At 40.1% G+C, this 72,089-nt stretch overlaps 2 protein-coding genes across 2 annotated transcripts; one reads left to right on the forward strand and one right to left on the reverse strand.

The window, feature by feature from the left end:
* Positions 1 to 27,741: 27,741 nt before the first annotated feature.
* On the reverse strand, positions 27,742 to 33,215 carry zic6 (zic family member 6). Its single transcript, XM_057850626.1, has 2 exons — positions 32,078 to 33,215; positions 27,742 to 30,011 (listed from the first exon to the last, which is right to left on the reverse strand). The coding sequence occupies exons 1-2, from the start codon at positions 32,943 to 32,945 to the stop codon at positions 29,431 to 29,433; spliced, it is 1,449 nt and encodes a 482-aa protein (XP_057706609.1). The 5' UTR covers positions 32,946 to 33,215; the 3' UTR covers positions 27,742 to 29,430.
* A 6,094-nt stretch (positions 33,216 to 39,309) lies between these two features.
* On the forward strand, positions 39,310 to 43,514 carry zic3 (zic family member 3 heterotaxy 1 (odd-paired homolog, Drosophila)). Its single transcript, XM_057850627.1, has 3 exons — positions 39,310 to 40,618; positions 40,879 to 41,042; positions 41,187 to 43,514. Exons 1-3 carry the CDS (start codon positions 39,613 to 39,615, stop codon positions 41,367 to 41,369), a joined length of 1,353 nt encoding a protein of 450 aa, XP_057706610.1. The 5' UTR covers positions 39,310 to 39,612; the 3' UTR covers positions 41,370 to 43,514.
* The last annotated feature ends 28,575 nt before the right edge of the window (positions 43,515 to 72,089 follow it).

The raw sequence follows: 72,089 nt of genomic DNA on the forward strand, positions 1-72,089 counted from the left end.
TATCGATTGTCACAAGTTACTGCTCGTCGGATTCGTTCCCCTGCTGCGGGCAGGAAAGCCCATTTGCCGGGGAAGCAGCTGGACAAACCGGCTGACGTCGGAGGAGCGCATCGCTGGCACATGGTCAACACGAATATGGCGTAAAATAATGCTTTACTACACGGCCAAGACGTACACAGTGAGAGAGCGGCGTGCAGTTGTTGTGCAGCTAACATGGCAAGATGTGTCTGAGGAGAACTTTTCTACACGTCCATGATCAAATGTAAGTAAATAGTCTTTTATTTAAAGAAAGTTTGTAGAATTTACTTTGTAATCACTGTATCCACAGCCATTTTTAACACAAAGTTGCAATTTCTGATGGGGTTGAAAAATGGACGGAACACCGGGCACACGAAGAGGGCAATAAGCCGAGTATAGCGCTCTCCTGACAGGCACGCGAAGGACCGAGGGTGGTGTGCGACAAGCCGCCGGTTGTCTGCTGAGTGGCATTCTCGGTGGGCAATCAGCCACAAAATGCAAGCCACCTCCGTATTAAAACGTGTGCCATGATCCCAGTATTTGACATAATACAAAATACGATGTTTACTCACTTCCTCGTAAGTCCAGTGGTCCGACAGTAGAAGGGCTTGTTTTGGCCAATATCCGCGGTGAATGGCATCTTTTGAAACCCAAAAAGGCTCACCCGCCTCTCCCTGGCTCAGCAACAATTTTCTGCAGCACATTTGGCTGGCGTGATGCGAAAAATAAACGAATTAATCCACAAAAACAGCTGAATCCACAGTCCATCTGCATGCTGTACAGCAATGCTGTATTGTGAGTAGAGATATCCCGATCCGATATTTGGATCGGATCGGACGCCGATATGGGCTAAAAAATGCACATCGGTATCGGATAAGAACACGGGAAAAATTCCGATCCAGAATTCCGATCCAGTTTTTTTTTTTTTTTAATGGTCCTGTCCGGGTTTTTCAGCGCACCGATTTACATAATCCATTCCAGTTTTTGCTTCGGTTTCCCTAAAATCCGGTCCGCATTTTACGGCACACCTTCAACACACTACATTTACATTACCCTCTCCCAATTTACCGAGAGACTTTATCGGTAAAAATGTCAGCTGTGTGGGATCATTTCACCTTAAAGGACGACATAGACGAAGAGGCAGAGAGCAACATATGCCACAATAAAGTCAAGCGTAGTGGTAAAGCTGTAAGAAGTTTTAATACAACCAAACTGATAAAGCATTTAGCGAAATACCACCACAAACAATATGAGGAGTATGTTAAGAAAACCGAAGACAAAAAGAAAGGTCCTACCCAACTAACACTGGCAGAAACTTTTGCTATGCGTGACAAACTGGCACTCGACAGTCCCAAAGCCCAGGGAATAACAAGAGTCATTGCCGAAGAATTCATTCTGGTTGACGAGCCCTTATCTCACGTGAGTAAAGACGCACCATCCAATACGCGATTCGGCCGCTGAAGATTCGAGAACGATTCACAAACATCCAAATTCCGATTATCGAAATATGTCAAGTAAAGCGGAACTAATACACAGCGCGGTCTTCGGGACGCAATGAGAAACTGACGGCATTGCGTCCCGAAAGTAAACATAACTTGTCTTCGACCCGGGTAATGCCAATGCTCAACTCACGGCTTTAGCTCAACTCATGCCGCTGGATAAAAAACACAACAATACCTGACTGCTGCTGATAGCTGTTACAAACTACGTCAACGTCGTTTTACTGGAGATAATAGATATCATATGTATATAGAACCAGATGCTACATGACAGACTCGACTGCGTTAGCAACATTGAAGTATTTAAAACCAGATGCATTAGTAAACAGCCGGCATCTTAAAGCAGAAGACTTCCCTAGTAGGCTGTTGTGAACCTTCCAAGCGAACCTAATTGACTTTTTATCTAAAATACTCCTAAATCGGCAAAATCTTGAATCTATCTTCAAAACAGTTTTAAAACTTTCACATGTCGAAAGTAGACAGAAGGGAAATTATGGAATAACGGGAGCAATTTTAACAATTTTAACAGTTGATTCGCAAAATTAAATGAATTGAATGTAGTTTAAAGCTGCTGATACAGAATGGGGACTTGAGTATTTTATTTACTGTTTTAAAATGTTAACTTGATACTGAAATAGTCGTTTATTTTAACCTGAGAGGCTTTTTATACAATTTTTGTAACTAATGCACGAAACATTAAAAGCATCTAATAGCTTGGGGGATTTGGGGGATTTTCCACTCAGGTTGTTGGTGTGTTTTGCTTTTTTAAGACAGTTTACAATATTATTTGCACGTTTTTACTGACTGACTAAGCCATTTCTGTTTGTTATTTATAATGTTTTGTGTTTGTCACTGAATAAACAGGTCAGTTTCTTGTTACCAACCGTTGTGTGTTATTCAAACTGACCTTATTCAGCTGGCTAGTTGTTATCAAGATTACTAAAACCTCTTTCACCATGAGTCTGACAACTAAGTAAGGAGGCTAAATAACTTTAAACTATCGGTATCGGCCAGTATCGGTATCGGATCGGAAGTGCAAAACAATATCGGTATCGGATCGGAAGTGCAAAAACCTGGATCGGGACATCCCTAATTGTGAGATGCTGACCCGGGTGACGTCACATTCGCATTCGTCCTAAACCCGAGACTGGAGCCGAAAGTTACTCACTTTCATGGCGCAGGATTCGAAAAATTGAATATATAAAACGATCGCTTCCACACACATCCAAGCGGTCCATTTCATTCAGGAACATAAAACACTGTGTGAAATAAGAAATAAACATGCTTATTGGTGTCATACGCACTTTAAGGATGCACTTTCCATTAACATAGTTCACATCATATTTGCTTGATTCAATCTCTGCAGACTGCCATCATGTGCTTCAAGTTTCTTTGCAGAAATCAAGCCTCCGCATTGATTGATGCTGGGCTGCTACTAAGGTCTGTTAACACTCCAGCAATGACGGCCACCGCGAGAGAGCGACGTCCACAAATGACCAAAAACACATTGAGTCGCTAAAACCAACAGTCTGTCTTTCGCTAGCCATGTTGAATAAACTCTGTTCTCCCGTCCTCATATGTTTACGTCGTCATACTAGAGTTTCTAGTCGGTTTACCAACGTCTCGACCGCCCGTTGCTGATTGGTCAACTCTGCTGTCTGTTTGCTGTTGGTCAACTCTGCTGTCTGTTTGCTGTGGCTTACTCCGCCCTGGGAATTTGATCCACGGAACAGTCGCCAGATTCTATAGCTGGAAAAGCGGTGAGTCATGAGTTCCAGGCTATCACATTGCAACAACATAATAGAAAGTCTATGGATAGCATGCTAGCAGATTGTAAAAATCTGCAGCTCATTCTGGGTGTGACATCATCTTATATTTGGAGATTTAAGACTAAGAGAGATAAGACTAATTATGATGTACTATCATTATTTTTTTCTGTCACTTTTTTTGATGGATTTGTACCAAAAGACGGTCTGCTATCATTTTAAAGTCACTTTTAGTAGTTTCATAGCTCCTTTAGCGTAATCAGTTACCTTTGATCTAAATCGATTATCGATACAAAGCACATTTATCTTTTTTGACATTTTTTTGCTGCAACATTTTGGACATTTAAATGAAAATCATTCCATGTTGATTTATGTTTTGCATTTTGATTGATTTGATCAGTCCAGATCAACGTATCGGTACAACCCACCTACATAGGTTTGTCGTATATCAAATCTGTGCTCCTACATCAAAGCAACAATGACAAGAGTCATCATAATGGCAACTCTTATCTCAAAAAACTCTAAATCTGCTCCCTCATTAATTGTTTCTTTGTTAAATTTTTCTTGATATCATGAAATCATTAACAGTGTCTTAAATCGGGTTGCATATCTCTTGGATTTAACAGATCGTGTTTATTACTTGGTATTTTTTAAACCCTTCAGTGGGTAACCAGTTCTCAAACCAATACTATAAAAAGAAAAATACAAAATTGGTCAAAAAACACTAGTCTTTACTTTACAATGCCAAACTGAACACAACTCAGAGTAATGTTTTTCATTCATTCATTCATCTTTTGTGCCAAACTAACGGAAATGATCAGTTTTATTCAGTCCAGGTACCATCAGTTGTTTCGGAACGGGTACCAAATTGATACCGGGTTTCGGTAGTCCAAACCTAGTCTTCAAGTAGATGAATATCATTCATTTGTATAAACAAGATATAATTTAAAAGCGATAGGAATAAACCTGTTAATTCAGGAAATGTGTATGAAACTGGTTGCCCATCGTTTTCTGCATAAAAAAAGATGTGACCTTTAATCACGACTAAACTATCTCCGCAAAGGCATTTCCATCATTATGATTTCAAAGGTGTACCTAGTATTTTGGCACAAAGCGACCACTTCGTCGCCTCACTCGCAACATGCCACTTTTTTCCTGAAGAACTCTATTTTAAAAAGATCAAAAAAAAGGGTGGGGGAATCTATTGTTCTTACATTCCCTTTCCCTGTAGTGTGAGATCATATTTAATAAATCATCAAGAATAGAATTCATGAATAATTCAGTGCCAACACTAAGTGTACATACAGTATCCTGTATAATCTGCAATAAAATTACAGTAAAAGAGCTTTGAGAAGGGGCTCAAAAAGGAACGTATAGCAGTTCTGCGGAATATACGGGACATACACTTGCTTAATAATGTATTAGCCATTACACTTTATTAGTAGCTGCTTTGCTCTGATGGTTGAACAATTCAAGAGTATGACGATTTAGCTTAAAGAAGAGTGCAACATGTCACCTCTTGACTGCCAACTGAACCCTCAACAGCCCCTCGGAGACAATAAAACGGTCGAGTGGCTATTGAACGCAACGAGCAGGAAGGCAGACCCTTTATTGCCGACCCGGTGTGAAAATGAAGATTTAGGAACTGTAAACATTGGAATTCTCTCAGCTCGAGGTCAAGCAGCCCGGTTACCTTTCCGGGTCCTCCCCCTCGAGTCCCCTGAGGGCACCCGCAGGGGGAGACCCCAAGCTGCACAGGCACAGTTGTGGCCCTTCAGGTTAAAACAAAAGAGCCGTCATGGTGAATCAGGATTGGACAATAATTACTAACTTGATTTATGCTAGGAATGCCTTCAGTTGGGAGGGAAAAAATCAATAAAAACATTTTAATCTGTTCATTCATTTTCAACTACTGCTCCACACGATGGACAAATAAATAGGAAAATACAGGTGTGTGTAGACTTTTCATTTGTTTATTAAAATTTTTTAATGTGTTTATTTAAATAGGTTTCTCAATTTATTTTATGGTTTTTATTTGCTTTCACGTTTATCTAAGTATTTTGTTTGTTTTTGTTTTACATATTTAAGTTGTTGATTATATGCATTTTTTTCAGTTTTTTTTTGTATTTGTTTACATGTATTTTTATGTAGTTACTGTATGTATACAGGTTGCACATTTTCATATAACGTGATCATGTTCCTGTTGATTGATTTTGTTTCATTTTATTGATACATTAATAGGTTGTTTATTTGTGTTTATTCATAGTTTTTCATTGTTTGTTTATTTAGTTGTCATGCATTAGGTTGTGCTTTTATGCTGTTGCTTTTTAATGTATTTAGGTTCCTAACTTTCATTGTTAGTTATTTTTATTTACTTTTACAAGTATGTAATTATGAGCATAGGTAGTTCAGTCTCAGAGCGGAACTTCAAGTCACCTGAGTGTTTTCCGCAATATATTATTTTTTTACAAATTACTTATAGATCTTTTTCTTTTACTCAGGTCACCATAATTTTTTTCTGTTAAATAACAAACAGTTATAGGCACTTCTTATTTTGTCTAATTTTTTTTGTCAAGACTGGGCACTTGATTGTTAGTGCTTACGTTTAAATGAAAAAAATTGACTTTAATTTGTAATAAAGAATGTCATCAGCAATGTTTCAGGACATTTGTCATAGTAAAAGGGATTTTATTTCCAATTTTTAATGCCTTGTTCTTTTTTTCCCGTCACAATTTCATTTCTTCATGCAAATAAAGTTGATGAAGTCAATCATTAAATTGGACTGTCCCAACTTGACTTTCAAACATCATGTGAGCCTATTTTCACATATAAACTCAATTTTTTTCCCAACATACAGGCTGTCTTAAGCGTGATCAGTGCATTATACTACATGACAAGTTTAAAAGTCTTGATCTTTTCACAGTCTTGTAAGTGAGGATTTGCTAGGCCCTTTTCATGTTGACAGTATTAAAAAGCATAAAGGAGCGCGGGTAAGGGGCGGTGGCGCCAGGGTGGGGCGGCGAGACTGACGTCACGGGCCGGGAGTCACCCACCGTGCGTTCGGCGTCTCCGAGTAAAGACTTATCCGCGAAGGAGTCGAGACGCACAATGTGTGCGGACAGGGCGTGAAAGTACTATCATCATCAGCTCTGAATGCCAAAAAGAAAACATATCTGCCACAAAAAAGGGAGGCTCATTCCAATTCAGCTGCGTTGTTAGGACAACGACAACCATCCCTCAGATGATTAGTTCCACTTCAAAAGAATTTACTTTCTGCAGTGGAAACGTCCCCCTTTTGTGTCCTTACACAGGGGTTTATCAGGCCCAAAGACGAATAGTATGTCTAGTCAGCCTGTTTATTATTCCTTCTGTTCACACTACAATTGTATTAAATAAATAGAGGGGTACTAACAAAGGCCTATTAGCCCATAAACATGTCCTAGTGCGTACAAAAAGAGGCGAAATCACAGTCTGTGCTAAACAATTGAGCAGAATGTGAAGGCGAAATAAAACACATCTCTTAAGCTCAGAATGTCCTGACACTGACACAAGCATGTTGTATTGGTCTTACCGTTGTTTGCCGTGTGTGCTGAGAAGCCTGAAAACATGGCTGAAGCGGCGCGTCCCTCTGTAAAAGAGTTCATTTTGTGTGCTTAGTTCAAATAAGACTAAATAACAAACATAACCATTAGTAAATTCATAGTTCAACGTCACCGTGGATTAGCAGCGCACAATCAAACAGGCAATTCATGACAATGAACTCAATGTGATTGTTATCGAGTGATTAAAAACAGATCAGAAGCAGTTGGGGATGATTCATTGATTTTCTTGGAAGACAAAACACAAAGCACGGCTGTTTCTTCACAAAGATGACATGCAAAAGGAGGGGGAAAAAACAACTTTTAAACAGAGTGGAATCAAATATAACTGCTTAAAAGTGACACCCACTTTGCTTTTATTTATTCTGGAAACCAAAGTACCAAAATATCAGGAAGTCTAAATGCATACACATTTATGATCTTCAAACATACAATGTATTCAATAACAAATGTCTTAATTCATGTCATAGTGTTTTTACCTCTTTTTTGCGCAGTTAATATAAAGTTCTGATGAAAGCAGGTAGCGCGATTTAGCATTATAATTTATGTTCCGTTTACTGTTATTCACAAAATGATTCTTGCAGTAAATCATGTCGCGCGTTGCACACAATGCGGTAGAAACACATGCCAGAAAAGATCTCAGCATGACTAAATGTCAGCAAGTGAACTTTGCATGATGAAAATCAGCCTCCTGTTGCCTCTTTGCAAGCGACAGGTGAAAGAAAAACTTGCTTCTTTTGTTCTTTTCATCTGTTATTCGGCTGCTCTCCAGTGTTCAAACTCCCATTCCTTTCATGAAGGCAAATTTATGTTTGCTATTGTTCGAGCATATTAACTTTTTTTTGGGACACTCATGGACTGCTCCTCATAGAGATACAGTATGTGTCAAAGATCCATGTTAACTTTTAATATAAACGTGTAATCGCACAAGCCTCTCGTGTGTCATGTGTTTCTCCGGAAAAACTATTTGACTCATTAATGAAACTGTCGAATTTCGTTGCACAGTTTAGTTCTACAGTAGACAGTTGTTTTCTTTCAAATTTACATTTGATCTTTTTGAACTGTTAACAAATATTTATTAAGGTACTTTTTCATTTACCAGTAAGTGCATGTTACTTTCATAAATTATCATTTATGTGGTTGTTATTTTGCACTAAATGGACTTATTTCAAATCAGCTTTGTCCCTTTTGAAATGAATGAAAAATGCACCCCTCCCTCAAAAGGGGCAGCATGTTTATAATGTTGGTGTAATAATAACAATCTTCGGTCATGTTGCTCATTCTTTGTGGAGGATAAAACATACTGTATACACTGCTGGCCAAAAGTATTGGCACCCCTGCAAATATGTCAGATAATGCTTAATTTCTCCGAGAAAATGATTGCAATTAACAAATGCTTTGGTAGTAATATCTTCATTTATTTTGCTTCAAATGAAAAAACGCGAAAGATAATCGGGGAAAAAATTTGGAGGAAAAATTAAATCATTATCGTTTTACACAAAACTCCAAAAATGCGCCGGACAAAAGTATTGGCACCCTTTGAAAAATTATGTGATGCTTTTCTAATTTTTGTAATTAACAGCACCTGTGACTTACCTGTGGCACATAACAGGTGGCGGCAATAACTAAATCACACTTGCAGTCAGTTAAAATGGATTAAAGTTGACTCAACCTCTGTCCTGTGTACTGGTGTGTATCACATTGAGCATGGAGAAAAGAAAGAAGACCAAAAAACTGTCTGAGGACTTCAGAAGCAAATTGTTGAGTAAGCATGGGCAATCTCAAGGCGACATATCCATCTCCAAAGACCTGAATGTTCCTGTGTCTACCGTGCGCAGTTTCATCAATAAGTGTAAAGCCCATGGCACTGTGGCTAACCTCCCTAGATGTGGACGGAAAAGAAAAATTGATGAGAGATTTCAACGAAGGATTGTGCGGATGGTGGATAAAGAACATTGACTAACATCAAACCAGTTCAAGCTGTCCTGCCGTCCAAGGGTACAACAGTGTCAAGCCATACTATCCATAGGCGTCTGAATGAAAAGGGACTCTATGGTAGGATACCCAGGAAGACCCCACTTCTGACCCAGAGGCATACAAAGCCAGGCTGGAGTTTGCCAAAATGTACCTGGGAAAGCCAAAAACGTTTTGGAAGAATGATCACTGGTCAGATGAGACAAAAGTAGCTTTTTGGGAAAATTCATCAACATAGAGTTTACAGGGGGGGGGGGGGATGAGTCCTTCAAAGAAAAGAACACGGTCCCCACAGTCAAACATGGCGGAGGTTCCCTGATATTTTGGGGTTGCTCTGCTTACTCTGGTACTGGACTGCTTGACCGTGTGCATGGCATTATGAAGTCTGAAGACTACCAAAAAATTTTACAGCATAATGGCGGGCCCAGTGTGAGAAAGCCGGGTCTCCCTCAGAGGTCATGGGTCTTCCAGCAGGACAATGACCCAAAAAACACTTCAAAAAGCACTATTAATGGTTTGAGAGAAAGCACTGCAGGCTGCTAAAGTGGCCAGCTATAAGTCCACACCTGAATCCCATAGAACACCTGTGGAGAGATCTGAAAATGGCAGTTTGGAGAAGGCACCCTTCAAACCTCAGAGACCTGGAGCAGTTGGCCAAAGAAGAATGGTTTAAAATTCCAGCAGAGCATTGTAAGAAACTCAATGATGGATACCGGAAGCGGTTGTTCGCAGTTATTTTATGTAAAGGTTGCACTACAAAATATTAGGCTGAGGGTGCCAATACTTTTGTTCGGCCCATTTTTGAAGTTTTGTGTAAAATGATAGTGATTTAATTTTTTTTTCATTGCCTTTTGTGTTTTTTTATTTTATTTTTATGAAAAGCAAATTAAACAAAGATATTCCCACCAAAGCATTTGTAATTGCAATTATTTTCTGGGAGAAATGGAGCATTATCTGACAGATTTGCAGGGGTGACTTTTGGCCAGCAGTGTATGTACTACCACTAATTACCACTGCCAAAAGCCAAAAGCGAGGGTCAAATTGAGATATGACTCTCTGAGGAGGCAATTTTTGTTTTCTCATTTTTAATTTATGAACAATCACCCAAGAAATTTTCACTTCAAGATTTATTATTACCTAAAGTCTTATTTTGAGCGTGCTTTTCTCTGCAGAGGATAAAGAACATATGTACCATTACAAAAATGGATTGGATGCTTATCACCATCAATGGCAACGAACAACTCAATGTTTTTTATGTATTTTTTATGGTGTGAGACAGTGGAGGGATACGAGCAATCTGCAGCCACTAAGGTTAAAATGGTGCGAAAGATCAATATGATGTTGTTGGTAGCAACACGAGTTGAGGTGGCATCGCAGGTTGTCACGCTTACGCTAAAGAGGCGCCTGTAAACAGTTAGCAGCTGCAAGGCTGATGAAACGGCGTGAGGTAATAATCCCGGCCTTCCTCCAATCAGAACATCCTACTCGGGAATTTCAGCAGCAGCAACAAGAAGAAGGCGGAGGAGGATGTGCACCTCAAACGGGACTATTAATAGAGCCTCCACTCTCTTAACTTGGAATCTATATTATTCCGCGCTTCAAAAAGGAGATCAACTATATGGGTCAGTGGGATTTCTCATAGAGTGGAGACGGACTAGAAGAAACTCGGCTGCTTGCTGACAACAGATCTGAAGGAATTCAGCAAGTTTTATGAAAATGATTTGGGCAGAGCTTTAATTAACAGAGCTGCTTTTAACTGATTGAAAAGGAGCCCGTGTCCACGCTGACACCAGCGAGGAGATGGCAAGCCTCATTATTCCCCCAACCGACTCCTTGATTGTCTAAATAGGCTTCATCGTATAAATAAAAGCACGAGTGAGAGGGAATGTTCAAAGGCAACATTTATTTGGGAACGCTGAAAATGATCAAAGAGTCCCTCGTAACCTCGCTGGTCCGCCAGGGCTCGATACACGGGGACTTCAATCCTGACACACTGGGTTTCATTCGAAGCTGGCGCACACTCCAACAAGTAAACAGCGACTCCACCCTCAACATCTGTCTAGCGCTCGGGGGCGTCACAGAAACGGATTCACCTTCTCGCTGCCCACAAATGACTGCGGTTATTAGCAGCAGGGGAAAAAACTGAACACCAGTGGTTGTCAAAAGATATGATCAAATGAGATACAATTGTCAAATTAGATACACCTCTACAATATAATGAGATGTCATGCAGAGGCTTCATCCAAAATTGAGCCTATATGAATTCAATCATCAGCACTTAAGTTTTTTTTTTTTTTTTTTGTTATGATAGTCTACCATGGCCTCTGGCGTGTTCCCCAACTTGAAACTCATACTGTATCTTAATGTACACAACTCATAAAACATGTAATTTGCTGCATCTGCAGTTTTTTAACTTACATACAGTACTTGGCATTATTCATGGAACTTGTAATGCAGTATATTAGGTGCAGTACAGACAAATTAGTTGAAATAAAGCACAAAGATCTAGAGTAATGTGGAGAGTTACAGTAAATGATATGCACTATAATAATAAAATACTGTGTACTATGATTTACTGTAATAACTAGAAAGAAGTGCTCAATTAATCAATGATCAGCAGTGAATGTGTAACCGTCAAATTCCGACGCTTGGAAGTACAGAGTAGCTAATTGTCAAACGAGTTAAGTCAAGTATCATATATTCCCCACTACAGAGCGCATCTGACTATAAGCCGCACCACCTCAAACTTAATTAAATTTAAAGAAATAAAGTAGTAATTGGTGGGCTGTCAAACAATTCAGATTGGACTCCACCTCCTGCCTTGCCTGGTACACAGGACTCACCGCTGTTCCAGCTATTGAGTCTGGCCACCATTCAGTGGATACAATTTCCAGGGCGAAGCAAGCCACAACAAACAGACAGCGGAGTGGACCAATCAGCGACCGGCAGACGTGACGTTAGTAAAACGACGAGGGCAGGACGAGGGACTTGCGCGCGGAAGTAAACATACGAGGAGAGCGGAGTTTATTCAACATGGCTAGCGCGAGACAGACTGTTGTCAATGACTCGTGTCGATGTGTTTTTGGTCATTCAAAACTGATTTTACCGTGGATTGGAACATATTCTCGGCTCTCCTGTTCTCCATCTGTGTTGTTGTGGAGATGACTTCCGACACGCAAGAGTGACGTTGCTCGTTAAGAACACGTCACGCAAATAAACGTATCTGATTTGTCGATTGATTTTGTACCTGCTCAAGAGGCCGTTAATGGGCTGGTTCCCAGACTTTTCTCTCAGTGTTTGAAAAATACAGGGAGAACAGTCTGGACGTGCCAAGCAACCTCCTGCCCATAGTTAGGTGGGACAGGCTCCATCACCCCCATGACCCACGTGAGTGTAAGCCTGTCACGATATGCAGTAATTCCATTTATCGCACGGTAAATGAAAATGAAGGCCGTAATTTTCCCACTGCGATTTATCGCCTCACGTGGGTGCATACATGCATGCATGCGCGCACGTGCGGCAGATGTGCTGCGGATGTGCTGTTAAAAGTTCTGCTTCCATGTTACCAACAGCGCAATATGATGTGACGAGGGTTCACTCTGTTTTATTGGGGTCGAGTGCACTGTCAGCATACAGTAATGAGCAAGCAGAGTGAGGAAGACCAAAATGGACGGAAAATGCTGATTTCCAAGCTAAACACCACAGCCCCGGTGTGGGAATATTTTGATTTTAAACCACATGAAAATGGCGAGGCAACCAAAAAGGATGAACCAGTCAGCAAAATGTGTTTGGAGGTTGTTTCAACAAAGAGGGCCAACACAACAAATCTACATGCTCATTTGAAACACTGTCACCCTCTTTAGTTTTCACTGCTTGGTAAGAAAACTGCATCGTAACAAGTGGAGCCTTCCTCGTCACATCAATCGACAATTAAAGAGGTAATCGCTTGATTTGAGAAATCCAAACGAGATCCCCAGAATGGCATTCCCTCACGGAAAGTGTAGCCTGCTACATTGCTGAAGAAATCAGACCGGTTTACCTCTGTTTAATGTTGTTTGACACTTAAGCCTGAGTTATACTTCCGCGTCAGACCTACGCCGTCAAGGAAGAATCGAGTTACGACCCTACGCCGTAGCCTGACGCGCACCTCTCGATTTTTGTAACCTTCGCGTCGCGTAGACGCGTATGACGTAGCGAAAACGGACTGTGATTGGTCCGCTCAGACTGTTGTTTCCGGTTTACCGCGAAAACACCGCCATTGTACAATAGAATCAAACATTGTTTTCTACACGCAAAAATGGACCAAGCCGACGGGAGTATCATCGAAGAGCAAGTCTCGTCAAGAAATTATTATTGTGATTGCCAAATGGTAAGGTCGGCGATCGAAAAAATAAATAAATGGAAGAACCACCGAGACGTGGGTGGTCGGAATCGAGTGGCCACACGAAGCGGTGACCCAGTCGGCCAAAAACTGCCAACTTTTTATCACTTTATGTCGTATTTTTGGTTGGTGCACTTCATCACTTACTGTGTACATATGTTTGCTGTGAGTCTGTGACTTATTTACGTGTCACACTTCAAGTATATAAAGAATAAAGCACAGAATTGGTGTCAAGAGTTGTTTTGATCTTTAATTTTCAATAACAGACAGTTCACACACACGATACATCATCACTGATTGAGAGTGCCTCGGTGCTTTTTACGATAACCTTAAAATCAAGCCTCCCAACGCAGTTTGGGAAGTTCCCTAGACGCCAGAAATCTGCTATGGCTTCCCACTGGCTGGTTGTAGGACACGGCAAACAAATCGGGCTGGAGGGCTTTGCAGACCTTGAACGCAGTGCTCGACGCCAGTTTGAAGCTAGACGCCACAGCTAGCTCTCTCCACCTGAGTCTAAAACTCTGTGCGGCATCAAAAGTCGGCCAGACCGCCTCGAAACCGTCTTCTGCGTCGCCTGCCCCTCAACATTTGTATGTTCAATATTTATTCAGTGTTGATGAGCAGAATATTTACTTTCAAGAGTTCCATATTGCATTGTTTATTTTTCTCCGACTAGCGGAAGTAAACATGCATGCCCCAAAACCGTACAAACATAACGCCACATCCCTCTAGTGGCTTGGTGGTGAATTACAGAGCAACGCGTTCCCTCACCGCAGAACTATCGAATGTCGAATGACGCCGTAGTCGCTACGCCGTCACCGCAACGCGGGAGTATAACTCAGGCTTTAGGCTAGTTCATAAAGCAAGTCTTAATGCACAAATCTGATTTTTTCGTGTTTTTCCGACTCAAGTGAAGCATAAACTTGACGGTCTGAACGTGACAAGTCGCATTGAAGTGGACCATTTCAAATCCGATCTGGGTCACTTTCGTATTGCCACGTTTGTGTGCCTTCTCATTTATTTTCCTTTTATTCCAGCACTTGAATAAACTAGATGGGCGGGGCTGCACAACACACCTGCGACGCATCAGGAGCACTTATTATTTAAGGACTCCTGTCACCATACACAAGTGTCGGACTATTGCATATGCTTGTTACCTGCCTTGCTTACCGCTGTGTGCTCATCGTCATCCTCGGTGCTTCCCGACATTCTTCGGTCGTGTTCTGGTTTGATCTTATTTACTTTTGTGCTCTTTTGGATTTTGTCGTTAGAATTTTGTACTCAGTTACATTGACGCCATCTTGCGTGCTCTCTTAGTTGTACTTTGTTATACTCGCGTTTCCTAGCGTGCTCTCTCAGTTGTACTTTGTTATACTTGCGTTTCCTAGCGTGCTCCCTTTGTTGTACTCATTAAATACAAACATTCGCTCTACTGATCTCTTGGTCTGTGTTTTGGATCACCATTAACGGCTTGCCGTTCCTAACACGTATGTGGTCTAAATCCGATCTGGGCCACATTTTTCCAGAATGTGGTTGGCAGTCTGAACTTTCAAGTCTCCCGAATCGGAATTCATGCAGCAATGACGTCAGCAAAACGAAAGCGGCAGGCAGGACGGGAGTGATGTAGCTGTGCATTAACTTCTAGCTTGAACTCTGCTTTTATGTAGAAACGGGCTTGACCACAGTCGTAAAAAAATAAATGAAGAAAAGGATAAGCCTGACAATTTTTGATTTTCATTTTATGCACCGAATGAGCAATATTTCAGTATTGCTTACATGGCCGAGACGGGGCAAATTGACACACCCACGTCATGTCACGCACACAAATCAAGGCTTATGTGCAGTGCGTGTATGCGTTCTATCAGTCCATATAAACTTTAAATAAAAGACTAAACGGGGATCATTAATGTCTTTTATTTGTATCATCTTTTTGGAAATCAAAATATGATCACCCTGGAATGACATTGAGCTAGCATGTGTAATTTGTTTTGATGCTTCTGCGCATGCGGGTCACTTTACTGAGCGCATCTCGGACTGCAAATTAGTGCGCATGCGTGATACTTGAATGGGCCCCATGGACAAAGGCAGTCTGAACGGCCACACCAAAAAACCGAACATGACAAAAAATCGGATTTGTGCATTAAGACCTGCAGTATGAACCTAGCCTTAGTGAAGCCAAATTTTTGTTACTGCTACTTAATTAATGTATTTTTCTCTGTTGTTGTTGAAGTGCAATTGTTTGTGTTACTACAACTTTATACCTCTGTGCCTAAATGCTTAATTTATTGAAGTGCAATTTTAATTTTTTTTCTTGAAAAAGACATTTTATTTATTCTGCGTTTCTGTGCAGTATTGATATTGTTGTCTTTTACTTAAAAGAGGCATGGTCCATTGTTTTTATTCGTGATTTCTTAAAAAGTATTTTTGAATTTAGGAGTAAACGTTTATTGCGTTTAAATGGGTGCACTTAATATTACTTAGTACTATTAATACATACTGTATTCTTACTGTCTAATTGTAAATTAGTTTTTAAAAAATTGGGGGGGGGCGCAATAATATCGCATATCGCAATCATTTATGAGAGAATTTATCGGCCCCTAAAATTTGTTATCGCGACAGGCCTACGTGAGTGTAAGAGGTACGGGAAATGAATGCAAAAAGGTTTTAGATAATAATTGTCAGACTTTTAAGTATTTTTACTTGGAATTTATCTTTTTACTCCATTACATTGAACTACACCCTTGGTCAAAAGGTTTCAGACTTTTTCTCCTTCAACTGATTGTAGAAAAGTCTCAAAACCTTTGGATGAACATTGCGCTCGGTGCTTTCATTTATTTGCATGATTTATTAGTTTTGGCACCTTGGGCGGTGTCACATGACTCTATTTCTGAAATTCAATAGGACTGCTAGTGACTGCAGTGGACCAACAAAACAGAGGTATGCAGTCACTTCACATGTTGCGCCAGTTGTGCTGTTTCACTCCATTTGTTGAATTATATCTGAATTTGCCTCCTCCCATTTTATGTTTTTGTGCTGTTGATATTTTTGCTTTGAATAAAAACAAATAAACCAGAAAATACTGACCTTATATCAAATCGTTTTTGTTTACTGAATTTTAATATTCAAGGTCTACTTTTTTTCTTTTACATGAGTCAAATTCTCCACAAAAGCAATTTGAACTTTTGGACGAAAATACTTACTTCTTAGTCATATTTTAGTCATTTTAAAATGTGTTCATGTTCGTCTAGTTTTAGTCAACAAAAACTCAGACAAATTTCGTATACTTTAGGTCGACAATTGTCAAAATGTTTTTGTCTATAAACTTCAAAAGTTTTTGTGTATGAATAAATAAATAAATAAATAAAACGTTTCCAACTATTTCGAATAGGGTTGTTCCGATCATGTTTTTTTCCTCCCGATCCGATCCCGATCGTTTTAGTTTGAGTATCTGCCAATCCCAATATTTCCCGATCCGATTGCTTTTTTTTGCTCCCGATTCAATTCCAGTCATTCCCGATAATTTTTCCCGATCATATACATTTTGGCAATGCATTAAGAAAAAAATGAATAAAACTCGGACGAATATATACATTCAACATACAGTACATAAGTACTGTATTTGTTTATTATGACAATAAATCCTCAAGATGGCATTTACATTATTAACATTCTTTCTGTGAGAGGGATCCACGGATAGAAAGACTTGTGACTTTGTATATTGTGATTAAATATTGCCATCTAGTGTATCTGTTGAGCTTACAGTAAAATGATACTGTAGCCATGCCCAAATGCATGATGGGAAGTGGAACCATGACTGTGCGTAGTGCTACCAATTGATATATCTTCTCTGCTTTGGGAAATAATATACCGTGTTAAGAAAAAGATCAATTGCTACCTTGTTTCCCCACATTGCTTCCCACGATATTTCTAATCGTAGGGAGAGGGATTGTAAGGCTTTAGCCAATTAAAAAAAGGCTGCAAAGGCTGCCAAATTTCACTCTACTCATTTTATGCTGCCTTTTATCTCTCTTTATAGGTAAAACAGCGTCATTACAGAGTGAGCGCGACAATGCGTGAGTGGGTCGTGCAGCGCATGCATTAATTGCGTTAAATATTTTAACGTGATACATTTTTAAAAACATTATTTACCGCCGTTATTGGGATAAATTTGATAACCCTACTTTAAGCCTAAACTAAAGACTCTGGGTGAGTGTAACATATTATGTCTGTAACGTTAAATACAATTAGAAAACGATTTAATCAAAAAATATACTGTATATCTATTAAAAAAAGGCATGGCCGATATTTTTTGCCGATTCCGATACTTTGAAAATGACGTGATTGGACCCGATCGATCGGCACATCTCTAATTTCGAATGAACCTGACAGACGAGCACATAACTGAGTCTACAAGGATATCACCTTTTTCTTGATGATAATACACACTCAGCAAGAAAACAGTGCATTATATGCACTTAATTAAACTCACTTGGATGCCATGAACTGTATTTAAAATGTTTTCCAAGAGTTTGAAAAGACGCCGAATCACCACGCTAAATGCTAATGCTAACACAAACGCTATGCTAACGCAGCGCTACACGTTAGTTTAGTGTGTGATGATCACTCAGCACAGACCTTTAAAGGCTAAAGCAACATGGCATATCTAGTCCAGATAAGAAAGCAAAACTTACCAAGCAGCACCTGACACATATGTTTCACAAAAGGAGCCTGGAATGGACATAAGCTTACTCACGTGTGTGTGAGGCGGGGGGTCAGGTGGGAGGCACAGCATGTCACGAGTGGCACGACTAAACACTGCTAAATGCGTGCTAACTACACAAAATATAACAAACTATGACGAATTTTCACCTAGGGCTCCTGTCGTCATGTTTTCCGCGTGTCATTGTGACGTCATCGTCATGAAAAAATTGTTTGTTGATGAAATTGTTGACGAAAACATCACTGTGTCAAATATAGCATTCTTGCAACACAACAAAAGAAATTATGATTGCTTGATGAGCAAATCATCAGGCAAGTTTCTTCCCAAAAAAATCAAAATGCACACTACATATCTTAAACACCTAGTATAATGTTCTTATACCTCCGATGATGTAGAAAATTATGTTTGAACACAAAAAAATGATGATTAATGTGACATCAGGTGAAGCCGCGCATGTATAGCTCATAAAGGCTGATCCACACAAGACAGGTAAAACGTAACTAATAAAATAGGCACACAATCTTTATTGTTTCTGTGCCTGTTCAATCTGTCACCGTCTTTCTCCTTTCTCTATCTGAGAGTCAGATAAAGCCCACTTCATTTCCTGGGTCAAATAAAGCTAGTTTCTCTTACAGCCGCACGTAGCACAGTGGATTGCCAATGCTTTACAAGTAGATAAATAAGATACTCGTAGTTGATTCGCTAAATAGAACTGGCATTAAATAAATATCTGACAACGACTATTTCGCCGACTTCAAGGAAATAATGGCTTTAATTTACATTTTTTTCTGCACTATTTTACATTCAAAAAATTGAAATTCCTTGTTTTTTTCCCATTATTGAATGAGATTATTTTTGCTGGGATGCACATGATCATGTCTATCACTTTATTCATTGGCTGCCACTGACAGCGATAATCGCTGCCAAGCCCTCTCAGTTCAAATAGATTGGACGTCCATTGTGTCAATGGCAGCGAATGGGTTAAAATGCAGATTTCCAAAACAGTTGGTAAATTGTGCCTTGATTAAGTTTGATCCCAAATCTTAAAACTGGCCATTTCAATGTGACTCCGATCAAATTACGCAACTCAAGTCACCTTCCCTCCAGCTCACAACCAGCATGCCTCTCTGCTGAACATACCATTAGCATATCACCAATACAAGGTCAGAACACCCCATTGATCGCCGTCCAGTCCAAAGCTTCTCTTAAGCACTACGCAATCCTTCACCTGGGCTCCTCAAAGGAGCGCCGGTTGCTAATTACTCTCTTTTGCCGTCGGCCAGCGCCCCTACTATTTGCATCAATAGTTCTTTAACTTGAGAGCAATCCTAAAGACGCAGCAGTCTGCAAGGCTTATGCTATCAATGACAATAGGTGAGCGTGAATTTCTCCCCATTAAAGTCCCTTTGTGCCAGCGCCATGCTCTTTAGGGACAACACCACATTTGTCCTCTTCATTAATGTCACTTCCCTAAAGCAACACATCATCACGGTGCAAAGCTTGGTCAAACTGTAATTGAAAAGGCCCAAGGGGAATTCCTAAGGTTTTGTACCATGGGAGGAGAAGGGGCTCCAAGGGGGGATATCCCCCTCACCCACGCCACTCTACATCCATCAATGTTGAGTTGGACCCTTGGGGGTCTCTAGGAAATAACACAGAGAATCACGTCAGGTAGACCTAAATGTGGCAGGGAGTCAGATTCGAGCACACCGGACGAATGGAGCGACTTCAAGAGAGGCCAGGATCATAAACAGAATCCTCCCTTCTGATGTGGACTTCACAGGCTTGATTACACAGCCGCCTTGCCATGCATACTGCAACTGATAAAATTAAACACTCGCCATTACGCGTCGCTTTGAAACCTCCTGGCTCATCATCAGTAACTTCCTTTTTTTCTTCATTTTTTTTCAAGTCCAACCTCAAACGGCAGAGATTTGATAAAGTGCGCAAAAAGTGTCGTACGACTAAACTGTCGCTTAATGAAACGTGATAGTTTTGAGAAAGCAAAGACAACAGGCCTTTTCTGCAATGTATTTTTTCGGTGTTGAATCTGAGGTGTCGTTGTACTCTTTAGGCGTGACGATCAAAGCAGAAAACATTGTTGAACAAATGCTTTAAAGGGTATTTGGTAAAACGAGAATAATTAGCCAGCCGCATTCAATTGGAACTGACATTTCCAAAACTGAGTAGTTGCTTAAAACCTGAGGTTTCCCAATACGTCGATTAGGATTGATTAGTAGATCTCAAAGGTAGTCGATCGTGTCCTTGCTATTGGAGATTGTCATGCAGGATACCAGGAAAAGGAGGAACCAATGTCAGAGTCCCTTAGCCTATCACCCACCCTTCTTTGATTGACATTGAAGACCGCAAGTCAGATCGACCGTAATTTCCCGAATCTAAGGCGCACCCGTGTATAACGCGCACCCCAAATTTACTTGTAAAATCTAGGGAAAATTATTGTACCCGTGTATAACGCGCACCCTAATTTTAGCACCAATAAATAGAAGAGTACAAGAAAACAGAGCTCGTGTACAGATACAGAAATGTCATTTTACTGACTGGTGAAACACAGCACAAGCATAGCACATTGGTAGTTCAAAACATTACGGTAAACTGACAATATGCACGGTAATAATATGACCTGACAACTTCTCCAACTTAACAAAATCCAGGAGAAAACAAAACAGATGTGACTTTTCTTTTAAAGGCTGCTGTATAACTTGATCGTTTCATCATGATGAATAAATGTTTCTTCCATGGATTGATACAGTAAAATAAAAGTGAGGACCGAAGTCGGAAATCAGAACGAGCGCATCGCTACTGTAACAAGAGGAACTATTGTTATTTGGGTTTGAGTTTCCCGAGGGACAGATATAGTTGACGGACACAGGAAGTCTGTGTTGTGTTACGTTTGTTATGGTCCAAGTTGCCGAGTTGCAATAAACGTTGACTCAAATGAGTTCAAGAAACTAAATTCTGTGCTTTATGAAGAGTGAAAAAAGCCGAATTTAACACAGACGAAATCATTCGACCAATCAGAGTGAAGTATTACCGAAACAAAATGGTGACGTCATGTACCGTAATGGTCGGCAACGGATCGCCGCATACGTTTTCTTCGACGCAACATGGCCATGTCAATAAAAAAAAAAATCGGTCTTTATATGTATATAATATATATAAACACACATATATATATATATATACATACATTTCTGACTCCATCCCTGTACCCGTGTATAATGCGCACCATGATTTTACAAGTCGATTTTGGGGAAAAAAAGTGTGCGTTATATTCGGGAAATTACGGTAGCTTTTTCACTAGTCACAACACATGCACAGTCAACCTTTTCGCCACTGCAAAACACTGCCATATACAAACGCATTTCTCAACAAAGGTAAAAATATGAGAGTGGGTGCCGGATTATGTCAAATTCAGCAAAAATTACCACGTCAACAATGATTTCTTTTCCCCACAAAGTAATTTGGAGTACTTTGGACTAAAACTAACTACTAACAAAGAGTTGAGCCATAAACTGTGCCCCAATTTAAGGTCTGCACACTCTGAGTCTGCATTTGAAGGCCAGTTACGTCACGGCCCAATCTAGTAAAACTCGATGGGTGCTCCTCTCACACACTGATAATGTATCCTCCAAATCAGCCAATTTCAGCCAATATTGTAGGACGTAACTGTAGTATACTCCACTAAAGCCTGAGTTATGCTTCTGCATTGCGGTAGACCCTACTGCGTCAATGAGCATTCGATAGCTCTACAGCAAGGGAACGCGTTGCTCTGTAATTCACCGCCAAGCCACTAGAGGGGTATTGCGCTGTGTTTGTGCAGTTTTGGGGAACTCCTGTCGAATTTTCTTCCGGTTAGACAACAATGGCAACGGAGATGGAATGCTTCAATGTGGATCTTCAGCTCATTAACATTGAACAACAAATGTTGATCATACAAATGTCTGTAAATAAGTCACAGACTCACAGCAATCATACTGTATGTACATAATAAATGACAAAGTGCACCAACCAAAAATACGACATAAAGTGATAAAGAGCTGGCAGTTTTTGGCCGGCTGGGTCACCGCCTCGTGTGGCCATTCACTTCCGAACACACACATACTTGTCTCGGAGGTTCTTCCATTTTTTTTGATGCATTCGCTGACCTCCAGCCCCGTATTTTTAGCAATTTCCTTCCACAAATTGCTTGCCATTTGGCAATCTTTATAATGTCTTGACGAGACATTGAAAAGGTTGTCGTACTTGCGGACATCTTTGATGATATTCTCGTCGGCTTGTTTGAAAATGGCGGTGATCTCGCGCTGAACTGGAAACAATAGTCTGAGCGGACCAATCACAGTCCATTTGCGTCACGTCACCACACATTGACATGACGCCTAGTCAGGATTTTATAGAGGTGCACATCATGCTACGGCGGAGGGTCGTAAATCGGGTCCGCCATGACGGCATAGGTCTGCCGCAGAAGCATAACTCAGCCTTAACAGCCATATTTTAGATTGCATAACGTGCTACTGCCAAGCCTCAAAATTATCGTCTTAAATGGCGGAATCTACTGGCAGCATGACTTATGAATGAAAGTATTCAATTTTCTCTGAAGTTTTTAAATACACAACATTATGTATTCAACTAAAACCCCAAATTTCGGTTAAAACGTAACTGTTACGGGTTAGGGATTAGCTTGACGCTACAAAAATGTTTGCGGTTCAGAAGTTGAGTGATAGGTTTATATTGTTAAGAAAATTCATGTAACTTTTACGTGATGCAACTACGAAATACACCGGCTAGGCTAGACCGACCCAGTTGGTGACCGGGATGGAAGATCCTCTGTCAACTCTGTCTAGTAACGTCCTCCAAGGATAGATGCTAGAAGGGTGAAGGTGGGAAATTTTGAAATATCACGAAACCTGTCAATCTCTCTTTCAAGAGCAAGATAATAACCAAAAAGATTCTTAATTGTTGTGTGCCATCAGGGTTCATTGTGCCAAAAGACGGTATATTTTTGTGCACAGTAGGGAAACAGTAAATCATATCAGCATGAAATATACGAGATGCCCTTGCTGGCGAAGGGACATCATTAAGGTGCAAGCAGGGGGGATTGGAAATAGGGGTCTTGAATTATGGTCAGAGTAAGAGTTCCCAGAACGTGTGCCTCATCAACTACTGTCAAAAACTGGGTGAAAACCAGAATCATGATAGAGAGGAGGAAAGGAAAAGAAAATTCTTTTTATGAAGCATCCACAGAGGCGAACTGCCATGCTTCAAAAAGACAAACATGCATTAGATATGAGGAGGGGTGGGTCCTATGCCTTAGAGTCCAACCCTCATTGGTAGCTCAGATTGGTGAGAATATGGCAACACTCGTCAAGGGAGACGAGTGTTCACGAGGTTTGGAGTACTCAATATAGACGTGGCCTGGGATTTTGTCATTTTAACGTTGATAGTTGACGGCCGAGTAATTGCAATTACACACAAGAAAACCTAAATGTTACAACTCTTTTCATTCATTCGTCCCAGAAATTTTAACAAAGATTGGACTGATGAAGGGTCTGTCCAACAATAAGTAGAAAAAAATGCAGAAATATAGAAACCTCTAGCATTACAAAATTTCAAGTATTGTGGAAAAAAAAAAGAAAAACAAAACAAATCAACAGTCAATGCAGATTATTTTAAACCAACCAACGATCAACACTCTGTGGGAAAATTTAAAATCAAGTTGAAGTCTGATTGTTTTCATGTTTCCGTGCCACTGACACGGCTGGATGTCCTTTGCATTTGAACTGCGAGAGGCTAGCAGCAAATGATCACTGCCACCACTCACAGCTTAAATAGAAAAGAAATCTACACCGTCAATGGCAACTCAGCAGAGAAGGCCTGATGTTCACAAACCACCATAACCGCATAAGATTTTGCGCCACGACCTTGTGGGGTGGCCGCCTTCTGCAATTACATCATCGACACTCACTTTTTCACACAAGAGCCTTAATTGTTCGGCTGTCACACACAGACCGGCTTAGACACCAAGCAGATTACCTAAGAAGCCGACGTGAGATATACGCACGTCGCCCTTTTATTCCATTGTTTCAGCCTTTCAGGGATTATTAATGGCTTGCTCATTATTTTACAGCCGAATCTTTGTGATGCATAAAGACGGAGAAAAGACAGTACAGGAAGCTTCACCAGATGAATGGAGACGGATGAGATCCAAGACAAAAAAGGGCAACCTGATGAAAGGCGAAGCAGGTCTGCTTGACCTGAGGATGTTAGGGGTGTCACAGCACCACTTGTCGGGGGGCGAACATCCAGACAAAATGACAGTCAGCCCGGCCAATACCGCCAAATGCGATGAGCGTACCTCCAAAGCCATGAGACTCCGCCCAGCGTACATTACGCAAGATGTCACGCGCCGTTATGATGATGCAGAAAATCCAAAGACCTGCTGTGACAAATCCACCGCCCCCCCTCCCGAGGCACAGCTGGGGCGCCGACACGCCGCGGGTCGCATGGAACGCGATTCATCGGCGCCCGAGATGAAATGGCTTTATTTACATGAATTTGACGTCAAGCCCAAAATGGCTGCTTGTTGCTAGGCAGAGCGTGAAAAAATGGCGGGTCCAAAGAAAAGTGGCGAACCCGCAGAGCAAAGATGGCGCCTGCTGAGGAGGAGGGCGTGGCCCGATTTGCTGACTTGGGGGAAATCCACACGGCCGACTCGGCGTGGGGATGCCGAATGTTTCACACGCTAGCCAAGCTTGACGACTAAAGATCTTCAACGCAAAGTAGCGAGGTAGGGGTTACGTTTGGACTTTTTGAGCGTAAAATGACATCAGAATGCCTCGATTGTGTCTTTTAGTTGGTGAATAGCAGACAAAACAGTGTAAGCACGTTTTTTTGTTCAAGACACCTCAAAGGAAAACAAAATTCACATCATAACACTCACTAACTTACAAAAACGTTCAGGCAATGCATTGAGAAATACAATAAAATGTAAATATGTTTATTGTTGGAATCCTTTTTTATGCAGTGTAAAGTGTTTCTAATAGTCATCTTTTGATGACATACAGGTTGGACGAGTGCGAACTTGGCCTTCATATTGCAGTCACTTTAGATATGTTTATACAAACAAGGCGTGAGTCAGATTTGAAAATTTAAAAATCGGGATTGTACAGATCACATTAACATGAAAAGGAATATACCTTAATACATGTTTCCTGCAAGTTCAGTTGTATTTAACTTTTAAACTCAATACATTTCTGCCTGTTTTAAACTTTTTCAGTACAATGTTTATGGACATTTATATATTTTTGGTGCATTTTTTAAGAAATGTTTTTTGCCATTTTAGCTAAACCAGTTTTGCTATATTCCTGCAAAGTTACTATTTTCATTTGTCATATTCCACCTTTGATCGCAGAATTTTTTTGGCATGTTTTTACTTTACAGAACTGGAATTATATATAATTAATATTATATTTTATGTTATATTATATATAATACATATATAACATATATATATAGTATAATAATAATATTAAAATAATATATTTTTTCACCCCCACTGTAATATTATGACTTGACAAGTTTTCATGTCAAACTAGAACTTCATCCTGTGATCATTCGCTGCCAGCCCCCGGTAGTTTAAATGGATTGGATGTCTTTTGTTTTCCATGGCAACCAATAAGTTATGATGTGATCCTTATCACTAAAATGTGAACCTTATCACTCTAAAACGTGGATCTTGTCAAAATGTGATCAAAGACGGCTGACCTCCTTTTTCTTGTTAACCCACTATACATTTCATGCATGTGTTTTCCAAGAATGTGAAAGCAAGTTGTGTCACAACAATATGCTAACATCCCTTCAGAGGTTGTCCCCAAAGCCTCGAATGCACAAACAACCTCATGAAACCTCCCTTTTCTCACATATCATAAATTTCGATTCATACAAAGCAGAAATTAGACACCCAAGATTCAGAAGCACTTTGGGAAGATAAAGTGTCTTGGGATCAGCACATATTCATAAAAAATGTGTGTACAGTATAGCTGTCAAGAGGTTTTAATGGGGAAATGAATGGAAAGTTAACAGCAGGGTAAACACCTAACGTTTCTTCCTAGCATATTTTGTAGACTCATTGTAAGTAACCGCTTCAAAGATATGTTAAATGAGGACACTTTTGACCCAACTTCTTTTTGATGGCCGTTCATATAATGATACATTCAAGCGTGAAAAAATGCTGACATACGGCAGGTACAAAGTTAGGCTGCTGGCAAAACAAGGCTTGTGCCACACATACCTGGAAACGTCGAATCAGCTTTGCGAAGTTGAAAATGGCTTTGCAGTTGCTTATATTAGCTTGATAACATAGGGGAACATTTTTTTAATCTGTTGAGTTAGATTTTAATGTTTATATCAGAATTGCAGTCATTGTTTTTCTAGTATGTCAATTTTTTTCTCCACAACTTACCTGTTGTAACTCCATGCACACAAATAATATTAGTCGCCATATCATTTGTTAAAAAATAATAATAATAAAATGCTGTTAACTCATTGCCAGCGATAGATATCCAATGCATTTGTAGTGGGGGGCTGGCTATAGCAAATAAACATTTGTGTATTCGAAGCCACACCCCCACCTCAAATGGATTGGGCATCTAATACAGTGATAAAGTCATTTTAAATTCACAGCAGAAGAATATAAAGAGCCACATGATTGGACATCTATCAATGTCAGTTGCAGTAAAATAATAAACATTGTTATAATGCCTTTTTCTTTCAGATTTTACCGTCTTTTTTTTTCATTAAACAGACAAAAGTGCAGTATTTTTCCTTTCTTTTTCTTAAGAAAGCGTGGATCTATAGTTAAAGAAATTGATCTGAGAGGAAAACTGAGATCAGATTTTGGAGTCCTCACTCAAAAATGAGTTTATAAACAGCTGTCAGACCAAACTCGACAAAAAATTGTGTTCCCCGGTGCAATGACATACTATAAACTGAAATAAGGTGTGTAAAAGTTACAGCTACATTTTTCCAGTTTTAAAGTAGATCTTTTTTTTTTTTTAATGACTCAAATTGCTGATACTCTAGAAAAAACAAAAAGAGGACTGTTCCAGAGATGTTATTAAAGAATTTTGAATATGCTGTATAGGGGGATTAAATGAATATTAGTACAGGAGGATTACTGTATGGGATTTTTTTTAAATAAAAAATTTCAGTCAAAATCTGAAATGCAAAGAGGTGACATACCAACTTTGCCGAGAAAAGCACAATAGGTTTTCATCATTTTGGAAAACTTATCAAAATATATGACAGATTGGGGTGGAGTTCTATAATACTTTTGTTCAAAAATATACAACTTTAGATTTTATATCCTCACAAATGTGCTCCAACTTCCCAAAGTATATCACCTTGAGCCATAAGAGACGCTCAAGTAAATTTCTGGTATGTTAGCTTTAACTGGAATTTAAAAAAAAAAAAACTATCAAATCGAATGATCAGCTCTTCCAGTTCAAATGCAATGTACGTCTTTCACCGTCAATGGCACTGAAACATGATCAATCACTGCCAGCTCTCTGCTTCAATAAACCTGCACTTATTCATCAATTGTAAATCATCAATAGTGCCTCCTCCTGCTACTTCTGACGTCACTGCACGCCGCTGCTCAATTCTTTCGCACACGATCATAAAGGCGCTTTTGGACCCCACGTGACAGTTCCGTCCCCCTAATTCGTTCGAACCAACACCGGAAACCCAGGCAAGAAAGAAGTCGGAAATTATGCTTTTTTTTTTTTTATCATCCCGTGGGAAGTAAATAACCAAATCAATTAATTAACTTGACCACAACTGCGCATCTGATCAAAGAGAATATATAGAGATTTTAATAAAATATAGAATACATAGTTAATTATACAACAGGCTTCTGTACAGTACAGTAAAAGTGAATACTAATTAGGGCAGCTTTTAATGGCTGCTCACGTTGCACACATATGTGGAAATGTACATTTAAGAGAACACGCGTGTTCGTTGCAGCACTATCACAATGCTTTAGGCCTACGAGAGAGCAACACACGTTCTGTACGTATTACACTTAATTTACATTCAAAAAATCCCCGCGATGGAAGAGTTTACATTCATGTAAAGGCAGAATTAGGTTCCATGATAATAATAATAATAATAAAAGTAACGACAGCCCACAAATAGACATGTGCACAATGCTGGAGGGAAAAAAATTGCCATCACCCACTGTGGCAGTGGGCGTGTCAAAGCAAACAACAAAAACGGGAGGCTTTATTATAACACAGTTCACAACTTATCACTAAATATGTAACACGAAGAGCACAAAAAGGGACACGTGCTGCACGAGCTGTGAAACACTCACTGGACACATCATTAGGTACACCTGCAGGAGAAAACGCATTCATCAGAGTGACATGCTGGGGAAAATAATGAAGGGTCTGTTGGACACCTTTGTGGTTCATTAAATGAAGCACTGTCGAGTGTTTACTCACTGGCGGCCATTGGCGGTGATAGACGTCCAATCCATTTTGACTGGGAGGGGCTGGCATCACTCAAACCAGCGCTGCCTCCCAACACAGTCAAAATGGATCTTACGTCTATCGTCATCAATGGCACGAGTAACATTTCATCATCAAGAAGAGGAACTTTTTTATGCGTTGCTAAATAAGTTGTAACGCGTATAAAATAAATAGAAATTGCAATTTCTGGAGAAATTGGGTGGGAATGCTTTCATGCAAAGGTGACTTTTAGTAATGTTTTGGTCATGAGCAGAAGACTTTAAAATTGTAATGATTTATATTGGTAACACTAAATGTATTATGAGTCTAGTTGATTAAAGATTTTCTTTTGTGGGTCCAAAATGAAAGTCGATAAGTGAATGGAGAAGTTTTGTGGGGGTGACAATATGATTTGAATGAGCAATAGCAATGTTGCATGTGTAATCTGAAACGAAAAGGGCTTTCTTGTCCAAAATAAGAATTATATATATATATTATACATATATATTAGTTTTTTTAAGAGGGCTGTGGAGTTTTTGGTCTGAGTCGTGTATTTTATATATATATATATTTTGGAGTAGAAACCGTTTGAATATTGTGTAAAAGGTGTGGGTGGAAAAAATATAACAAAGCCTTTCAACAGTGGGGGGATACAAAAATGACCAACATGGGTTCCAATGTTAGACAAACAATTGTTTATGAAGTCAGAGGACGCAGCTTTCATTACATCATGTCTCAAAGTTTTTTTTTTTTGCAAGACAACTGGACACAGGATTCACGTCACCGGGCCACAACGTCGGCCGAGTGCGTGCTTTGAATTAATCACCTGCTTCGCAAGTGCCTCTTAGAGTTTGTTTTCTTCATTGTTGAATCATATAAATTTATTTCAATTGGTCTGCACATCATTGTGCAAGGTGTACCTAATGAAATGTCCACTGCTCGTCAGACTACGAGTCGACACCACTGTGACAAGTATACCACCCGTTGACGAAACGTTTTTGGAAGTGGGCAGACGTAAAAGTCCTGCTTTGTTGAGCAAAAGTGTGGCCGGCCTGGCCGCAGTGGTACTGGGCGGCCTGAGCCCTCATGGTGCCGCCTCCTCCTACGGCACTGCCGCTTCCGGTGCTGCTATAGGAGGCTCTCTGCAGCAACAGCGTGTCCAGCAGGGGCTGCGACCTGTTGTCGAACCCGAGTGGAAGCCGTGACCTCGAGTCGTCTGGACTCCCCGGGGACAATGACCCCACGTCGTGAATGGAGCTGAGAAGCAACGGGGACTCAGTGCCGTGATCACCAGGATGCGAGTCTCCTGCCGCGGCCACTGCGCCACCGCCGCTCGGGGCCTCCTTGGAGCCGTGGAGCTTCATGTGCTTGCGGAGCGAGCTCGGGTGCGTGTAGCACTTGTCGCAGCCTCTTACTTTGCACGTGTACGGCTTGTCGCTGGAGTGCACGTGCGAGTGCTTCTTGCGATCGCTGCTGTTGGCGAACCTCCGGTTGCAACCCTCAAATTCGCATTTGAAAGGCTTTTCACCTGCACGTGCAAATGGAGACAAAGTGGAGGGCGAGGTTAGGCCCACTTACAAGCCAGCCTTGAAAGCCGCTGAGAGAGAGTAATTAGATAATGGGCTGGAAATCTACTACTACATTTCTCCTATTGCAATATATTTTTCAATTATGGCATTATCTTTCCAGACGGCTCTGATAAGATTATGCAGGTGTATTGTACCTAATGTTTTGGCAGTTATCCTCACGTCACCTTCTCCTCCTTTTCTTTTCTTTTTTTTTTTTTTTTTTTTTTTTTTTTAAACTTTTGATATTAGAGCCCCAAAAGATGTTCTCAACAAGTGATGGAGTGACTTTCACTCGGAAATGTAGGTCAAGTTGCCTTGGTGCGTTTGCCTTGCAGTTGCTAGGGAGAATCGTTGAAATGCGTGTGGGTTTTTCCCCCCTTTCTTCCTCCCAATTGCAGACACTGCACACATGGGCCAGATAATCATAAATACATATTCGGTTTCGTAGAGCCTTGTAAGTGAATGACTTTTATTGTAATCATAAAAAATGAGACAGTGAATGTACTCACAGCATGGGGGCAAGTCGTTAATTCCTGCTTTCATTATGCAAACCATTTACAATGAAAGTCATGGCATATTATCTTCATGTTATTATTATTGTTATTGTTGGTATAAATGTATATTTTTACCGAGTTCACACTTGCAGTGGCTTCATTTTGCCTTTATTTATTTTAATATAAGCAATGATTATAACGAAGAAAAAATTTATTCTTTACTGCTAATAGTATTACACTTTTAGTTAAAACAAAGATTCAATGAACTCAAATCATTAACACTGAAGTTGTTAAATTATAATAAATGTCAGAAGTTTTGCTATTTTGAAAGTTGGCCTTACCGCATTTCCATCAACGAAATACGAACTACTGGTTCTTGTTTCATACCATATCTTAACGATAGTTCAATAAATAAAACATAAAATGTCATCGAACAATTTTGTAAAAAAAATAAATAAATAAATAAATAAAAAAAGTGCTTGCTTGTTGTTCCATCAAAAATCATTACCGTAAGCAATAATTCATTATTTAGAGTTTAAGGCCCCAAAAATGTTTTAATTATATAAGAGTAGTGGTGATATTGTGCCTATTTCCTGCAGTTATTTTAAACATCATCTTGAATTATATATATATTTTTTTCAAATAAAAAATTCTAAGAAAAAATATGTTTAATTCTATTCTTCAGTCATTATTACTAATGTAAGTTATTTTATCCAGCATTGTATATATTTGATTCAGTCCGTTTTAAAAATCATTTATGTCTTTGAAAACGCTAAAATGATAACGAATTATACGGGTAAATGTGTAATAAATAGTTAATCATGTTGATTGATTAAAAAGGAGGCACTAACACTTCAGTCAAAAATATAATAATAATAATAAAATTTATCTTTGGGGGGGGGGCTCTCTCTACTTGCCAGCAATGTGGATGGGAAAGTGGTCCCAGCATGGGAGGCCCACGCACCACCCGCGTAACCGCCACGTCACAAGCTCTCCGGTGTCCCGGGATTTATTTAATAATTTCATTGGAATGAAGTGGGAGCGGCCCCCGTGCAGTGCTGCCTATATATACAGTAGGGGCGCTGCACTGCTTGACTCATTTCTTGCATTTGTCCTATAGGACGAGTCATGCCTGGGGAAAAGCACCAGTCATGATAATAATTATATATTCATACTCGCATTATTTAACGGAATTGTAATATTTATGTGCCATTGACACCGATAGACGTTCAATCCATTTTGTTTGGGAGAGGCTGACAGCAAATCACTGCCCACCCTTCCAGTTAAAATAGATTGGACGTCTATCACCGTCGATGGCTATCACAAAACTGAAAGTCCGTTATATTATTCTAAGTGTTCATCTAAGTGTATATTTTGAGTGCATTAATAATATGTATTATTGCTTAAGAGAGCTTTTTTTCCCATCATAATGAAGAGCATGACAGCTTCCTAAATGGTAAATTAGCAACTGTCAATCTATGCAGAGCCATTCAGCATAGGTAATCCATTGCAAATTGAGTTAAGGAACAAACCTGTATGCGTCCTCTTATGGATTTTGAGATTCTCCGACCTGGCGAAGACCTTCTCGCAGCCGTGGAAGGGGCAGGGAAAGGGCTTCTCCCCAGTGTGGACCCTGACGTGGTTGACCAGCTTGTATTTGGCTTTGAAGGGCTTGCTGTTGCGGGCGCACCTCTCCCACCGGCACACGTACTCGGCCTGCTCCGCCGCGCCGACGTGCTCCACGGTCACGTGGCTGACGAGCTCGTACATGGTCCCGAAGGCTCTGGAGCACGCCGGCCCGTCGGGGCTCCACTTGCACACCAGCTCGCTCTTAACTTTGGCGCCGCACCTGAGGAGCGCGTCGCTTCCGCCGCGGTGGTGCACGAAGGGTTTGTAGAGCCCCAGGAAGGGCGTAACGCCTCCCTTGGGACTCGCGGCGCCCCCGTACGGGTGGCCCCGGGTGAGGAGGTCGCCGGGTATGCCCAGCATCACCTGACCGTGCTCGCCGCCGGAGGCCTGCTCCTGGTAGCTGGTAAAAAAGGAGCCGGTTCTGGCGTCCCTGCAGCCGGTGAAGTCCCGGTAGCGCGCCTGGTGGTTCCCCCTTGACGGCGCAAGCTGCTCGGTGCCCGGTGGCATGCCGCCTCCGACGAGGAAGCCCCTAGGGCCGGGCTGCTCGAAGTAGTGGGGGAGCGAGTGGTCAACGTATGCACTGGACCTCGTCTCGGGGTAGTCTCGCAAAGAGCGCGAGGGGCAGAGTTTTAAGGAAGTGCCAGTGGGGAGTCCCGTGTGCTCCCCTGCCAAAGGTGGCAGCACCACGCTGGGTTCACTGCTCCTCTCCCCCGGGTTGACGCTGCACGGGAGAGGGAAGCCTGCACTGAACCTCGCCTGCAGGCTTGTCATGTTTGGGTGCAAAGTTAGCGTGCGGCAAACTGGGGGAGATTTGTTTTAAAAAGAAAAACAGACGGGACAGCACGTTGAAAATGTCTGCTCCCAAATGGCCATTTATCATCTGCATGTGAAATTGTTGGCCGTGAACTTGGCGGCGGAAAGACGCACAGGAGTACTGAAAGTTGCCGCGAGTCCCATCTCGCCCGCACTTTCTTTCCTTTTGCCCTCTTGATTTGCGGCAATAACCGTGGTAGTAAAAGTGCCCCCGCAAACAGGCCGCGGCGCAAAATATAAAAGCACAGCAGGCACAGCGGCTTGTTTCAATGGGAGCTTTGGGATTGGCTGGAATGCGGCGTGATTGACAGACGCTGGGGTCTGTTTTCAGGAGGGGTGGGCTGCACAGCGCGGCCGCTCACTGCACGACACCCTTTTCAAATCGAGCAGAGAAAATGCTTTGAAAAGTGCCAGCAATACTCCCAAATATTGCTCGGGGCGCTTTTCTTGGCCCACCAAGACAAACCGGCAACTGCACAAGAAGAAAAACGTTTATCGTGGGCCAAGTCCAGTTGATTGAATATGACTGCAGCAAAAACACAAGACAATAGCGGTCCCGAGTCTGATTTGCCAGTTTGGAAATTCCTCTGGAAAGAAAATAACGCACCGTGTGTCCAGGACGATTATCGTCAAATCCTAATTGGAATTCCAGGTTTTCAAAAGTTGTGAAAATCTTATTTCGAATGTTTCCTGCACTCGTGTTTGTTTTTACAGAAGCGGAACAAGAATGTCAAATATGGAAACATTTGTGTGTAATGCAACACGTTGGAGCTTTGTGCTGCACGATCATTAAAATTAATAGTCATGAAAGGTACGCCGTGCTTCTTGCAGCAGCAGCAGCAGCAGCAGCACAGCTCCGTTATGTAAAAATGCAAATGAGGAAACGTGACAAACTAACTTTCTCAGCTTCAGTGGCTGAGAAATAAAATACAAAAATATATATTTATTCTTGCATTTTCGTCATAAATCAACAATGTATTTCAGCCTGAAGAAAAAAAAGTAACCCTTTAGCAGAGTTGACATTTTGATATACGAAAGCATTTACAATGCAATGCTGACGTCAGCTGCAGAGGTTCCTCGACAGTGACAAAGCAACAACAACTAAAAAGATAACTCACAAGGGTACCCAACATTAAAGTGATTGTAATGCACAGCCAGTGTTGGTCAACCTTTGACCCTGAGTATTTCCGAAAATAGGTCGAGGTTGAAGGTCATTAAAGGGCAATAAAACCAAAGGTTTCAATCGGCTATTCATTGTGCACTACAGGGCAGAACGTAAATAAATAAACTGAGGGCACCTTTTGGGCATGCATTAACAAAATAACAACATTAATGTTATTCATATGCAAGGTGATTCAAAAAGAATGTGCCAAAATCGTCATGTGACATGTGACAGATCAAAATACTTAAAAAAAAAAAAAAAAAAGTTACAGAACTTCTAGCTTGGACACAGGTCCAATATACCCAACAAATAAGCCGCACCGGACTATAAACCGCAGGATTCAAAATGAAGGAAAAAAGTAGCGGCTTATAGTCCGAAAATTACATAAGTTCAAGTTTTCAAATCAAGTGCTCAAAGGTAGCCATTACCGGCACTTGAAATAAATGAAATAATACTTTAAGTTATGTTCAACACATTTGCCTATGCCAGAGTTTTGCAATGTTTTTCAGTTTTTACATATCTCTTGATTTAGGCACATTGTTTTTGAATCACCCTCTATATCTTTACCTCAATAAATTAAATCAAAAGTGGACTCATATCCATTATTACTTCATTTTGTAATTTAATTATTACCACATTTAGCATGTATTTACACATACTAGTATACACATAGGAATACATTTATATATAAATATGTATAAATACACATACTTCATAGATACAAATAAGTATATATATATAAAAAAAAACTAATGTAAATATATTCCTGGAGTTATTAGGTTCAATAGATATAATATAGTTACGTGATTAATCTCCATACATTTACATTGCAAGTTAATAACTTGATTTATTTCCAAGAATTGCATAAGATCACACTAAGATTTTTAAGCCATTTTTTTCTTTATTTTCAGGTTGTCAGTGCATGGCCATTGGTGGTAGAAGTGTGACAGGCCATTTGAAATCTGTTGTGACTAGTACAGTGTAAATATGTTTCTCACCTATTTAATCATTAATGGGGTCATATCCAGGGAGCAAAAAGCAGTCAGAGGTACTCTGTGTGAACAGCAAACACACGACGCCACTGTTTTCACAACATGTCAGGAAAACATGCCTTTTTTTTTATATATATTGAAAACTAATACATGGTTTGGGTGGTATTTTTTTAAAGTCCCATGATGGTCAAAGTATATCAGTACACATTGTTAAATTGTAGGAACACTTTCGTTCAGAACGTTTGAGGGATTTTTATAATGTTCTTCTAATTAATACGTGTTTAAAATTGGGTAAAGGGCCGAGTCTTATATTCTTGCGGACCATATGTGGCCCACGGGCTGCAGGTTCCCCACCTTGTAGTGGACCAGTGTTTACAAATATACAAAAATATACTAACATTTTTATACAGATTTGGCCTTGATTTGCATGTATGTCTATTGGTTATTTTTGTAAATGTGTGTGTGTGTGTTTCTAATTATATGTTTGGGGGTGTGCATGTGTGTGTCCACTTGCTGACAGAGGCTTTATATATTAAACAAGATTATTAGATGACTAAATTCACTTTGTCAAATGGTTTCCCAAATTTTACACCAAATAGCACCCAAAAACAATGCCGAGAAGTGCAAGTACAACTGAGATCAGAATGTAGTAGCATTGCAGGCCCAAATGTTCACAAAATAAGATGGTGCCATTTCTAAAAAGTATGTTTGTTTTAATTCCACTCGATTATCGCATAAATATCAGAGGCATTTTCCATTTGTGGTCACAATATCAACTGAAAGTTCACATGTGCTTGCTTTCCAGTGAAAAAAGAAAAAAATAAACTAGTGCAGTAATGTAAGCTGAAAAATATTAAGATCTAACTCTTTATATATATATATATATATATATATATATATATATATATATATATATATATATATATATACACATACACATATATATATCTAAGGCAGCAATTTTAGCAGACTGTTGTGTTGAAATAATTTAATGAGTTGTGTTGACTTTTATGATTAGGTTAGGGTTTAATACAACTAGCAATAGTTGTGTAAATATGTAAACTGTCGATTCTTTGTTGTGAAATGTGGAAAATGGAAACTTTCTGAAAATAACAAAAATGAAAATAACCTTGTAATTGCGATACCATCCAACTATATATATGTAAAAAATTATAGTAAGACAATTGCTTTTTTGTTAATTCTATTATATTAGAATGTTTGTTTAGATTTACATACACGTGAAAATCAGAAAAGAGTAATATAATAGTTTTTCTTTTATTAGTGTGTGTGTAAACCCTCAAAATGACTGGCAATTGCACCAAAGCAACATGAGAACAAAATGTTCCTAATGATTCAATGAAAACAATGCAAATTTCCAATAAAAATTGCATCTCCACAGTTTTCTATTGTAAATTCTAATGTCTTGAACTTTAAAGTTAAATACAACTGAAATGTGAAAGTCTGAGCACATTTAAATACAACTGAAATGTGAAAGTCTGAGCACATACTCCACTTCGAAAATGCCTAAACTACATTGTATAAACTATATGAAGGAAACAATACGACCTAATATAATATACAAAAACCGGGTTTACGTCTATTAAACAACAACTTGGCAAATCAAGCCTCTGTCGTCACCACAATCTTGAGTTTTAGCTCATGTTGCTTTTCACAATACTATCATTTACAAGCCATTGAAGGTAAAAACAATCAAGCACACCTCCACATATATGACGACAGCTGCGCAACTATGCTAGCATGGCACAAGTGTTTACTAACACAAGTCAATCTAGTATTGCAATGTTGAGTCCACTGAGACCGAGCAGTGACAAAGCACATCATGATGTATGCATGCTGGACTCAATGAAAAGTCCAAATGGCAAGCCAGTCAGTTGTCATCTGCACAGCAAACCTGACTCATCAATTGGTTTTTAAAAATACAGGATAAAGATGTATACTCAAAACATGCATGGAAAATGACAAGCTGTGTAAAAAAATGGTGTATTTGGCCAAAGCACTACGAGCCTCTGGGGGGGAGAAAATAAAGACAGAATGCAAACGTTGCATGCTAATTACTGTACGGGGAAATTCAAGTCAGCCAACATATTTTTGTTGGGATATTGTCAAAAATCCAGATTGCTCTCAAAGAGAGAGAAGGCAAACAAGAGCACCATTCTATTTTGGAAAGGTTCGAGCACAGCAAGCCTTGGAGTCGGATTAGGCAGCACGACAGCAAAAATGTGTGGAAATGCATCACAACAATGCAGTACTCCACGTTGAATTCATTCAACACTACCGTATGTATATGCAGCAGGTCTATTAGGAGGCATACACATATTCACTTGCTGAAGTTTTCATTAGGTGAGCCAATACAAAAGATACAAACTCACTTTTCATTAACACTAAAGAGTCTTCATTCATACACATGCTACTTTTTATTAACCTCTGTAAATCACAACCTTAAGAAAAACAGAAGCAGCTCTACAACAACAATACCACAGATAAACACAACTGCATCAATAAAACGTCATTTGGTGAATCAACAACATGATTCCAAATCCCTGTGTAGTGAAAATGCAAAACAAAATGTGGCTTTACCATTGGACTCCAGCAGCATGCATGCATGGATGGATAGGCCTGCCCTCTCACATGAGGTGTGCACTATAGCACCCCTGCAATATTGTCATAGTTTCGCATTGCGCGCATGCGCAGTCGCTAGCAGATTATGTTGGAGCCAATGAGGCAACCCCAAAAACGGCCCGATGAGGTAATCCCGGCCCGAGATAACAAAATAATCAAATTACACACTACACACAATGTTATATAATATTACACATGGTTTAATTAGTGCATTTAGTGCAATGGGGACATTTTTACTTTCATTCTGGAAGTCAAATACTTGGGGTCATATAAAATTAATCAATTAATCTCACACATACAAACTTTGACAGGTTTCACGATAAAATGCTGCCAAGTGCCAACTTGTCACATGTAAACAGGTCATATTCACACACACACACACACACACACACATTTTCCAAAATCATGCATGCAGCCCCGCCCCCTTGGGGCAGAACAACTACCCATCTATCACACATGCTGCCTTCACTGTCATGCAGAAAGTCAGACAACTCACCTCTCCGAGTGATGAGAGTGGATGGGGTGGGAGGGTGAATGGGGAAAAGTTGTAGCCGCTGGATGAACGGTGATGAAGGTAGGAAATGAAATGACGAGGCTGATTTTGGAGACTTTTTATGGGGAGGCCCTTCAAAAATAGAGGACGTGAGAAGCTCCTTCCTGGGACAGATTGAAAGTGTGTGTGGATGGGGTGTAAGTAAGGGGGGGTCATGTGAAAGGCTTGCGGTTAAAAAGCGCCGCTTGAAGCACTCAACACGTCTGTGAACTTGATCAGATTGTATGTGTCCTGCAGAGAGTCAGCGGTATCCCTCTGAAACTCGCTCAATGCAGGACCCCCACCCTTCCTTCTTTTGGGGGCTAAGCACAAAAAAAAAATCTCAGGATATTACAATTACTGCCATCTTTCTGTCTGTCTTTTATCCCCCACCACCACCATGCACAAGTCTGCCTTCACCCTCCCACCCTCCTCTTCTTCACTCCCTCCACCCCTCAGTCTTACACCCTATTGAGATTTGCTGGAAGACCCCCCCCACACACACACACACACACACACACATAAAAAGGTCTTTTAAGATGCTTCAAGAAAGCAGCTTTCTGAATCCATGCCTATAGCTAGATAGCTAGATAGCTAGATAGATAGATAGATAGATAGATAGATAGATAGATAGATAGATAGATAGATAGATAGATAGATAGATAGGTAGGCAGACAGACAGACAGATAGATCCATCCATCCATTAATTTGTTTGGACCCCGTTATGCAACATGCTTACCCCGAGCGTGAGTTAGGGGGGAGCCGGCTGCTCGTGCCCCCACTGGCGCTCGGAGCGCCACCGGCTCATATTTACCTGCAAACTAACGCCGGCGAGAGCCAATGAGAAGGCGTCGGCTGAGACGAGCTGCCATCTTCAATCGGCAATGGTGCCAATCACTGGAAATCCGGCCAATTAGCGGCCTCGCTACGGGTCACGTGTGAGTCGGGGAGTCGACCCGCGATTGGCTGGCGTAGCTCTGCCTCCTGAGTTCATTTATGTTCTGGGAGTGAGTGATTGACTTTATCAGTCCAAGGACATCATCCGCGTGGAAAGGGGGGGAAGTTTGAGCCTGGTTCTCACGGAGCGCGCTCGACGGGAGTTTTCCTCCTAAGTCTCGCAGAGGATTCTTCCCCGTTTTCGGGGGGCTCATTTCGGGGCATTGATTTTGATTCCCGGCCGGCGGTGCGGCAAATCTCGGCGCAGCGGCTGCAGCGTGTGCGCTCCGCTAAACTGGATTTTAAATTTCTTTTCTCCTAAGTTTTTTTTTTTTTTTTTTTTTTTGCCCCCCTCCCACGCTCATGACTATGCTTCTCGATAGCGGTCCGCAGTTCGCGTCGCTAGGAGTGGGCGGCTTCGGGGCACCAAGGCACCCCGACATCGGCAACAGGGACGCGAGCCTGGGACTCAACCCGTTCAGCGAGTCCTCGCACTCGGCGGCGTTCAAAATCAGCCCCGTGGGCCACGACATCGCCTCCGGTCAGACGTCCGCCTTCACCCCGCAAGCCGGCGGCTATGCGGCGGCTCTGGGACACGCGCACGGCGGTCAGGTGGGCTCGTACGGCGGGGGGGCGTTCAATTCCACGCGGGACTTTCTCTTCCGGAACCGAAGCGTGGGGGACTCCGGCGCTCCGAGCGCGCAGCACGGGCTCTTCGCCGCCTCGGCCGGGAGCCTCCACGGGCCACCGGGTATCGCGGAAAACCCGGGCCATCTTCTCTTTCCCGGACTCCACGAGCAGAGCGTGAGCCACCCGTCGCCCGGCGGCCACGTCGTCAACAGCCAAATGCACCTGGGTTTGCGCGGGGACCTTTTTGGGCGGGCAGACCCGTACCGGCCGGTGGCCAGTCCGCGCACGGACCCGTACGGTGCGGCGGCGGCGGCGGCACAGCTGCACAACTACAACCACCCCATCAACATGAACATGGGCATGAACGTGCCCAGCCACCACGGCCCGGGGGCCTTCTTCCGCTACATGCGGCAGCCCATCAAGCAAGAACTGTCGTGCAAGTGGATAGACGAGCACCAGATGAACAGACCCAAAAAGACGTGCGACAGGACGTTCAGCACCATGCACGAAATGGTCACGCACGTATCCATGGAGCACGTCGGAGGACCCGAGCAGAGCAACCACATCTGCTTCTGGGAGGACTGCCCTCGGGAGGGAAAGTCCTTTAAGGCCAAGTACAAACTCGTCAACCACATCCGGGTGCACACGGGCGAGAAGCCCTTCCCCTGCCCCTTCCCGGGCTGCGGGAAAATATTCGCCCGCTCGGAGAACTTAAAAATCCACAAAAGAACGCACACGGGTAAGACCCACTATATAAAATGTGTGTGTGAGAGACGTGCTGCTGTCGTTCCCACCGCGTGTCTGTCGAGTGTGTGTGTACGGTCCACTCGTAAACTGTTGCTTCAGTGTTTACTAAAGTGAGAGTAGTCGCGATGAATAAATAAAAGCTGATGGAAGCAGCGTTTAGCGCACTTGTGCGGCTGAAAACAAAACGCAGGTTACGCTGTTATATAACATGCGCTTGAATGATTTGGGTGATTTGCGCGTCCCTCCCTGCAGGTGAGAAGCCGTTCAAGTGTGAATTCGACGGCTGCGACAGACGCTTTGCCAACAGCAGCGACCGGAAGAAGCACATGCACGTGCACACGTCGGACAAGCCGTACATCTGCAAAGTGTGCGACAAGTCCTACACGCACCCTAGCTCTCTCAGGAAACACATGAAGGTAATTAACGTCTTCATTAGACGCCTTAAATACATTAGCTACGATTAAACATGTGTTAAATAGCCCCTCCCTCCTTGTTGTTTTGTTTTAAACTTTCATTCTAACAATAATTATGAATTTTCTTCCTCCTCCTATTCACGGCAGGTCCACGAGTCCCAAGGGTCCGAATCGTCCCCGGCAGCAAGTTCTGGATACGAGTCGTCCACACCCCCGGTTCTGGGCTCGGCCTCCAACGAGGACCCGACAAAAACACCCCCGTCAGCCGTGCAAAACACGTCTGGACACAGCGAAGGGCTGGCGCCTAACTTTAACGAATGGTACGTTTGAGGACGAAAAGCAAATGAAGCCCGACGTGGAGGGAGCGCGAGGATATGGATTTTAAAACAACAACAACTGAGACTTTTTTCCTGACTCTCAAAACACACACACACGTTCAGTCTAACACACTCACACACAAAATGGGACAAGCAAGAAAGCGTCCGAGCTCAGGATTTACCCAAATTGGACTTTTCATTCCGCAGTTTGGAGGAATTCAAATGAAAATAAAAGGAAAACAGCAGAACACACATTAAGTCATTGTGTTATTTTTCCCTTTTGAGTTGAAAAAAAAAACCATACAGGAGAAAAAAATGATTTATTTTTCATTTCATGTATTTTCTCAAAATGTTATTTAAAAATAAAAAGAATAAAAAGGGAGGGTTATTTCACTGTTTTATATGATTAAAGGGTGTTCTGTCACCCCTTCAATTGATTGTTGGAACTTCAGTCTTAAGAAAACGTGCCAAAGTCTTTTTTGTCATGAACTTGAACAAAGTTTAAAAGAATACAAAAAAAAAAAAAAAAACTGAAATAAATATTATACTCGTGAATGTATTTCCTTGTTTGATGGGGTCGAATCTGTTGTCAACGTCCGTTTTTCGGGTGGAGAAAAAAAATGAAATGTGGTATTAGGTTACGATTGTTGCCGTTGAATATAATAATAACGTTGCCTTTTGTTAATATGCCGTTGTAAATACATATCCATGATGCCATATTTATCAATTTGTAATTTAATTATGGGTATAAGTTCTGAAACGTTAAAAAATATTTATGGAAATGTTTTTTTCTAACAACAAGTGTACAGTTTGGGCTCAGCTTCACTTAAAACAACAACAAAACAACAAGCTCCACCATGGCGATTGTATCCTTTTGTCTTTTCCTTTTCTTTCCTTTTTTTTTTTTTTTTTTAAACCGGTAGGCCTACACGTGTCTTATTGCATCGAATAATAAATAGTCTATATATGGATATGATGGATTTGTCTATATATGATGCAAGCTATTCCCCATATTTTCTTTAAGAGACCATTGACATGTACATGTGTGACCTTGAAAGAGGTTTAAGAAGCTATAAAACGGTTCTGTGGATATCTTTATGTGAGAGGGCAAAATTTTAACTTTGGTTTTGTATATTTTACTTTTTTAGAATCAGACATATAGATGTCAAATCTGTAGCATTAAAAAAATAACTCAGCCTATTGCACTCTTTGTTACGAAAAAGCGTGCTGATTTCCAAATCAAGGTGACAGAAATTCAAATTTGGGAGTCATTCAATCAAATAAATGCAACATTTATTTTATTTTATATTTTAAAGGAATAGTTCCAATAATGTCTTTGTGCAAGTATGTTTTTAAATGTGTGCATCGGCAACAATGGAACTGTCACAAGAAAATAAAAAAAAAAGTTTTTTGTCTGTCAGCCTGCATTGTTTTCGACGTAATTGTGTGGCAAATAAGCGTGTTCTCTGTTGTGGTGTTTGCATTTAGAGCAGTTTGATGATGCTTGTTTTTTTATGTGGGACTAACTTGTCAAGATGATTTTTTGTGTTGTAAAAAAATAGTGAAAGGAATTTTAGATTTATGTGGAACTTTTATTTTGGAGGGGTTAAAAAAAAGAGTTACAGCATTGCATTGTAACCTATTCTCAAGAATTCAATATTATGCAGACACAAAGTATATTGTGAGAACAATATCAGACCACCAGCACTAACTTTAAAAATAAAATGTACAAAAAAAAACGGTACCTCGTGACAGTGAGATAAGGAAAAAACGTTTATTTAATTAAATAATTTAAGGAGTATATGTTTTATATGCTATTTTATATACCTTAATTTAAAGACAAACTACTTTTTCTTATGCCCGCCCCTCATCCGCAGAGCAAAAATGTGAAAATATCGTCTGTATAAAACAAAAAACAGCGAGAATGTGATGTTGTAACACTTTCTGGGAGATATGGGTCATATTTCGAGGAGGAGGAGAAAAAAAATATTTTGTGTCACTGTGCCACACTGAGGCAAATGTTAGGCCCACGTTCATGCCTTAGCCTGTAAAAGACCACCAGGCAAAATTGGGCTTACTGTGTATTTTTGCTTTCTTTTCACACAGCAAATGTGATTTTTTTTTTTGACTGGAATTAAAAACAAAACATTCAGCAAAAGCGCCTTCCAGGTGATTATTTCTTATTGTTATTATTATGCTCAGCATGTTATGTGCTTGCACCAGACTGCAAGGAGTCACTTGAACTTGACACCAAGGGAGGCGCCATTTTAGTATCCTGGCTTGCGACGTGACACTTCATCTCACGTGATGTGAGAAGTTCAACTCATTGGCTGTCTTTGAAGTTATGTTTCAGTGCCATTGACGGCAATGTACGTCCAATCCGTTTTCACTGGAAAGTCTGAGATCATTTGCTATCAGCCATTCCCAATGGAAATTGATTGGACGTCTATCAACGTTAGTGGCAAAAAAAAATCCATAGTCATAGGATGAAATTCAGACACTTCTCCTTAAAATGGCGTGACTACAACAGCAACATCCTCAGCCTATTTGAGACAGATTCCCATTTTACTCCCACTTTTGCGCAAGCGCGATCATTCCTTTGATTTCTGTTCTTTCAGCCTCCCCCTCCTCTTTGCTTCCTCCTCAGCTCGTCTAGTCGCACATTTCAAGTTCCTATCAGTGACGTCAAAAAAGAGAGACCCTACTAGAAGGGGCATAAAACCAAATGCGCGCGTAAAGATGCCGTTAACACGCATTAATTTGAAAGTCAAATGATGGCAATGCATTGTTTTTTTTTTTTTTTTCATGTATATTTTTTAGGGGGGTACGCTACAGTAAGTACCCGGATGATGGCACCACCTCCTCATCTCCATCCGGGGGAGAAAGCGAACGAGTGCAGGTCTGTTTTAGCGGCTTGTGCTGAAGTTTGATATCGGATTGATTGGTCACCTCCTCCCCTTCCCCTCTAGACGCCCCCACCTTCCTCCCAGTGAAGAGTATTTGCTGGCTAAGCGGAAGAGAAGCGCGCTCTATAAGAGGATAACCCGACACAAGCAGGTCCCCAACGCCCTTTGTCACGCAATCGAGGCTGCAACACCCCACCCCATACATAAATAAACGTATAAACGGAACTTGTTAATCAATTAATATACGAAAACAAAATGCAGTGATACAGTACATGCATTCATTTGGGGGGATTATTTGTGATTGCATGAAAGATGCACAATAAGCGCAAAGGCACTTAAGCAGCTGATCAAGTGATCTGTGACCGTGTGACGTGTGGCCAAATACTGTGGATCACCACCAGGAATTCGCACTTACTCAATATTGTTATGTAAATTGGTTGATGTATATTAATCAGTTAATGTCGCACTGTATGTTGATGAAGTTTTTTTCAAGATGACATTAAAACTTTTCATTAACTATTGTTGATAAAATATGAAGGCTTTAAAACAGGTTCATTAATTTTGATTGCATTGACAGCGACAGAATTCCAATCCATTTCAACAGGAAAAAGATGGCATCAGCCCTTTCAGTTAACATGGATTAGAAGTCTAGGTGCATTGTTACAAAGGTTGTTGGTTTGCGACATGACAAGACTATTTACTTCATTATTTATTTCAAATAATCATGTTATTGCACTGTAAAAAAATATATAATTAAAAAAACGTTTAATTCATGGTAAAATTCTTGCGGCTGTGGTTTCCAGAATTAGACTGTTAAAAACTGGGGGCTGGGGGACAAAACATGTTAATTTTCAAATTAATAACTACTGTATAACTAACTCTTCATAATTCATAGATGAATCCCTTCAGCCTGGACTAAATTGCATTATATGAATACAATGTGGTCATGGTTAGTCAACAGAAGTCTTAAAAAAAAAAGCTATTCAAGTCATCTGGTAAAAAAATTTCTAGTTTTAATATTGCAATATATATCGCAATATATCACAAACCCCCAATAAGTCTCAAAGAAAGGACGTAGGTTTGGTCTCAACATTGGTAGGGACGATATGGCATAAACTGCATGTACACTTTTTGCTGGGGACGGGACATTCTTAATGATCAATGCTAAATAAATCTGTATTGATTTATACTAACTTTTATGTGTATTAGTTCAGCCTACACTGTTCAATTCGAAACCTTTGTTTTTTAAAAATTACTAAAGAAACATTTTAAAAACTTCTAGAAAAAATGTCTGTATTTCATGAGCAGCACTTAAAATTGCATTATTTGAACATAAAATATTATACATACACAATAAATACAAGCTTGTTAATCATCTCTTAACTATCCAGGAATGCAAAAAAAGAAACATTTGTCTTAAGACAACATTGTCTGAATAAAGAAATCAAAAATAAGTGAAAAAACGTCTTGGTTAAGGAATAGCAACAAAAAATAAAAATGGAGCTGTCCTTCAGGTAAAACACTACTGCTTTTGTCCACAAGCACAGCCAAACTCAACAGAAAATGAAAGCTCCTGTGGGCTGCTTTAAGACCACATAAATGAAATAAAAAGTAAAATTGAGGAGAAGGGGGTAAAACTCGGTTCACTACATTTCTCACAGTTTAATTAACGTTAACAGTAAAAACACATACAGTAGGACACTTCTCACAGCTTCCTACTCGAGTTTTGCAGGTTAGCAAGTTCACATAGTTGAATGTTATGGAAACTGATGCAGTTTGGACTTTTAGTAGCAAAATGAGTGGTGTGTTCCCCACTTCCACAACATTGATGTCTTTTTACATTTCTTACAGTGGCTGCTGCTGGCTGAAAAAAAACTTATAATATCCCTAATATTTTTTATATCTGATGTCTGTGTGTGTGTGTGTGGGGGGGGGGGGGGGGGGTGTTTCAAGTCATCATCCAATCAGATATACGTTTAGGAGGGTACAAAAATGGACCGGCAGATTCAGCAAGTGAAAAGAGGTACATGTAAGTCTGAACTAGGGCTGTGAAAAGTATCGCGTTAACGGGCGGTAATTAATTTTTTTAAATTAATCCCGTTAAAATATTTGACGCAATTAACGCACATGCCCCGCTCAAACAGATTAAAATGACAGCAGAGGGTAATGTCTGCTTGTTACTTGTTTTTTTTGTGTTTGGCGCCCTCTGCTGGCGCTTGGGTCAAACTGATTTTATGGCTTTCAGCACCATGAGTGAGCATGGTGTAATTATTGACATCAACAATGGTGAGCTATTAGTTTATTTTTTGATTGAAAATTTTTACAAATTTTAATAAAACGAAAACATTAAGAGGGGTTTTAATATAAAATTTTTATAACTTGTACTAGCATTTATTTTTTAAGAACTACAAGTCTTTCTATCCATGGATCGCTTTAAGAGAATGTTAATAATGCCATCTTGTTGATTTATTGTTATAATAAACTAAAACTGTTGATTTATTGTTATAATAAACTAAAACTGTACCGTATGTTGAACGTATATATCCGTCTTGTGTCTTATCTTTCCATTCCAACAATAATTTACAGAAAAATATGGCATATGTATTTTATATATGGTTTGAATTGTGCTTAATCACAATTAATTAATTTTTGAGCTGTAATCAACTCGATTAAAATTTTTAATCGTTTGATAGCCCTAGTCTGAACATAATGAAAATAATTCACTTAATAATGGTGGGGTCAATTACAACAATTAAAACATATGGGAAGACAATTTAAGTGGCCTATATAACTGAAGTCATTATATAACACAAATAAGGTTGCTTAAAAGTTGGTGGGGACAATTTGAGCATCCTGAAAAGTTGGTAGTGTTTTGTCCCTACCGTCCCAATGCAAACCTACGCCCTTGTCGCAAAGTAATTTTTTTCCCCAATATCGTTTAGCTCTAATGGCGTACCGCACGCAGGCTATTTTTAGACCGTGACGTCGCATCGTAAAGCGGAAGTAAAGCCGAAGTGGGACATTATAGACCCGCCCTCGCATAGACCCAACGTAAAAAGTGCTACTTTTCTCCGGTAATCTTTCAAAAACAAACATGCCGATCACGCATTGCTTTTTTGGAACTTGTAGAAACGACTCTAGACATTACGACACATGAAGGATGTTTTCTTCATATGTTTCCGGAAACCAAAAACTCGAGAGGAAAAAATGTGAAGACCGAATCAACAACGGCGAATCCATTCACGTTTCATATGCAGTAAAAATTATGTTGGGTTGGCATGGTCTTTCAGAGGACAAAGAGGTAAGCCATTTTTATATTTTTAACTTTTTTTTTTAGCGTAACGTTGTGCTGTACTGCTTCTGTCTGACAATGAATGACCTGAAAAGAATTACAATGTTATCTAACTGCCACTGTTACCGTTTCTGTTGTACATTAAAAAAAAACAACTTTAGTAAGGGGGAAGTGTAAATATATTATAGGATTAAAAGATGTGTTATCAATGAAAAAATTTAAAGTGTTCGTTGGCTGTCACTGAGTAGCATTTGCGATCGCTACACAAAGCTAACCAAATTACCCCCAAGAACGGTACGAGACGTAGGACAACCAGAGGATATATAAGAAAGACAGGGCTGATGGTAAAGGATAGCTTGTTGAAACAGGAGAATGTCATTGTCAATCGCGTCGATAAAAAAAGCTAAAGCTATGCTTAGGTCGGCTCGTTTTTTTCGTCTTTTTCAGCCTTCGACACTAAAGCCATCTCTTTAACTGAACATTTTTATGTTCTTCCACATCTTTGCCAGTGAATTTGGCACCAGGCACATCATTTTCTGATAGAATTGGTAGGTTTAACTCTGTAAACATCTCCTTCGTACACGATTTCTATTCATTTCCTATTAGGGACAAACGGTGGCTTGTCCTTACTTAGCAACAGTAGCTAATGTCATGAATATTAATGAGCGGAAGTGACGTGTTGCTTGCGGTACGCCATTGTGTAAGCAATCTGATGGTGGTGACGTCATAGTGCTCCCTTTTTTTCTGGTCCCCTTCTCCAACTGGAGTTTGAACAGCAGTCAGGTGTCCTGACTACTGAGCACAGTCTAGCTTCAGCTGCCACGACACTGTTTTAAGTATAGGAACTTTTTATTTTTACTTTTTGTTTGAGTCATGTCTTTTACCTTATTTTCCTGTATTTATACAGTACTTGTTATGCAAAAAAAGATGATTGATGGATTGATCTCATTTCCTAACCTTCTACACCCAAAGCACCTACAGGGCTCCTACAAGTCTGCAGTGGCTTAGTAGTTAATGCATTTGACTGCCAAAATGATGGTGTGGTTTCCAAACCAGACAGGAGAGGGGGGGGACAATGATAAAAGGTGTGACATGATGACACTGCCATCAAGACTGGTTACATATCAGTGAAAGATTAAATATTATAACTCTGGAAAACAATGCAATATAATACATGCATTTAGTTGGTTTCACAAGCCGACTTGGATTAAACATGAGTTCGCGACAAATCGACCATTTGCACATATTCAAGCTTATATCTTTACATGATTAACAACAAATGACTTTAGATGGCAAAAAGGAACAACCTCCCAGTTCAAATGGATTTTTCGTCCATTGCTGTCATTAACAATGTTGATTAGTTATGACCAGCCCTCGTAAAACAAACATTTCCCAATGATTAATTGGTAATGGTAATTGAAACAAACTGAATTTAATTTAAAAAAAACACTCAAATATCGTAATTAATTTTTTTTTTTTTTTTTTAAGTTTTCATGTTTTTTTTAAATGTTTCGATATTAAAATAGAGGTTCGTTCAATTAATAAGATGGATTTTTTTCAGTATAAGGACTTCTAATACAGATACAAGCTTACTTTTATCTCTTTTACTTCTTTTTCGCATGGATTTAATTTCTTTTGCAGATCAACAAAAAACTTTCAGTTTTACTGAGTAACAAAGATGGACGACCAAGAGGCATGCTCCAGGAACAGCAGTCCGTTATTAAGTTTTTGGTTGCTGAAGGGAGCAAACCAGTTGAAATTCATAAGAGAATGTCAACTGTGTATGGTGCGACACGTTTCAGCTGAAAAAATTGGAACAAAATTTTAAAGTGATGATGAAATAAAAAGCGTTGTGAGTGACTGGCTGAGACATCAGTCCAAAGATTTTTACGCTGAGGGAATAAGGAAAGGTTGTGCACAGATGGGAAAAGTGTGTGACAGTGCTGGGAGACTATGTTGTAAAATAAAAATAAAAGGAAGCTTCTATCTGTATTAAAATTCCTTATACTGAAAAAAATACCTTATTTATTGAATGACCGTCACACCGAAAGAGCTGATTTTTTTTTCTAATTTAGGTTTTGGGCATCCATCCTTCAGTCAAATCCCCGGGGATGTAACCTCATGAGATTTCTGGAGCTTCCTTGAAAAAAACAGCCTCTAATGGAAACGCACTATGTAAGAAACAGTGTTGTCAGATTACTTATAAAAGTAATTTAATTACTGAAAACGCCTAAAAAAAATTAATGTAGTTACTGATTACTTTATTATCAAAGTAACTAAGTTACTTTAAAAGTAATTTATTGGTTACTTTTTACCAACTTTTTTCCGTTTGCCGCTTCAACATAAGAATGAGAACAGAAAAATGTCATCTCATGTAACCGACAATTGAATTTGTAGGGGAAGTTAGCTGGAGTTTAATTAGTCGATGGAGTTGATTTCAACCAGCATTGACTCGCCCTAGCTTAGCCACTCCGGAGCCCTGAAATTAACAAATAACTGACAGGCTGCATTGAATTTGTTTAGATCAACTCCACCGACTGATTAAACCCCCGCTAACTCGAAGATTAAGCCTAATGTCAAAAATTCAGAATATCGGGTAAGTGTTTAGGGTGAACAGCATATCAGTGCTGATGTAAAACAATGCAAATTGAGTGCCCAATATTCAAAAACACACAAATGAATTGCACAGTGCAATAAACACAAATGTGGGGGTGGGTGCGAATGCGCGCGTACAACCCGGAAACCACGAAACCTGGCGGCAACTAAGCACTTTACACTCAGTCGGACTTGCAACAAATTCCAAAAATGCTAAATGAACACATCACTTCACGACATGAATCTGTAACACAAATATGATGTAAACAATTCTTGCGGACTTCGCGAGGACGAGCAGGCGCGACGACTACCTGCCATTGCAACGGAATAATTATGAAACGGCCGGCAACGTAGCCTCCATAATAAAGGAAAAACACGTTCATTCATGGACGCACACGTATCAACAGTTTGTCACACATCTCATCTCAACAGGCACACGTCGTCTTTCTCAGTCCTAAAACTCTTAGCGCGTGTGACTCGTGACCAAAACAGAAAGTAACTATGATCGGTTACCAAGGGAAAAAAACATTTTAAATTCAAAATGCTCTTCGTACATGACTACAGTATTCTTCATTCTACATACATTATGAAGCAATAACAAAATAGCAATGCACAGACACTAAGGAAACTAACTTTAATCAGATTACTGGTTTAGAAAAATGAACGCGTTTGATTGCTCGTTACTAAAAGAAAGTAATCAGATTACAGTAACGCGTTACTGACAACACTGGTCACAAACATACTTTTCCGAAATTTTTGAACTGTCACTTTAATTTTGGGAAAAATTGTAATGGAAATACCCCTAATGGCACAGAAAGAGTTAACACTGTGTAAGTTGCTGACACGCTCAGCCAATTAGCTTTGCTTATTTCACCTCCAGCAGGGTGTTGAATATGCACTGAGAAAATACATTCAATCCACGATGTGGCTTTCTTTTTTTGTCATGTAAAGCCATTAGCACAATGGCTTTGTCTTGCGAGGTCAATTATTCCTCTATTGCACCTCCCATTAAGAGAAATTTCCTTTGATGCCGTCGCCCATACAGCACATAGCCTACAGGTATCAGCACGACGAGGAAAGTGAGTGAAAGTGTCCTCCTACCTTTAATAAATGACGTCACTAAAGTTAAAACCTAATTTCAAGTCAGCTCGAATCACTAAATAAGCAAATGAAGCAAAAATCATTGGAAGCAAGCACTCCTTAATTATTATCAGGTTTTAGAATTTTGTTGACTTTTTATTTTTAACTGCAAATTGAAATCACTATCGTATGTAAAAGTGCATGTTTGAGGATTTTTTTGACTGTGATCTTGACAACTTTTTTTTTTTTTTTTATTAAAAGTATCTTTTATAGTGAAATAGAGAAGCAGAGCATTCGTCATAATCCAACTTCAAGCACAGCTATAGAAATGATGTCATCAAGTGATAGATGAACTCATATCTCGAGGCATAGCGTTAATTCTTCAACATCTGGCAAGGGAGGGAATGTTTGAATAAACCTGATGAATTTCTAAACCCACGCACCCACGCTAATGGGCCCCCAGAGTGGATGGTGTGTGTGTGGGAGGGGTGAGGCGGGGGGGAGAAGACAGCCAAGCAGATGTTCTCTGATTGTAGTTCGTCTTCTCTTGTGTTGACATAGTCTCAGAGAGACAGTGAGAACGAGAGAGAGAGAGGGAGAGAATAAAACTGCTGTCCGTGTATGTGTGTGCAAGTGTCAGCTTTTGGATGTGTGTGCGAAAGAGGAGCAAGAGACAGCGAATAAACTGGCCATGGGCGTGTGTGTGTCAGAGAGAGGGAGAAAGAGACAGAGGGACGAAGCAAAAGAGAGAAGAGAAAAATGAAAGAGGTCGAGAAAAGATCGAAACACTTGTGTACAGGTGTGCCGATGTAAGAGAAAGAAAGAGAGACTTAAAGCAGTCCATGATAAAACTATCTTCGCAAGAGCCAGACGAGAGAGAAAAAAGAAAGAAACAGAGATCGAGGAGAGAGAGCGAAAGAAACAGTTAAGATATAAGTGTGTCAGAGAGAGAAGGAGAGACTACGATGGAGCAAAGGAGAAAAAGAGAAATGCAGAATCATCAATTGACTGGAATTTGTTTACTTTTAGGGCACTTCACACTAGACCAGGGGTCCTCAAATACAAATCTTGAAGGTCCACAATTATTTTTTTCATACAAGCATGGGTCCATTTATTAATGTCGGTACAAGTACAAGGCAGTTTGCAGGTGGTTTTCTTCTGACCAAACAAAAAAAAAAAAACTGTACAATTATAAGGAAATAAAAATTAATTAACAAAACATTATTTGACTTAAAAATTGACAAGATCTGTCATGAAGGTGCAAACAAGAACTATTGACAGTAGAGGCGTGCGAAATTTCCGATTCTTAGATTATTCGCGATTCGGCCGTGGAAGATTCGAGAACAATTCACAAACATCCAAATTCCGATTATTGAATTATACCAGGTAAAGCTGAAATAAAACACGGTCAGCGCGGTCTTCAGGGCGCAATGAGGAACGGACCGAGAGTAAATATCATGTTCAACTCATGCCGCTAGATAAAAAAAATAATAATAATACCTGACTGCGGCCGTCAGCCGCTACAAACAGCGCCCAGTTGCGAGTTGCTACAGACATACGGCAACATACGGCAATGGTAGATATCACAAAAATCTAGAACTAGATGTGAAATGACAGACGACGGCCATTTTAGATCGTATACCAAGAACTAGATGCGAAATCACAGACTTTCCCGCGCTAGTAAACAGGCGCCATCTTAAAGCAGTAGACTTCTCTAGAACGCTCTGTTGTAGCGAACCTAATTACTTTTTATCTAAAAAAAAAAAAACCAATCGGCAAAATCTTGACTTGAATCTATCTTTAAATGATATGAAACAGTTTTAAAACTTTCACGTCGAAAGTAGACAGAAGTGAAATTATGGAGTAACGGAAGCAATTTTAACTTTAACGGTTGATTCACAACATTAAATTAATTGAATGTAGTCTAAAGCTGCCGATACAGAATGGGGACTTCAGTATTTTATTTACTGTTTTTAACAGTTAACTTGATACTGAAATAGTAGTTTGTTTAGTCTGAGAGGATTTTTTTACAATTTGGGAACTAGTGTACAAAAAATTAAAAGCGGGGGGTCGGGGGGGTAGGTTTGGGGGGGGGGTTGTGGTGCATCAATAATCGATTTATAATCGAATCGGAGCCTCTGAATCGTAATCGTAATCGAATTGTTAGGTGCCCAAAGATTCCCACCTCTAATTGACAGTGCATTTTATTACTGAAAAGAAAACATTGCTGGACAAAAAAAAGAAAACATGCAAGTAGTACAGTACATGTTCACTAAAACATAAATGACAAGCTCTGTCATTAAGGTGCAAACATAACAATTATTGACAGTAACTAACTGTAAAACACTGCTCAATGAGAGAAATGGCATTTGGCTGTTTACTCACATCATCAGCCAGTACTTCAGTGCGTCTGAGAGTGAGATTTGTTTGATTTTGCATTTCCTCCTTTTCTTTCCCTTTGAACATTGCTGTCATCACTTCAGTCATACTCTTTTATTATTTCTCCATCAGAGAACGGCTTCTTTGTTAACCTTGCTTGACTCTTGATGTGACTGCTTCAACCTGTTAATTTCTTGCCTTCTCTATTCCGATTAAGGAGGAAACGTCTCTTCAAAAGAGCTGCGCTCTTTACCATAATGGCGTTTCATATTTTCACTTTTTATCACAGCAACTGTCTTGAAGCATATTAAGCACATAGGTTTGGTACTTGCAGTTGGTAAAATGGACACATATTTGTCATTTCATTCCTCATTGAAACGGCGATTTTCGTTGTCCACTTTTCTTCTCTTGGTCAACTTTGAGCATGAGATTTTGTTCGATTCAGTCTTCTACTGTTGGCATGTGTGGTGTTAGTGAACGTTGCTTAACATTGTGATCTTGAACGTTGCCCGCATGCAGCGAGAGTGCCGGGGCATTGAATGAAAAATAAAGTACACGAGCGCATGTACAAAGAGAATGCAAAGTGCCGGGTGTGACCCGTGTTTGAGGTTGCTGACACTGCTGCGGTCCGTCCACGCTTGCTAGTAGCATGCAGGCGCTCTCAGCCAATCAGCACATCCATGCACGCTCTCTCAGCCAATCAGCGCATCCATGCAGTCTCTCTTAGCCAATCAGCTCATCGTTGTCTTAGATATGACAACACAAGTGAGAACATGGAAGATATTTGACTAAAAATGAAACAATTTAGCGATAAAATAGTAGCGCATAGCGACAGATCGGCGGTTCAGAAAATTATGTTGAAAAAAACTTTTTTTTCTTCTTCCTTTTTTCGTTCGTCCGTGGGTCCGCAGAGAGATGTGCCGTGGTCCGGTCGTTCCGGCACTAGACCATGACGACCAGCAACACTTGCAAATGACTTGTTGAAAAAGTTCAGCATTCATACTGCGCCAACCGAACTTTTCGAGTAGCAACACATGGACGAAAGGCGCACTCATAGATTGGACAAATAGAAGAGGAAATACCTCCCTCCTGGGAGGGGCGGGGCATGGAGCGTCACAGCATGGTACTGTGCTGCACGTAATGGAGCATAGCATTATTTTTACATGTTAAATTGTATATAGGTTTTGTTTTATTACTGTCATTTTGCAATAATAATATAACCATGCATCTGTATGTGAATTGTTATCAACTGACTGAAGTTTGTAAGCACGTAAGTTCTAAAAAAAAAAAAGTTAAAAAAAAATTTTTTTTTTATGTAATGTAGCATAGCATAGCAAGTAACCGCTCGGCACATTAGAACCGAATTCTGTGTATCAAATGCAACTGCTTAGTGCAGGGGTCGGCAACCTATGACACGCGTGTCAGCACTGGCACGCGAAGGGTTAACCAGTGACACGCGAGCGCATGGCAAAAAAAAAAAAAAAAAAAAATGCGTGTTATGTTTATTGTCAGTTGTATCTTTATCAGTTGCTGAAGCGCCCCATCTTGTGGCCGTTTTATGTATTGGTTCTAAAACAGTAAAAGAAAAATGCAAATAGGAAGTTCTTCAAATGTGATTCAGTGTGTTTGTTACATGGCAGCTCCACTCTCACAACTTCTGTGGCATTTGTGTTTGTTAGAGCAACGTCTGTGAGTATTTTGTTGTCAAATTGAGAATTTCACTCTTTATATTGTCATTAGGTTGCATGTTTGTGGGGAAATGTGTTTGATATTTCTAATTAAGAACTACTGAATACAGGCTAATTGTGTTTGCATATATGGATGGCATTTTTGTTATTTGCAGCATTGTTGCTGATTGCATGTATTTTTTCATTGTTTTAGTCTCACAAAAAAGGAAAGAGAGACATAAAGGATTACTGAAAACATCCGGCGTGTGAACCTTTTCATGTTTAGCTGCTTGGATAGCGGAAGCGAGCCCATTTACAATGCGCCTTTTTACCGGAAATCAAGGCATTTTCAGTTGCGCGCCCTGTTATTTAGGGGCTTTACGGGACCGCCCCTCTCACCCACTCTGCCTGTGGCGTTATATGCGAGCAATAATGGATTTTGAGCACACCTCCAGCTCTTCCTCTATTTCTCGACTCCTGCGCTTGTCGGATTTTTTTCTCTGCGCGTTTAATTCAGCCCATGCTACTAACATGTCACGAAGCTGACCAATCAGAGAGCTGGCGGAAGTACACTGTGTTACCAATTGCACTTTTTGGTAATTGCAGTGGTTTCAATTCTGCACCGTTGTGTGTAGTAGACAGGCGATTAACGTGGCTTGTTGTCGTCAATTCGCCCGGTGCTTACTTCAGAGAAGTGGTGATGTGTATAAAAACACAGTGACACGTTGCATGGCATTTTGCTGGAGACTTTTATTAATAAAACTAAAACCATCATGAAACACAGCCACTTTTCACGACGCTCTTCGCACAACTCTCTCTCTCAACACCTTGTTTCGCTGCCTCTCTTTTTCTCACCCTTAACTAGTAAGCCGGTCATACTGTCGGTAACAACTGGTTCGCTGGTTACTTCCGCTAGCTCTGTGCATTATGCCTCAAGAGCGTTGTGTGTGTGTGTGTCACACAACAAGTGTCAAACGCCACTATGAGACAAAACATGAAAATTCATGGAAGACTGGGCCAGGGATCACATTAAGGTAGGCATCTTTTGTATTTGTTAAATAAAATCTAAAATTGTGCATAGAATTCACTGTTAGTGAACAAGACAAAGTAGTCGCCTGTTCTGACTTTGAATGTTAAAACAGCCCGCTCTGTACTGTGAGAGACCTGCACTGAGAATCACGCTTGTTCCCGTTTTCTTGCTGGGTTGTGTGTGTGTGATATGTTTACATAAGATGATGCTCAAGTTTTGATATTTTCTACAATATACATTCATTTTTTTAGTTATTTGATAAAGAATGGTAGTTGTAAGATTTCAACGTATCTTCATGTTGTTTTCTTTGGAGTAAAATTACAGCTCTGTTGGATATAAAAATTCAGATGTGCGTCATTAATCTTGGTGTGGCACACTGATTGACAAGAAAATTTGAAAGTGGCACACCACACCAAAAAGGTTGCTGACACCTGGCTTAGTGCAACACAACAACATTTGGCCATTGCTAATCGTCTGTCATCTTGCCAGTGTTAATTTTGAATAGTGTCCGCACTGTACTTCCAAGGGTGTTGTGTGTGTACCATCACAGCCTAGAGCATCACAGCTCTACGCTGTGACACTGCACATAAAGTAGCAAAAGCACATCCTGCTCCGGTTGCATTCACAAGCGAAGCAGGGTGCGTTTAAAGTGGACCGAGACACGATTTTTTAGTGGTCCAGAGTTCGGTTGTTTGGTCCAAACTAGAGTTCGGACGGGTGTTCACATTTACAAAACCAAGTGGACTATCAGGGAAAAAGTACTCTGGGTCGTTTAAAACGGACCAAACAGTGCCAGTGTGAAAGCGCCCTTAAAGGGCCAACGCTTCAGTGATCAAGGAAATTAATGGTAGTAGTAGTGGTAGTTCAAACATGTTAGAAAGATAGCAAGTATAGAACTTATTACAAAAAAGAAAAAAAAAGTAAACTGAGAGCACACATATTCATCAATTTTGCATAGTAAAAGAAGATAATGCTCATAATCAGTAATGAAAAGTAACGAATTACATTTAGTAACATTACTGTAACTAAATGCAGCTGAAGCATTGAGGGGATCCGGTTTGGTGGCCTCAGCATTGCATCTCTGCTTTTTGCAGATGATGTGGTGCTGTTGGCTTTATCAAGCCGTGACCTCCAACTCTCACTGGAGCGGTTCGCATCAGAGTCGGTCTGGATGAAGAGCAGCACCTCCAAATCCGAGACCATGGTCATAGGTCGGAAAAGGGTGGCGTGCCCTCTCTGGGTCTCGGATGAGATCCTACCCCAAGAGGAGGAGTTCAAGTATTTTGGGATCTTGTTCACAAGTTAGGGTAGGAGGCAGCGGAAGATCGACAGGCGGATTAGTGCAGCGCCGGTTCGCAGTGGTGAAGAAGGAGCTGAGCCGAAAGGTAAAACTCTTGATTTACCAGTCAATCTACGTTCCCACCCTCACTTATGGTCAAGAGCATTGACTTGTGACCGAAAGAACATGATTCCGGATACAAGCGGCCGAAATGAGTTTCCTCAGCAGAGTATCCGGGACCTCCATTAGAGACAGGGTGTGAAGCTCGGTCATTCGGGAGAGACTCGGTGTCGAGCCGCTATTCCTCCACTTTGAGACACGCCACGAGACGGGTTGGGCATCTGGTTCGGATGCCGCCTGTACGCCTCCCTGAAGAGGTGTTCGGGCATGTCCCACCGGCGGGAGGCCCCAGGGACGACCCGGGACACGCTGGAGAGACTATGTCTCTTGGCTGGCCTGGGAACACCTTGGGATCCTGCTGGAAGAGCTGGTTGAAGTGGTTGGGGAGAGGGAAGTCTGGGCCAGATAATGCGGTAGATGGATGGATGGATGGATGGATGGATGGATGGATGGATGGATGGATGGATGGATGGATGGATGGATGGATGGATGGATGGATGGATGGATGGATGGATGGATGGATGGATGGATGGATGGATGGATGGATGGATGGATGGATGGATGGATGGATGGATGGATGGATGGATGGATGGATGGATGGATCTTTACTGTAACTTAATAGTCCTTGAGTAACTTGTATTTTTTAAATTTGAGTATTTTTTGTAAATCAGTTATTTTACTTTTACTTTAATAAATTTTGTTGGAATGTAGTTAGTCAATTGCATTTGAAAACATTTCTATTACAAATATTACAACAACAACAAAAGTGAGTGGGGAGGAAGATAGACACCCTATTATGTCAAGAAAGATGTTTAACATTGCTGACATATTGGATGGGCTTCTTCACCCTCACAGACCTTCCACATACAAAATGCTCTGCGCAACCCGCGATAGACAATCATTGTACATGTCCGCAACAGCCAGACATCGTAGCCAATCGTTTACCACTTCAAAAGTTTTTGCATTAACAAGCAAGCTTCAAGAAAACATGCGAGCCAGTGGTTGAAGGAGATGAATCAATACAACTATCCCCCACGGATATAAGTTATATGGAAATGTGTGGGGTACCGAAAAGGAGAAAACGGCCTAGGGCCCAAGGAAGCTAATGTTGAATGGCCAGCAAAGGCAGGCACATTTCCACTATTACTTAACATTTAGTAGAACACCACCCATCACTGCTTGACAAAGTCAAGGCATAGACTTCAGAACCGATTGACCTGACACTTTGTCATTCTTTGCATCACGCCTTACCATAGGGGGCCGAGCTTCATTTAGTAATAGTCGGCCGAAAACGGCACACACTCATGTCGGATTTAAGCTTGCATTTTTGAAGAACTACGAAAGCTGTACCGCATACAAACAGGTAGGATTGTCTCAGGAGTGATCTGTTCGAAGATTCAAGGTAAATATTATATTTTACGTACAATGCATGTATTTTGAAACGTGAAAAAAATCAATGGGAAAATGGGAACCGCAACGGCACTGGTGTCATTCTTCGACATATACGTAAAATAGATGCATAACTGCCCTTTTTTTTGCTCTTTTAACAAAGAATCGAGACTGTTTTACGTCCATATCTATAAATAATTCAGGGATTTAAGCATTTATTCACAACAATTTCAACGTAAAAAGCTGTTTGCTGTGGACTTGTAAGGCGGTGCCACAGTGAACTTAATGACGAGCCGCACATTCCGCATATTTACGTATAATAAATATAGTACAAGTCGGGGAAGCTGACCGGCAAACACAAGGCATAGTCAAATATTCATTTGTATGCAATATTCTATGTGCAATACTTACTCACCTGCAATATTCAAAGCCTTATCTGTCAAACTGCTGCTACTTCACTCCGATTATTATCACTGCCTGAACATAGGGTTATATCATACACATTTAATATGTTTATTTAGATTTTATACTTGCAAGTCACTTTTTAGGTTTTAACTTATGCACTGCAAAGGGAAATGCTCCAAGGCATAGTCCAATATTCATTTATATGCAATATTCTATGTGCAATACCTACTCACCTGCAATATTCAAAGCCTTAACTGTCAAACTGCTGCTACTTCACTTCCATTATTTGCACTGCCTGAACATAGGGCTAGCTCATACACATTTTATATCTGTTTATTTAGATTTCATACTCGCAAGTCACTTTTGAGGTTTTAACTTATAATGCACTGCAAAGGGAAATGCTCCTCAATTTCATTGTACAACTGTATAATGATAATAAAGGGCTATTCTATTCTATAAAAAGTTTTTGATTGTATATATAATTTATTAGTAATCTAATATTATATTATAATTGATTCTGCATGCTTTCCTCAAGTGTTAAGTTTCTGATGTGAAAATTGAGCGATTTATTAGCTGTTGAAAACATGCAGTAAATAAAAGGGGGGAAAAAGTTGGTATTTTGGGGAAAAACTTGATATGATGATGTTAAAAATTGCGATTGATCCTGAAAATATAAGTTATTATCTCTTTATTTAGTGATTTTTGTGCATATAGTGTAAAACCTGATTTAAAGTTTTGTTATACTTACATAAAAAAAAAATAATCGAGATTTTACTAGGGAACGACTGAATTTCTTTATGCCGCTGGTCATGGAGACTCGTATATGGCTAAGGTAGATGCCTGTTTTGGTTTTAGGTCGGTAGCAGCTTTGGTTTTGAAAATATTTGAATATGATTTTTTTTAAATAGGCCCCCTACGGATCGGCCCCGTTTCCCATGTCATGTCATGTCAATAGGTTATGACGTCTATGGTCAAGGTGCATTACTGTACTGGCTCTACTAAATATTGATCATGTTTTCTGTGGGTGTGCGTAATTCTATGCACCGGTCTATTTTTGTTTCAATGATTATCAAGCACTTTCTATTTATCCAAAAAACATTTCACTTCTCGAATAATACGGTGTTAATCTGCTATACAATATGGTATATTTAACATATGTACAGTGGTATTAAAAAGTATCTGAACCTTTTGGAATTTCTCACATTTCTGCATAAAATGACCATCCAATGTGACCTGATCTTTGTCAAAATCACACAGATGAAAAAACTGTGTGCTTTAACTAAAACCACCCAAACATTTTAGGTTTTCATATTTTAATGAGGATAGGATGCAGACAATGACAGAAGAGGGAAAAATAAGTAAGTGAACCATCACATTTAATATTTTGTGGCCCCACCTTTGGCAGCAATAACTTCAAACAGACACTTCCAGTAACTGCAGATCAGTCTGGCACATCGATCAGGACTAATCTTGGCTCATTCTTCTCTATAAAACTGCAGTAGTTCAGTCAGATTCCTGGGATGTCTGGCATGAATCGCTGTAGGTCATGCCACAGCATTTCAATGGGGTTCAAGTCTGGACTTTGACTTGGCCACTCCAGAACGTGTATTTTGTTCTTCTGAAACCATTCTGAAGTTGATTTACTTCTGTGTTTTGGATCATTGTCTTGTTGCAGCATCCATCCTCTTTTTAGCTTCAACTGTCTGACAGACGGCCCCAGGTTTTCCTGCAAAATATCCTGATAAACTTTTAAATCCATTGTTCCATTAATGATTGCAAGTTGTCCAGGCCTCGAGGTAGCAAAACAGCCCCCAAATCATGATGCTCCCTCCACCATGTTTCACGGTGGGGATGAGATGTTGATAAAGGTTGAGCTGTTCCATTTTTCCTCCACACATGACGTTACTCCCAAACAATTCGACTTTCATTTCATCAGTCCACAAAATATTTTGCCCAAACTTCTGTGGAGTGTCCAAGTGCCTTTTTGCAAACATTAAATGAGCAACAATGTGTTTTTTTTTTCTTTTAAGACCACAATGGCTTCCTCCATGGACTCCTCCCATGAACACCATTCTTGGCCATAGTTTTACATCTAGTTCATGTGGGCACAGAGATATAGGAATGTGCCAGTGATTTCTTTAGCAGACACGCTAGGGTTCTTTTTTACCTCTCTCAGTATTCTGCGCGGAACTTTTGGCATCATCTTTGGTGGACGGCCACTCCTTGGGAGAGAAGCATCAGTGCCAAACTCTCTCCATTTGTAGACAACTTCCCTGACTGTTGATTGATGAACATCCAGACTTTTACAGCTGGATTTGTATCCTTTCTCAGCTTTATACAGGTCTTTTGACCGAGCCATCATGCACATCAGACAATGCTTATCAAGACAGTTCTTACCGGGTGGGTGTTTTATAGTGGGCAGGGCAGCTTTAAACCACTCATCAGTGAGTGGGCACATACCTGACTTAAATTGTCTGCTAAAAATTTGTTTCAATTGCTCGTTAAGTCTCCTTAGGCAGAGGGTCCACTTACATATTTTAACCCCTTCTGTCACTGTTTGCATGCTAGCCTGATTAAAATATGAAAACCTATAAATCTTTGGGTGGTTTAAGTTAAAGCAGACACTGTTTTTACATGTGTGTGATTCTGACAAAGGTCAAATCATATTTGGTGGTGATTTTATGCAGAAATGTGAGAAAATCCAAAAGGTTCAGATACTTTTTCATACCAATGTGTGTGTATGTGTATACATATATATATATATATATACAGTGCCTTGCAAAAGTATTTGATTGAATCTTGCAACCTTTCGCCACATTTCAGGCTTCAAACATAAAGATATCAAATTTTAATTTTTTGTCAAGAATCAACAACAAGTGGGACACAATCGTGAAGTGGAACAACATTTATTGGATAATTTAAACTTTTTTAACAAATAAAAAACTGAAAAGTGGGGCGTGCAATATTATTCGGCCCCCTTGCGTTAATACTTTGTAGCGCCACCTTTTGCTCCAATTACAGCTGCAAGTCGCTTGGGTATGTTTCTATCAGTTTTGCACATCGAGAGACTGACATTCTTGCCCATTCTTCCTTGCAAAACAGCTCGAGCTCAGTGAGGTTGGATGGAGAGTGTTTGTGAACAGCAGTCTTCAGCTCTTTCCACAGATTCTCGATTGGATTCAGGTCTGGACTTTGACTTGGCCATTCTAACACCTGGATATGTTTATTTTTTAACCATTCCATTGTAGATTTGGCTTTATGTTTTGGATCATTGTCCTGTTGGAAGATAAATCTCCGTCCCAGTCTCAGGTCTTGTGCAGATACCAACAGGTTTTCTTCCAGAATGTTCCTGTATTTGGTTGCATCCATCTTCTCGTCAATTTTAACCATCTTCCCTGTCCCTGAAGAAAAAAAGCAGGCCCAAACCATGATGCTGCCACCACCATGTTTGACAGTGGGGATGGTGTGTTCAGGGTGATGAGCTGTGTTGCTTTTACGCCAAACATATCGTTTTGCATTGTGGCCAAAAAGTTCAATTTTGGTTTCATCTGACCACAGCACCTTCTTCCACATGTTTGGTGTGTCTCCCAGGTGGCTTGTGGCAAACTTTAAACGAGACCTTTTTATGGATATCTTTGAGAAATGGCTTTCTTCTTGCCACTCTTCCATAAAGGCCAGATTTGTGCAGTGTACGACTGATTGTTGTCCTATGGACAGACTCTCCCACCTCAGCTGTAGATCTCTGCAGTTCATCCAGAGTGATCATGGGCCTCTTGGCTGCATCTCTGATCAGTTTTCTCCTTGTTTGAGAAGAAAGTTTGGAAGGACGGCTGGGTCTTGGTAGATTTGCAGTGGTCTGATGCTCCTTCCATTTCAATATGATGGCTTGCACAGTGCTCCTTGAGATGTTTAAAGCTTGGGAAATCTTTTTGTATCCAAATCCGGCTTTAAACTTCTCCACAACAGTATCTCGGACCTGCCTGGTGTGTTCCTTGGTTTTCATAATGCTCTCTGCACTTTAAACAGAACCCTGAGACTATCACAGAGCAGGTGCATTTATACGGAGACTTGATTACACACAGGTAGATTCTATTTATCATCATCAGTCATTTAGGACAACACTGGATCATTCAGAGATCCTCACTGAACTTCTGGAGTGAGTTTGCTGCACAGAAAGTAAAGGGGCCGAATAATATTGCACGCCCCACTTTTCAGTTTTTTATTTGTTAAAAAAAGTTTAAATTATCCAATAAATGTTGTTCCACTTCACGATTGTGTCCCACTTGTTGTTGATTCTTGACAAAAAAATTAAATTTCATATCTTTGTGTTTGAAGCCTGAAATGTCAACCACTAATTGTGCAAGTTCTCCCACTTGAAAATATTAGACAGGACTGTAATTGTCAACATGGATACACCTCAACCATGAGAGACAGAATGTGGGGGGAAAAAACAGAAAATCACATTGTTTGATTTTTAAAGAATTTATTTGCAAATCATGGTGGAAAATAAGTATTTGGTCAATACCAAAAGTTCATCTCAATACTTTGATATGTACCCTTTGTTGGCAATAACGGAGGCTAAACGTATACTATAACTCTTCACAAGCTTTTCACACAGTTTTGCTGGTATTTTGGTCCATTCCTTCATGCAGATCTCCTCTAGAGCAGTGATGTTTTGGGGCTGTCGTTGGGCAACACCGACTTTCAACTCCCTCCACAGATTTTCTATGGGGTTGAGATCTGGAGACTGGCTAGGCCACTCCAGGACCTTGAAATGCATCTTACGAAGCCACTCCTTTGTTGCCCTGGCTGTGTGTTTGGGATCATTGTCATGCTGAAAGACCCAGCCATGTCTCATCTTCAAAGCCCTTGCTGACGGAAAGAGATTTTCACTCAAAATCTCTCGATACATGGCCCCATTCATTCTTTCCTTTACACAGATCAGTCGTCCCGGTCCCTTTGCAGAAAAACCGCCCCAAATGATGATGTTTCCACCCCCATGCTTCACAGTGGGTATGGTGTTCTTATGATGCAATTCAGTATTCTCGCTCCTCTAAACACGAGAACCTGTGTTTCTACCAAAACGTTCTATTTTGGTTTCATCTGACCATAACACATTCTCCCAGTCCTCTTCTGGATCATCCAAATGCTCTCTAGCGAACCACAGACCTGGACGTGTACTGGCTTCGGCAGGGGGACACGTCTGGGAATGCAGGATTTGAGCCCCTGGCGGCACATTGTGTAACAGATAGTAGCGTTTGTTACTGTGGTCCCAGCTCTCTGTAGGTCATTCACTAGGTCCCCCCATGTAGTTCTGGGAATTTTGCTCACCATTATTGTTATCATTTTGACGCCACGGGGTGAGATCTTGCATGGAGTCCCAGATCGAGGGAGATTATCAGTGGTCTTGTATGTCTTCCATTTTCTAATAATTGGTCCCACAGTTGATTTCTTTACACCAAGCGTTTTACCTATTGCAGATTCAGTCTTCCCAGCTTGGTGCAGGTCTTCAATATTGTCTCTGGTGTCCTTCGACAGCTATTTGGTCTTGGCCGTATTGGAGTTTGGAGTGTGACTGACTGAGGTTGTGGAGAGGTGTCTTTTATACTGATAATGAGTTAAAACAGGTGCCATTAATACAGGTAATGAGTGGAACCTCGTTAGACCTCGTTAGAAGAAGTTAGACCTCTTTGACAGCCAGAAATCTCTGTTGTTTGTAGGTGATCAAATACTTATTTTCCACTGTAATTTGGAAATAAATTATTTAAAAATCAAGCAATGTGATTGTTCACTGCCATTGACTGTGATAGACGCCCAATCCATTTTGACTGATCCAGTCAAAATGGATTGGGCGTCTATCGCAGTCAATGACAGCCAAAGAGTTAAACTCTTAAGTCAAGGCACCAGTGAATAAAAACACGAATTTAACCCACAATATTTTAATACAGAGGGGGAAAAAATACAACAAAGATATAAATATGTGTCTTGCATGCGTGTGTGTTAACATGCATGACTACTGTCACTTGGGGGAAGGAGGATAAAAGATTGGTGCATAAGGTCTAATCAAAAGCCATGCAACCACAGCAACAATAGGGGAAGGGTTTTTCTATATGTTGTCTGTTAAAAGCAGCATGATCAGAGGTGATTTGGACTGTAATGATGTGTGTTTTGCCTGGGAAAGAAGCAGTAGTAGCAGGTCAGTTGCCGGGTGACGGCTTCAAATACAGCAAGTTTATCCGATAGAATCTGTATTTTCAAACGCAAATTCTTACATAGCCAGACAAAAAAAAATGAATTTTATTCTGAGGGTTGAAAATTTGATTGTCTTGGTGTTATTTATTTATTTATTTATTTAATCAATGACGAAGAAGTATTGTTGTTGGAGACAGGTAGGAGGGCAGGATGCGAATGAGAGGGGGATGGAAAAGCCAGGTGCAGGGCGACCTCATGCCAGGATAATGTATGGGGGCCATGGGTGTCCACCGAACCAATCGCAAGCCTTTCACACTGACAGCTTTTCAATGCTAGTATGGGACAATCGCCACAATAATTGCCTTCTAAAGCATTTCGGGGACGAGAACAACACAAACGACATTGTTACTCCTGATTCAACAGCCCTAGATAGGCTTGTTTGGTAATAAGAAAAATAAATCCATTAGGACAGAGGGTGGTGTTAAAGTGCACACGGGTGTGATTGGCAGGTCCCTGCTTAATACATCACACATTTTCCAAAGGAGGTTGTAACTAAGCTGCTTTGCTCAAACGTATCATAGTCAAATATTTTCATCTGCATCTGCCCAGACACTCGATCCGTCCCCTGCTATGATGACCCATGACACCTCTTTCCTCTTGATGGGCCTCACCGGGGGGACGCGCAGAGAAACCCAAAACCTCCCTTTGAACTAAAACCTTACTTGTTGCTCCAATAAACAATATGAGTGAAGTTAAACGGGGAAATAGCCCCTCGTGCCTTGTCAAATGATTATTTTAGGGCTTAAATTCTATTAATGAGGTGCATTGAAAATGAGAAGACTTAATTGGTTCTGAAGTGACCATACATGAGGACAAAAAAAAAAAGAATAAAAAAAAAAAGGGGGGGGGGTACATATTTCTCGTGAAAATTCTTCCAAACCATTTTTATGGGGTTAATTTAAAAAAGGAGTTTTTGTGCAATAATGTAAAAGGGGAAAGGAAAATAACAAGTTTGAGTTGCTAATATACACGAAAAGTATATCATCCCATCGAGGAAAAAAGTCATATGGCAAACAATAATTTTAGGCAGTAAGAAAAACATAGTCATCATTCCACTCGGAGTCAAATTATGCACACAAAAACTAGCATAAAAAGAGACTATTTGAGTCCTACTTGATGAGAATAATGACAAAAGTCATTACGTAACACGAAGAGTCATAATAAGATGCCATTTTGTTACAATTTTTTTAAAATATATATTAAATAAAATCCTAGTCATTAAAAACAAGCTAAAGTTATGATTTTCAAACAATGTCCTTTTTCGCAAAAATGGAAACATTCATATTTTTGAAATGTAAACTACTGGTGCAATAATAATTGATACATTAACAAATAATTAATTATTATATAAATATTATTAGACCTACTCCATCTGGAATACAAATATTTTGAAATTCTATTAGTTTTGAGATTGTGTCTACTATAAAGTAAATCCGCATCTCAGCAGTAAAAATTCTACAATTTCCTTATTCTTTAGTGAAAGCAGACTGATCTTATCAAAATAAGACATTTGGAAACATCAGCTTTTACTTTGAAAAACAATGACTCTTGACGATTTTCCCATGTCACGCACCAAACCAACTACTGAGTAGTTAATTATCCATGTAATGTATATGTTTTGTTTTCTTGTTTCTTGTTTAATCGGTTATTAATTAAATGATTAGTTAGCCCGACTGTTAACCTGTATATCCTCATCCTTATGCTGGTAATTTACAAAAATTTCACCTTCACTTCCTGAAAAAAAAACTAACATTCTGAATGTATAGTTATCAAAGAAATCAGAAGAAGTAATTATTATAAAAGCAGCAGCTCATCTATAGATTGTCCTATATTACATAAGAGCAATAAGTGGCGTGGCTAATAACAGTTTAATACAGTGAAATGCTCCCACGCAGGCACTTTGTTTTCATTCTTGCCGGGCTTCAATTATGCATTGGCGCTGCCTTGTCTGTCATCTGCATTAAACATGGCGTGCTTCATGCATTCACCATGAAGAAAGCTGATGTAAAATATCGTATAAGAAGCAACACCATCAGCTGGCTCGAATACATAATAACGCCAAAGTTTGCACCTTGAGGGCACAAAACGAAAGCTGACTTGCCAAGCAACTTCACACAGTTTTCCGTTAACTATTTGCTTTTGAAAGAGGAGTACAAGCACGCTAGTGATCCCGGTTTTGGAATTAGCTTGTCTTGGGAATGATTTCTCAGTTTTACCTCAATAAGGTGAAATCTGGGGCACACACACTCTCTTCTGCTTGTCGTAATCAGTGGAGTGTAAAATTGCAACACCAGACAGCTGGGATAATAGCTCAGAAGGGGGCTAATGTCCCTTGCTACATTCACAGGACATTTTTATAATGACTGTATTAAAAGGGGAAATTATGAATATCTGTTCTTGTCGGTTTTGTGAATGTAGTGTTGACTATTGTGCTGTACAGGTGTATTTTGTAGACAAAAAAGGGACCCTTGGCTTTCATGTGTGGGGCCTCTTTGCTCGATTTGAACAAAAATTCATCGCAAAGCTGATGACTCCGGCACACACGTACACAAACACTTAAATTACATGGAGATTACCGAGGTCTGGTTCTGAACCCAAATTCCAGTGATAATACGTCTGCTTTTAGATCATCTCCCTCACTCGCCCACCCCCCGAAAATCCCAGAAACTCACCAGTTAACACTCCCACTGGCACCGAAATCTTAGCTTTACTCTGAACGGGGCCAACATTCTGCGACTGGACAGTCCAAGTTCGAAATCCCAGACAGTTTTTGACATTTTTACTTCAATCACAGCAGGTCCTGGAAACGCAACAGTAGCGAACGTTTCAATTTTTTTGTAGGTCCGACATATCGGATTTTAAAAGGTTCTGACACAGAATTTCAAAAAGAATGTCTGACCTTGACTAAACATATTAAATTATTTTTTTTAATATTTCAGATTTTAAAAAGCATTCCAACTACAGGGTTAGTAGCTCACTCAAAGGAAAGTCGGTAATTTGTAAAGCCCGTGTTATCGCTGTGTTGTAAAAAAAAAAAATGTCAGCAATAATCCCGGCTTGCTCTCAGTCATAGAACCTCGTGAAATCTGCCTAAATAAGTATGTTTTCATGCCCTGGCAAGCCTATAAACTAAAATCCGAGTGCTTCATTAGGAACATATAGTGTTTTTAGATTGTTTTGATGTGTCCAAGCAGCAGACGGACTATTGGCTAAGCATTGGAAAGAGCAGACAGACAGACAGTCCAAGCCGGTTTAGCCTTGTTTAAAATTATTAATCCACTTCTAATTCCAGCTGGCCCCCTGACGGCATAGGCCCCTATCAAAAAAATCAGCGCCTCCATTGTGAAGCCTGGCAGAAGGGGGACTGGGCGTATTTTTTCTGCTCCAATCAGTTTCTAGAGGTTGGGCGATTAAAAAAAAAAAAAAAAAAAAAAAAAAGGAATCCCAAAAACCCCCCTTCCTCGCACAGCAGGGGGATAACGGAATCATTAATTCCCCATTAATTTCAGGGGGGGGGAAAAACTAAATGTCGACACGATGTAGTGCTTTAGACTTAAGAGAAAAAGGGAAGCGACAAGTGCTTTTGAAGGCTGCAATAGTGTTAAGACGTAACATTGACAAATCAAAATCGTATAAAAAGGTAAAATAATAGTATAGACATGACATTTGACCAACTAAATTAAAGATAAGGGGGAGTTTAAGGGAGGGAAGAGCGTAAAGATACAAGAAGTAACAGCCTTTGTAGTATACAGTGTATCACAAAAGTGAGTACATCCATCGCATTTCTGCAGATATTTAAGTACCGGTATATCTTTTCATGGGACAACACTGACAAAATGACACTTTGACAGAATGAAAAGTAATCTGTATGCACCTTACATAATAGAGTCAATTTATTTTCCCCTCAAAATAACTCAAAATATATCCATGTCCTATGGTCTCATCAGACCATAGGACATGGTTCCAGTAATCCATGTGCTTTGTTGACATGTCTTCAGCAAACTGTTTGCGGGCTTTCTTGTGTACCGTCTTCAGAAGAGGCTTCCTCCTGGGGTGACAGCCATGCACACCAATTTGATGTAGAGTGCGGCGCATGGTCTGAGCACTAACAGGCTGACCTCCACCTCTTCAATCTCTGCAGCAATGCTGACAGCACTGCTGTAACGAGTCACATGACATTTTGGAGTGAAAATGACAAGCAGTACTCAATTTGGACATTTAGGGATGTACGTACGTAGTTTCTAAGGGGTGTACTCACTTTTGTTGCCAGGGGTTTAGATATTAATGGTTATATTTTGAGTTATTTGGGGGGTGGGGGGTAAATTAACTCTAATATATAAGCTGCAAACAGACTACTTTTCATTGTGTCAACGTGTCATTTTGTCAGTGTTGTTCCATGAAAAGATATGGCGGAAAACACTCAGGTGACTTGAAGTTCCACTTTGAGACCCTCAATTTGGGCAAATTTCAAAATTGTCCTATATGCATGTGTGATACATCATTGGAAAGCATAAAATCTCAATTTTCTGGGGAAGAAAATTTTTGAACAGGAGGGCATTTTCAAAAAAAAAAAAAAAAATTTAAACAGCAAAACCCTATCTGGAGGTAAGAGCATGCGAGAGCAGAATTAATGATGTCATGACTTTAACAAGATAGTATCGCGTACTTACCTTGTTTGGATTCAAAAACTCCATGTAGGATGTATCACTGAGTGTCAAGACACAGCTGTGAATGGCCACAGCAGGATTTTTAGGGGATTTTATGGGTGAAACATGGTAATATACCAAGGGTCGCGATGCAGAAATCGCAGACATCAAGGAGTGGTCGAGATTTTTTTTTTCATATATTTACCCTTTTAACTCTTTTTTTTTTTTTTCAATTTCTTTTGTTTGGATCCATTATTTATCATCTAAAATATCGGAGAAAATGCGACAGTAACAAAAAAAAATACAATTAAGCAATAGCTATGAGGTAGATATCAGTGACTTTTTACAGACGCCAATTTTTTCATTGTGACGTAATTTGTTTAAAAGTTTAAAATATGCGAGTGAATAATTTTTTAAAGTCATTTTTAAAAAAAACGAAATATTAGAGATCAATTAATGATTCTAAGCTAAAAATGGCAGACATTTTGAATAATAAATATAACTACTTACCTTCTTTTTATGGCTGGGTTGAAACAAAAGCGGTTGCGCGACATCTGTAAACGGGGGTTTTCAGGGTAAAACGGACAAATCAAAAATAGTTCGGGGGCTTAATGCGCCATGAATCTGCTATGGCAGCATATAGACATATTGTTCTATCAAAGACAACAGTTCTTTTGGCTTAAAATATAGCAGTTTCTTTTAAAGACGAGTGCAAGAGTAGAAACTGCTTTTTCAGTCTTGTCTGTGTTTTCCGCCATATACTTAAAATGTTTGCAGAAATGCGAGGGGTGTACTCACTTTTGTGATACACTGTACTGTGTGTGCACACTGTATGGCATTTGGCATGAAAAATTAACTACAAAGACCTCTGCCAAAACCAAGGCATCCACATTTGAATTCATGTAAAATGTTCCCAAATGCCCTCTGGCCGAGTAAACAAAAAGAATAAGCAATAAAAACAAAACATTACTGTACATGCACTGCAAATTGAAGCGAAGACCGAGGAAAAGTTGTATGTCACGGCCCTTTCGCTGTCGTCACTCTGTAAACATAGTGGCATAGCTAAAGCTACGTTCACGCCGGGCGGTGTGATACCTAATTGTGTGTTTTGTTTTGTTTTTTGTCGGATATGGTCTCTTTGGGAGATCTCCACCTTCACGCTTTTGTGGCAACTTTCAGGGTTTTGTGCTACGTAAGACAAATGTTTTAACCTGATATCTTCACATGAAGTATCAAGAAGGGAAAGGTACTGTATTTTTGTGTTTTCGCCCATCATTGCTCGTTTGCGTCTCATTGTCTGTTTAGTAAAACATCTCGACATCTGATTTTTATCCATATACAAATGAACCTAGATCGAATTTGATAAAAAATCAGAATTGGAAATTCACACTTTACTCAAAAAATAAAATAAAATAAAATAACAAAAAAATAAAAAGATACGTGTCGCATATGACCAAAGAAATAGGAATTTATCTGCATCGTAAACGTAGCCAAAAGACAACATTCATGAGAGCAATGCTAAAGAACTTCCTAACTCTATTCCGGTAGTGCAAGCGTTCCATCAGATTGAGGGCGGGTATTTTTGTAGTCCATCTTTACCAACTAATAGTTTCGCGCCAGAAACGAAAATACAGTGATACCTCTACATACGAAATTTATTCGTTCCAGGACCTTGTTTGTAAGTCAAAATAGT

This window comes from Corythoichthys intestinalis, chromosome 11 (genome assembly GCF_030265065.1).
Source record: "Corythoichthys intestinalis isolate RoL2023-P3 chromosome 11, ASM3026506v1, whole genome shotgun sequence".
In the NCBI taxonomy this organism is placed as follows: domain Eukaryota; kingdom Metazoa; phylum Chordata; class Actinopteri; order Syngnathiformes; family Syngnathidae; genus Corythoichthys; species Corythoichthys intestinalis.

Bases quoted from the DNA above. Each gene is read 5' to 3' on its own strand.
- zic6 (XM_057850626.1), bottom strand. From the start codon at position 32,945: ATGACAAGCCTGCAGGCGAGGTTCAGTGCAGGCTTCCCTCTCCCGTGC. The intron at 30,012-32,077 runs GTTTGTTCCTTA...TTGCACGTGCAG, and splicing joins CCATAAGAGGACGCATACAG to GTGAAAAGCCTTTCAAATGC.
- zic3 (XM_057850627.1), top strand. From the start codon at position 39,613: ATGACTATGCTTCTCGATAGCGGTCCGCAGTTCGCGTCGCTAGGAGTG. The intron at 40,619-40,878 runs GTAAGACCCACT...CCCTCCCTGCAG, and splicing joins CCACAAAAGAACGCACACGG to GTGAGAAGCCGTTCAAGTGT. The intron at 41,043-41,186 runs GTAATTAACGTC...TATTCACGGCAG, and splicing joins CTCTCAGGAAACACATGAAG to GTCCACGAGTCCCAAGGGTC.